General features: G+C 45.3%; 3 protein-coding genes and 1 long non-coding RNA gene across 7 annotated transcripts in view; 1 reads left to right on the top strand and 3 right to left on the bottom strand.

Moving 5' to 3' along the window:
* The window catches only part of LOC310798527 (uncharacterized protein), a gene marked incomplete at both ends in the record, with an annotated part of 8846 nt that extends 3390 nt beyond the window's left edge, over window positions 1-5456 (bottom strand). The window contains 4 exons of the mRNA XM_083661063.1: window positions 1279-1452; window positions 4528-4636; window positions 4803-4821; window positions 5452-5456. Of these exons, the coding sequence (XP_083517189.1) occupies window positions 1279-1452; window positions 4528-4636; window positions 4803-4821; window positions 5452-5456 (307 nt within the window). The remainder of the gene's footprint in view (window positions 1-1278; window positions 1453-4527; window positions 4637-4802; window positions 4822-5451) is intronic.
* A 2101-nt stretch (window positions 5457-7557) lies between these two features.
* Window positions 7558-12086, bottom strand: LOC310792608. The gene is made up of 3 exons (XR_014553492.1): window positions 11974-12086; window positions 10472-10593; window positions 7558-7599 (listed from the first exon to the last, which is right to left on the bottom strand). It is a non-coding gene; the product is annotated as an uncharacterized lncRNA (long non-coding RNA).
* Window positions 12087-14343: 2257 nt separating this feature from the next.
* Window positions 14344-43047, top strand: galnt11 (UDP-N-acetyl-alpha-D-galactosamine:polypeptide N-acetylgalactosaminyltransferase 11 (GalNAc-T11)). Of its 4 annotated transcripts, none has more exons than XM_083658167.1 (12): window positions 14344-14540; window positions 19648-19913; window positions 24058-24181; window positions 25872-26038; window positions 29005-29130; window positions 30782-31031; window positions 32968-33085; window positions 33948-34100; window positions 38038-38265; window positions 38668-38772; window positions 39301-39438; window positions 41247-43047. In XM_083658167.1, the coding sequence occupies exons 2-12, from the start codon at window positions 19682-19684 to the stop codon at window positions 41376-41378; spliced, it is 1773 nt and encodes a 590-aa protein (XP_083514293.1). In that variant the 5' UTR covers window positions 14344-14540; window positions 19648-19681; the 3' UTR covers window positions 41379-43047. The 4 variants fall into 4 exon arrangements, with proteins under 4 accessions (XP_083514293.1, XP_083514295.1, XP_083514294.1 ...); XM_083658169.1 differs by having other exon boundaries at window positions 19648-19926; XM_083658168.1 differs by having other exon boundaries at window positions 14353-14415.
* Window positions 43048-49052: 6005 nt separating this feature from the next.
* The window catches only part of LOC310798517 (histone-lysine N-methyltransferase 2C-like), a gene marked incomplete at its 5' end in the record, with an annotated part of 164777 nt that continues 142701 nt past the window's right edge, over window positions 49053-71128 (bottom strand). The window contains 15 exons of the mRNA XM_083661052.1: window positions 49053-49294; window positions 49542-49650; window positions 51299-51372; window positions 51971-52087; window positions 52597-52798; window positions 57650-57777; window positions 59381-59517; window positions 61907-62019; window positions 62577-62959; window positions 65354-65563; window positions 66768-66963; window positions 67346-67479; window positions 67976-68176; window positions 69770-69945; window positions 70155-70233. Coding sequence (XP_083517178.1) covers window positions 49202-49294; window positions 49542-49650; window positions 51299-51372; window positions 51971-52087; window positions 52597-52798; window positions 57650-57777; window positions 59381-59517; window positions 61907-62019; window positions 62577-62959; window positions 65354-65563; window positions 66768-66963; window positions 67346-67479; window positions 67976-68176; window positions 69770-69945; window positions 70155-70233 — 2352 coding nt within the window. The 3' untranslated portion in view covers window positions 49053-49201. The remainder of the gene's footprint in view (window positions 49295-49541; window positions 49651-51298; window positions 51373-51970; window positions 52088-52596; window positions 52799-57649; window positions 57778-59380; window positions 59518-61906; window positions 62020-62576; window positions 62960-65353; window positions 65564-66767; window positions 66964-67345; window positions 67480-67975; window positions 68177-69769; window positions 69946-70154; window positions 70234-71128) is intronic.

The raw sequence follows: 71128 nt of genomic DNA, 5'->3' as shown, positions 1-71128 counted from the left end.
ACCAAAATGCGAGACTCATTAGTCAATGAACAGCCAGGAATGGGTCTTGCGCTACTTTTGCATGCTAAAATAAAGCTGATAATGTACAATTTGATTCAAGGGATGAAAAACCCTTTCAGAGTACAACACAAACTGTCTATTTTGCTGCAACTCGACAGTGCTGCTTAATCCAGGACCTTACTTCCTGGAACTCTTGAGAGTAAAAAACCGGTCCATTGGAGTGAATGGAGATGTCGGGACTCTTCTATCTATACGGCTCTGGGTATTACAAACATAATACTTTGTGAAGGCAGTTGACTCACAGTCATGTAGAATCTAGACAACCCAGTCGCAATAAACATACATTATATGACCCAATGCCTCCTCGTGCTTGTGTTTGTGTTGGCACATTTTTCTTTCTGTATATTTGTGCCCCTCGAAAACGAGATGGTTCATCTCAAGGGGTTTATCCTTCTAATAAATTGTAAATATATTTGACGAAATTGACAAAGACTGAAACTAAAGACATTTTCTCTCTATCTTTATTTTATTTTAGTTCGTTTGGTAAGTACACAATATAATTTCAGTTCGTTTTTTTCTAAAGTCTAATTTTAATTTTGTATTTCTGTTAACTGGAAAAGTCAAAAAAGTGGCGACAAGATAGCTCAGCAGGCCAATATAAACAGTAAATAGAAAAAAGGAGCTTCTTGATGCTTATAGAAGAATTTAATAACGAAGTAATGTACAGTTATACTTATTCAGTTAATACAAAGTACATCTTCAAGATAGGACAAGGGCACAAGGGACACAATGCGTTTCAACCTCTGGCCTTCTACAGCCTGACGAAGACCAGAGGTTGAAACGCGTTGCCCTTGTCCTATCTTGAAGATGTACTTTGTATTAACTGAATAAGTATACCTGTATATTACTTCGTTATTAAATTCTTCTATAAGCATCAAGAAGCTCCTTTTTTCTATTTAGTATTTCTGTTAACTAAAATGTTTTTTTTCACACCTAGTTTTAGTCTTTCATTTAGTCAAAGTGATAATGCGAAGATTTAATTGTCCTTCTCTTTGGTGACACCTATGGTAATGAGTAACATTACTAAATCTAATGAGTTCATCCTTGAGTCCAAGTGGACTTTTGAGCCAAATTTGAAGCAATTCTGTCAAGGTCTTCCTGAGATATCGCGTTAACGAGAATCGGCGGACGGACGGACGGACAACCCGAAAACATACTGTAATGCCTCCAGCCACGGCTATCTCTGGGCGGAGGCATAAAAACCAATGAAACAAATACCTGAGGTTGCATCAGATGGTCCAGAGAGGGGCGGGGCCTGTGGTGTGTTGGCGGTGGGTTCATCCTGAGGCAGCAAGCTGATTGGCCGGAGACCAGAGACGGTCTGACCTGTGTGTCCGCCTGTCCGTGTGTCTGCTCTGACTCCACCACACTGACACATCACACCGGACCAACCTGCACACACAGACAGACAGACAGTCAGTCAGACAGACAGACAGACAGACAGACAGACAGACAGACAGACAGACAAACAGACAGTCAGTCAGACAGACAGACAGACAGTCAGACAGACAGACAGACAGACAGACAGACAGACAGACAGTCAGACAGACAGACAAACAGACAGACAGGGAGAGAGTCAGTCAGTCAGTCAGTCAGACAGACAGACAGACAGGGAGACAGACAGACAGACAAACAAACAAACAGGGAGAGAGTCAGTCAGTCAGTCAGACAGAAAGACAGGGAAACAGAAAGAAAGACAGACAGACAGACAGACACACAGACAGACAGGAAGGCTTTTAAGGCTGCTTTATGCTCACCATGCCGTGAAGGGCGCGGGGGTGGAGCGAGGGCCGGGCGCGTCAAATGACGTAAATTTGTTGGGCGTGGTTATTCGCTATCTCCGTTGGGCGCTCACCGTGTGCCTGATTTTTTTTCTCACAGCGCGACCATCGCACGGCTTCTCTCCAAACATTTCAAGCCACTGCGCCCTGAACACTGAGCTGTGTTTTCCCCACATTTCTTGACCCATGTGGTAGGCTATAAACTTTGATTTGGAACTGTTCGTTTTTAGTCATTTCACCAAGTAAATGTGTTGTGTTGAGAGCATGATTTGAGAGAGATTAAAAGCAGCACAGAGTAGGCTATCAGGGCTGAGAACTAAAACGGCTTTCAGTAAAAACAAGTTTGGTGATTCCTTCATGTGCTGATGTACGGTCGTTTGAGAGTGAAAGCGCACTCAGTACTGCACATAAGAGCGTTTCATTGTGACTTTTTCACGGGCTGTTCTCACTATTACCATTGTACAATACATGCTGATCACTTGGCTGATCACTTCTGAGTATAATAGCATCTGCCCCAGCACGAGGTCCGCACGGTGACTCGCAGAGACTCGCGGAGCTCCACCCCCACGGAGCTTGCTCGAGTATAATGAGCCCTTTAGAGAGAGTCAGGCTGGCAGGCAGCAAGGCAGGCAGCAAGGCAGGCAGGCAGCAAGGCAGGCAGGCAGCAAGGCAGGCAGGCAGCAAGGCTAGTATGTTTAAGGAGATTGTTGTATTTCAAGTTTGGTTCCTGTCAGTTGAATATGAATTTGTTGACTTTGCTTTGGCAATGCATACTTTTTGAATTGATCGAGACAGAGGGAGAGACAGTAGTTGGGTTTCCATCCAAATGTATCGCAACTTTTGAGAATTAAAATTTTATTTAAAGAGTTTTCAGAAAGTTGGCAAAAGAAAATGCAAAATTATGCACATTTCTGTTATGCGAATATTAGGAGTTGGTGATGAGGGCGCAACCAGTTGTGCCGTCTGCCACCGCTGATTACGCCAAGCTCTTGAAAACCACCTGTTAATTGAAAGTTACTTGGTTATTCACAAAGATCTTCAATTCGAGATACATATAATCCGCTGAGCAGTTACTGTAAGTGAATAACATGTCATTTCGTTCCTAAACCTTCAAATTGTGCCTATAATGCATTGCTTATTTACCTTACAAGTGTGTTTAGTGTATGCCGACATGTAGCATGTAGCATCCTAGCTTACATATTCTTTACCAGCCTTCATCTAGTTTTACGGTTGAGGTGCCAGTAAGCAAGGCAGCATGAAACAGCATGTCTTTTGAGTGGAGTTTGGTTCAAAGAAAGGTTCACTGAGAGACAGCGGAAGATTCGCTTATGACGAGCTGAACCCAAAAATGTATTTATTTTTTATTTTAGTTTATTATTTTAGTTACTTTAGTTATTTTTATTTTATACCCCATACCTGGGTATTCAGTGCACCCATTTAATAATGTATGCGAAAATAATCACAAAAATCACATTTATTTTTATTTTTCACATCAAAAGTTCATTTTTCAAGATTTCATTCATAACAGTAATCTACAGTTTGCTGACGTCCTATACTATAAAATTTCAACCCCATTTCAACCAATCATATCACGACATGGCAGCTGTCAATCAATCTTCATTTTGAGGAGAAAATTCTGCAGGCAAAATGGTCATCTAGTGTCTGTAATCTGGCAGAATTTCTAGCCCATAAACTAACTACTAACTTGGCCAATTGTATGTAACATACAAAATAAAGCAAACGATAATTTCTAAGAATGCAAAAGACATGTAACTGGCTCGTTAAACTCGCATTCCAGGATAACGTTCATGTCCGCGGGTCTTACCCCGGCCCCTCTGGTCTTACCCCGGCCCCTCTAACATTCCAGGCCGGCAGGCGACACATTTGCCTCGGATTCTCAGCTCCACACGGAAGCAGCTGGCTGCCTGGTTCTCTGCGGATCCCACTCGCGTAGCACCACAACACGCTGAATCCCACTCGATTTGGGGGCAGAACACGCTAGGATTGGGCAACGCCAAATTCAGCCCCCAGAAATGTCAAATCAAATCATCAAGATGCTATGGCCCGCCTCTCAACTCTCTGTCATCTCATAAAAGATTTGTTTTCAGATGGTTTTCAGTCTGATACGTCTCCGAGCCTCACGCCACATGTGTTTAGGTCGTCTTTGATCGGTTTCCACTGCACTTAGTCACATTGACCTTTCATCAATACACCAACTTTTCCACCCAATCTTTCACGATATTTTGATGTTTCCCCACCTCCAAATTCCTTTCCATTCAGATTTTTGCAAAATTTGCATAAAACCAGGTGGATGTAAACCCATCTAGAGAGAGGGAGAGAGAGAGTACCTCGCTGCTTTGCGTGCTCACGCACCTGGTTGGTTGAGCAGGTCTCTCTCACCTGGTTGGTTGAGCAGGTCTCTCTCACCTGGTTGGTTGAGCAGGTCTCTCTCACTCTCTCTGTCTCTCTCTGTGTCTGTGTGTGTGTCTCTCTCTCTGTCTCTCACCTGGTTGGTTGAGCAGATCTCTCTCACTCTCTCTCGCCCTCTGTCTCTCTCTGTGTCTGTGTGTGTCTCTCTCTCTGTCTCTCACCTGGTTGGTTGAGCAGGTCTCTCTCACTCTCTCTCGCCCTCTGTCTCTCTCTGTGTCTGTGTCTGTGTGTGTGTGTCTCTCTCTCTGTCTCTTACCTGGTTGGTTGAGCAGGTCCACCTGGACAGCAGCATCTCTCCTCTCTGCTGCCTCGCTCTGACAGCCCACCTCCCTCCCCTCCTCCTGCTCGCCTGCTTTCTCCGCCCCCTGCAGAGAGACACAGACGCAGTCTGACTGAATGTATCTCAGACTATATAAACTTTTGTGAAGAGAACACTGTGCCTACCAAGAAAGTGAGGTGTTTCTCTAATAATAAGCCGTGGGTGACCCCTGAGCTAAAGACCCTGTTGGCTGAAAAGAGGAGGGTCTTTACATCCGGAGATAAAGAGGAGCTGAGGAGAGTACAGAAGGAACTTAAGAATAAAATAAGGAAAGCTAAGGACGGCTACAGGAGGAAGATGGAGGATCAGCTACAACAAGACAATGCTAGAGGAGTCTGGAGGGGCCTGAAAAAAATCTCAGGCTACAGCAAGGGCAGTAGTGGGGGCCTAGAATCCGGTGACCGTGAACAAGCAAACAACCTGAATGTGTTTTTCAACAGATTCGATTCGGGTCCCACTCCACTGACCCCCCCTCCTCCTCCCTCTCCCTCCCCCACCTATTGGACTACAGATGAGCCAGCATCACCTCCCAGGGCATCTGGGACATCAACTGCATCACCCTCACATGTCTCCATCTCACCCACCCGTCCCCCCTCCAGTCTCGCCCTAACTGCTGACCAGGTGAGGTGGGAGTTAAGAAAAATCAACGGAAGGAAGGCCACAGGCCCTGATGGAATTAGCTCCAGACTGCTTAAAGACTGCGCTGACCAGCTCTGTGAAGTGGCTCTGTATATTTTCAATCTGAGCCTCAGTCTGGAGCGAGTCCCTGTGCTGTGGAAAACCTCCTGTCTGGTTCCTGTCCCAAAGGTCTCTCACCCAAGGGAGCCCAATCACTTCAGACCGGTGGCATTAACTTCTCACCTCATGAAGACTATGGAGAGGATCGTACTCAAACACCTCCGTCCTCTGGTGAGCTCTGTGATGGACCCACTGCAGTTCGCTTACCAACCGGGCATTGGGGTTGATGACGCCATCACCTTCCTTATGCACAGATCCCTTTCACATCTGGAGAATGCTGGGTGCACTGTGAGAGTCATGTTTTTTGACTTTTCAAGTGCATTCAACACGATACAACCATATTTGCTCAGGGTGAAGCTTGAGGAAGCAGGAGTAGACTGCCCCCTAGCTGCATGGATCATCAACTACCTCACCAACAGGCCACAGTACGTGAGGCTGCCTAACTGTGTGTCTGATGTGGTGCTGTGCAGCACAGGGGCACCCCAGGGGACGGTGTTTGCCCCTTTCCTTTTCACCCTGTACACAGCAGACTTCAGACACAACACGAACAGCTGCCACCTCCAGAAGTTCTCCGATGATACAGCCATCGTTGGGTGTGTATCAGGGGAGGATGAACAGGAATATAGAGGGGTCATCAAGGACTTTGTTGACTGGTGTGAGCATAACCATCTCCAGTTGAACGCCAGTAAGACAAAAGAGATGGTGATTGATTTCCGAAGGAAGAAGCCCCAAACCCCATCACTGGTGAACATCCAGGGAGTGGACATCGACGTGGTAGGAACCTATAAATACCTGGGTGTTCACCTCAACAATAAACTGGACTGGTCAAATAACACTGACATCCTCTACAAGAAGGGCCAAAGTCGTCTCCACCTTCTGAGGAGACTGAGGTCCTTTGGTGTATGCAGATCTCTATTAAGCACGTTTTATGACACTATTGTGGCTTCTGCAATCTTCTATGCAGTGGTCTGCTGGGGAGGAGGGATCACTGAGAGGGACAGGAAAAGGCTCAATAGACTGGTGAAAAAGGCTGGCTCGGTCCTGGGCTGCCCTCTGGACCCCATTGAAGTGGTGAGTGAGAGGAGGATGCTTGCCAAGTTGACGACAATCAGGGGCAACTCCTCTCACCCCCTGCATGAGACTGTGGGTGCCTTAAGTAGCTCCTTCAGTGCCAGACTGATACACCCACGGTGTAAGAAGGAGCGCTACCGCACGTCCTTTGTCCCTACGGCTGTCAGACTTTTTAACATCCAATAATAGTTCAGCACAATATAGCACTGTTGTTGTTGTCGTTTTTATTGGTAACTATTGTTATTGTGTGCTGCTGGCTATAGTTTTGCACTTTATAGTGTTGCACTTTACACTCTAATGCCTTTGCTGCTGTTGCTATTGTTGGTTGTTGTTGGTAAGTAGTGTTGCTGTTCTTATCTTTTAGTGTGTGTATTGGATTTTACTGTATCTTGTGTTTATTTTTAGAGCTGTTTTTATGTCTTCCCTGTGAGAGCTGCTGTAACGAGTAAATTTCCCCACTGTGGGATTAATAAAGGCAATCAATCAAAAAAAATCAATCAATGCACGCACGCACGCACGCACACACACACACACACACACACACACACACACACACACACACACACACACACACACACACACACACACACACACACACACACAGGCAGGCAGACAGACAGACAAATTAGGACTTTTCAAGGACAAATTAGGACTTTAAGGACAAATTAGGACTTTTCAAGGACAAATTAGTTCAAAATGACGGGCCAATAATAGATAGATAGAAACAAGTGTATCAAGTTTGGCCCAGCAATTAAAGAGATGGCGGAGCGCACGAGGCTCAAACCCGGGGTTTCCTGTAGGATCAATTCAAGCACTTTTAAGGATTGGTAAACAGTCACAGCTTTCAGTCAGAGATTTGTCTGATGGCCATGTTGCTGCTGGACACACCGTCACTGTCCGTCCTAACCCATCATCTTACTGATCAGATAGCAGGGATCAGCATATTGTTAGCATTTAGCATTTAGCATTTTGTTTTTAGTTTTGATCATGGAAGCTCTGAATGTACTTTTATTGGAGGGCGGCTCACTTTTGGTCAACACAAAATGTGGTTGAGACGGCACTTTACTCCAAAATAAAAGCTTTACACTTAAACAAAAGCCTTATACCAAAATAAAAGCTTAACTCCAAAATATAAGCTGTGGTTGCTGCTCACCTGCAGCAGGGGGTGTGTCCGCTTCATCTCAGAGCAGCTGGTCAGACCTGGAGGAGAGAAGAGACACTGAGACACCTCATCTGGTCCAACTTAAAAGGACCAGCCGTTGTTTTTATGCATTTAATTCATACGATCAAATAATCCTATGAAAATAACTAAACAGCAATGATTTTGTTTTGCCAGCAAGTCTGGTCCATGTAGCCAGTGCCCAATGCAGCCATACAATTGTGCATCTCTGGAAAGTAGTTCCAGCACAGAAAATAGTCCCCAGCATTATGAAGAATTTGTTCTCATAACTAGTAGTACAACAGCCGGACTTTTCATGGTAACTGATTTTTTTTAGAGTGTAAACGATGTCTTTGTGAACTGAGTTGAGTTCTTTCGCAGCACAATCCATACTGTTCCTCATAGTAGACGCACAAATGGATTATCTCTGTGACTTTACCTTCTGCCCAGTCGGTCTCAAAAGAGACACATGTCTGGATTATCTCTGTGACTTTACCTTCTGCCCAGTCGGTCTCAACAGAGACACACGTATGGATTATCTCTGTGACTTTACCTTCTGCCCAGTCGGTCTCAAAAGAGACACATGTCTGGATTATCTCTGTGACTTTACCTTCTGCCCAGTCGGTCTCAACAGAGACACACGTCTGGATTATCTCTGTGACTTTACCTTCTGCCCAGTTAGTCTCAACAGAGACACACGTCTGGATTATCTGTGACTTTACCTTCTGCCCAGTCGGTCTCAACAGAGACACATGTCTGGATTATCTGTGACTTTACCTTCTGCCCAGTCGGTCTCAACAGAGACACACGTCTGGATTATCTGTGACTTTACCTTCTGCCCAGTCGGTCTCAACAGAGACACATGTCTGGATTATCTCTGTGACTTTACCTTCTGCCCAGTCGGTCTCAACAGAGACACATGTCTGGATTATCTCTGTGACTTTACCTTCTGCCCAGTCGGTCTCAACAGAGACACACGTCTGGATTATCTGTGACTTTACCTTCTGCCCAGTCGGTCTCAACAGAGACACACGTCTGGATTATCTGTGACTTTACCTTCTGCCCAGTCGGTCTCAACAGAGACACATGTATGGATTATCTGTGACTTTACCTTCTGCCCAGTCGGTCTCAACAGAGACACATGTATGGATTATCTCTGTGACTTTACCTTCTGCCCAGTCGGTCTCAACAGAGACACATGTATGGATTATCTCTGTGACTTTACCTTCTGCCCAGTTGGTCTCAACAGAGACACATGTATGGATTATCTCTGTGACTTTACCTTCTGCCCAGTCGGTCTCAACAGAGACACACGTATGGATTATCTCTGTGACTTTATCTTCTGTCCAGTCGGTCTCAACAGAGACACATGTATGGATTATCTGTGACTTTACCTTCTGCCCAGTTGGTCTCAACAGAGACACATGTATGGATTATCTCTGTGACTTTACCTTCTGCCCAGTCGGTCTCAACAGAGACACATGTCTGGATTATCTCTGTGACTTTACCTTCTGCCCAGTCGGTCTCAACAGAGACACACGTCTGGATTATCTGTGACTTTACCTTCTGCCCAGTCGGTCTCAACAGAGACACATGTATGGATTATCTGTGACTTTACCTTCTGCCCAGTCGGTCTCAACAGAGACACATGTATGGATTATCTCTGTGACTTTACCTTCTGCCCAGTCGGTCTCAACAGAGACACATGTATGGATTATCTCTGTGACTTTACCTTCTGCCCAGTTGGTCTCAACAGAGACACATGTATGGATTATCTCTGTGACTTTACCTTCTGCCCAGTCGGTCTCAACAGAGACACACGTATGGATTATCTCTGTGACTTTATCTTCTGTCCAGTCGGTCTCAACAGAGACACATGTATGGATTATCTGTGACTTTACCTTCTGCCCAGTTGGTCTCAACAGAGACACATGTATGGATTATCTCTGTGACTTTACCTTCTGCCCAGTTAGTCTCAACAGAGACACATGTATGGATTATCTCTGTGACTTTACCTTCTGCCCAGTTGGTCTCAACAGAGACACATGTATGGATTATCTCTGTGACTTTACCTTCTGCCCAGTTAGTCTCAACAGAGACACATGTATGGATTATCTCTGTGACTTTACCTTCTGCCCAGTCGGTCTCAACAGAGACACATGTATGGATTATCTGTGACTTTACCTTCTGCCCAGTCGGTCTCAACAGAGACACATGTATGGATTATCTGTGACTTTACCTTCTGCCCAGTCGGTCTCAACAGAGACACATGTTTGGATTATCTCTGTGACTTTACCTTCTGCCCAGTCGGTCTCAACAGAGACACATGTATGGATTATCTGTGACTTTATCTTCTGTCCAGTCGGTCTCAACAGAGACACATGTATGGATTATCTGTGACTTTACCTTCTGCCCAGTTGGTCTCAACAGAGACACATGTATGGATTATCTGTGTGACTTTACCTTCTGCCCAGTCGGTCTCAACAGAGACACATGTATGGATTATCTGTGACTTTACCTTCTGCCCAGTTAGTCTCAACAGAGACACATGTCTGGATTATCTCTGTGACTTTACCTTCTGCCCAGTCGGTCTCAACAGAGACACATGTATGGATTATCACTGTGACTTTACCTTCTGCCCAGTTAGTCTCAACAGAGACACATGTCTGGATTATCTCTGTGACTTTACCTTCTGCCCAGTTGGTCTCAACAGAGACACATGTCTGGATTATCTCTGTGACTTTACCTTCTGCCCAGTCGGTCTCAACAGAGACACACGTCTGGATTATCTGTGACTTTACCTTCTGCCCAGACGGTCTCAACAGAGACACATGTATGGATTATCTGTGACTTTACCTTCTGCCCAGTCGGTCTCAACAGAGACACATGTATGGATTATCTCTGTGACTTTACCTTCTGCCCAGTCGGTCTCAACAGAGACACACGTCTGGATTATCTCTGTGACTTTGCTGTGAATGATGTTGTCTGTCTGTGATGAGGCTGATTTAGCCCTGGATCTGTGAGAGCTGTTTCTCCTGCTCGAGCACAACACAAACACACAACATGAAACACAAACACACAACATGAAACACAAACACAACATAAACACAACACAAACACACATTTAAAAAAATATATAAAATAAGAACCATAGCCCTTCATTTTATGCCTGAAATTAGAGCTACATAAAGAAAAGAAGTCGCACACTCAATTGAAATTAGAGCTGCAACGATTAATCGATCGGTAGAAAATTAATCAACAATTTTGATACTTGATTAATCGTTTTGAGTCATTCGAAAAAACATCTAAATTCTCTGATTCCAGCTTCTTAAATGTGAATATTTTGTGGTTTCTTTACTTCTCTATGACAGTAAACTGAATATCTTTGGGTTGTGGACAAAACAAGAGATTTGAGGATGTCATCTTGGGCTTTGGGAAACACCTGAACGGACATTTTCGACTATTTTATGATATTTTATAGACCAAACAACCAATCGATTAATCGTGAAAATAATCGACAGATGAATTGATCATGAAAATGATGGTGAGTTGCAGCCCTACCTGATGTCCTTAATGTCTCATCAGTCACTTCACGCCAACATTAATTATCCAGTAATGATTACAGCAGTCATAAAGCAAGGTCAGTATTATGGGTTTATAAGGGGCGTATTCATGCGTTGGTTCACAGAGACTAGAAATGAAAGGGATAGTTCACTTCTTTTTTTTTTAGCTCTATTTGCTACTTACCACTGATGATGTTGAATGGTAAGTTCTTTCTCAGCACAATCCATGCTGTTCCTCAAAGTAGCTCTGGAAAGTTGAGAAAAAAGGAATGCAAAGTCCACGGAGTCACACTCCTGCATGTACAAGGTGACTGAGGCTCACCGAGATGTACTTTGTGTGACTGTAGATGACATTTCATTGAGCTTCAGTCAGCTTGTACACACATATGACCGTGACTCCATTGATCTTGCAATCCTTTTTGCCCAACTTTCCAGAGCTACAGGATAGATTGTGCTGAGAAAGAACTCTACCAATCAACATCATCATTGGTAAGTAGCAAATAGGGCTGGACTTTAAAACATTTGAACTATCCCTTTAAGGCATTTTTCATGTCTTTTGTGCAGGTTTACACGTTACGAAAACATGTATCAGCTAAGCTTCATACAAAGTTTCTGACTCCCGGAATGTTACATTGAGTTAGAAAGTAATGAGTCTTGAAAACATGAAGGGCGGTTTAAGGAGGTTTTGGTGGGGTCCCCTCCATTAAGAACTTCCTTCACTCATTTTAAAGGGGATTTTGCATTAATCCATGTAAATGTAAGCAGTGGTGGTAACGCTCTCTGTGATATGATGGTGCTTTTAGCCTAACTTGGCTGTGTGCTTTTATTTGTTTTTCCGCTGACTTCACTCACCTCACTGACACAGCAGCTTGATCACATCCACACAGCTGTAAGTTAACTCAGATATAACGCCACATAAACTCACAGACAACAAACTCCTCTTGTTACTGCTGCTAAACTATTTTAGCTTCTGGCGAAAAAGCAGAATGTCGCTGCGACCCGGAACCTAAATACAGCCAAACAAAGCCAACTTCCGGTTAATATTTTCAAAATAAAAGCAAAGAGTTCGATTTTCTAAATGAAAATAATATTCAAAGTCATAGGTCTAACAGATGGCTTTATTTGGGATGCTGGCGTTTTTATGATAGGCTACATTCAAAATATGCATTATTACTGTTACTGTTATAGCCTACTTTTTTCCTCTTCTTTCTTTTTTTGGTAATATGCTGTCTGAAGAATGCCACACTCAAGCCCGTAGAGAAGGTCCTCTCTATCTCGTTGACTGTAATGATCTATCTACAGTCGTCCAGCAGATGGTGGTGTTTGTCTCAGTACGATATCCCTTCCATACCTTACCCTCTACCATATCAAAGAGCATGGAAGGAAAGAGCCGGAAATAATTAATTTTTTGGAAACAGACCCTAGAGGCGCTGCGGTAGCGCCAACGCAACACCGCCGCCATATTGGCCCCTAATCAGCCTCCCTTGCATCAACAACAGCATCACAATGCAGACAGAGAGGACACACAAGGGATTTCAATGTTTAAGTGGTTCCCAAACTGGGGTACGCATACCCCTATGGTGTACATACATACAGGGGGTAATACTTGGAAAATGGAAAAATGTAAAAATAAATCATGAAAATAAATGAAATGTTAAATCTGGTCAGGAGGCACTAATTACAACTCTGTCACTCCATTTCTTATTTTGTAATGTTATTTTGTTGTATTCTTCAAAAGGTAGGTTATCATTCATTCATTGCATCCTATGCTAGTTTTCTCTTGCAGTTTTCTAAGCACAGTTGTAGTTGGGTAAAGGGGGTAGCCTACTTGGATACAGAAGTCAGGGAAAGGGCATACTGAAGCCCAAAAAGTGTGAGAACCACTGATGTAGATCCAATAAGCATCAAACATTGATCTCACGTGGAAGATTTATCATCTCAAATTAGAATCACAACACTTTTCTATCCAGGTTCAGTCTCTCCAGGCCTATCCGCTACATTTTTACATTAATTTACATTTACTTGAATGTTTGTTATGGGTAGATGTATACATGATTGCACATTCTAGATGGACATTTTTGTTTTTTCGATTCTAGAAATGGTCTGGATATATTGTTGTAATCAGTGAATTTTTACAGCAACTGTAATGCAGCATGAAGGACATCAATACATGTGTATTTTCTTACAAATATATATATATAATTGAATTTAATTTGTAAATCTGAACCCATGATTTCAAAGTGCTGTAGCCTGTTATTTAATAAATAAAATTCGGAATGATTGTTTACAAACATGTTTGGTACATGTTTCTGCTTTGATTCATTCATAGATTGAATAAATACATAAATAGCCTACATAAATAAATAAATAAATAAATAAATAAATAAATAAATAAATAAATAAATAGTTAAATAGTTAGAATTGTATGCATATTTATTGTATTTCTTCATTGTTCAACTGGCAGAGGTAGCCTACTTTTGTATTACTGGATGCTGTTTTTACCCTAGACAGCCAGGTTTAACTAGTCTCCTTAGGGCCAAGATGGCGGAGGCGTAGCTCTGCTGCTGCGACCTGCCCTCTTATCAATGTACGTTCTTTGCTCCATACCTGGCCCCGCCCATATACGACCCCGCCCCATTCCGCTCCTTTCCGCTGTGATCCCATGGCTGTGATCGGATCGGATGGGGTCATGCCTTCGCCATCCTGAGGGGGGGTGTTGGGGGTGTGGGGATATCGCCTGCGGCACTCCATTCCATTGGCTTTCTTTTATCGTGAAAGTCCCTAGCGGAAGTCCTGTGCTTTATGTTGTCAGCTTGCTGCTAACCTCGCGTCACCAGGCTCTTCTCGGCGAGAAAGAGCCTGGCTCCCGCCCACAATTGATTTTGTCACCCTACTGGTTCCCGCCTAGAGCCCGCCCTAGACCGGATGGCAGCGTTTCTAGCTCGTCAACTTTCACGTTAACTTGACAATTTGACCCAAGTATCAGAATCCTCTTTCACCGTTTTGACCGGTGTGTCAGGCGGTGGTGGCGGAGATGCCATATTGCATAAACGTTTTGTTTTATGTAACGCTAGCTTTGTTTTGATCAGACTCTAGTTTAGGTAACATCACCGCGTCAAGCTAACGGCAACAAAGACGTTGTTAGGCGCATTGCCATCCGGTGTTAATTCTGGGTCCGGGGTTTACGCCCCCATGACAAAAAGCGGGGTGGAAGGTGCCCAGACTAGCTTGCTGCTGGAGAGGTCTGCTGGCAGCTGGAGGCAGAGGATAGGATAGGACCATGAGAGAGTGCAGGTAACAAATGTTACTCATGCTATAACGCTGTAACCTGACGGCTTCAACCAGCTGGCCCCGAGCTGGCCGGCCGGAGTGCCACTGAGCAAACCGCTGCATGCTAACAGGCTAACAGCTAACCAACTGTAAGTCTGTTTTTTGGTGTATGGTGTTTCTGTTAAAAGCTCTGTTTTAGGAAGACAACATACGCGTTTCGTTTGTTGTTCTGGTTCTAGCGTGGTTCCATGTCTGATTTGTGAATGTTTGCTAAATGTTAAGCCAACGAGTTCCATGATCGAACACTGTTTTGCTAACGTTAGCTCTGGTGGGATTTCAGCTTTTTCACACAGCCGCAGAACATCCACCAAGACACAATTTAGCATTAGTAGTGCTAATGCTAATACGCAGTGAAGCTGCCGTGCCTTACTGCCTTCATATCATCTCTAGGGTCAATGTCAGCAGCTCTACCTTAAGTGTGTGTGTGTGTGTGTGTGTGTGTGTGTGTGTGTGTGTGTGTGTGTGTGTGTGTGTGTGTGTGTGTGTGTGTGTCAGGCTGTCAGAATCAGGGATACTGATTGATCATCATCCCAGGGGAAGTTGGGTTACATTGCAGTTGCTCACACACACTCGAATGATAAGAAGAAAAAAGCAGGAATATGTAATATAGGTGCATAATAGTGCAATATACTGTGTAACATAACTTTAAAAAAGTCTAGGCTGATGCAGACTGTGTTGCACAGTTGATTTCACTACTGCTAAATGATGTAATGTAATTAGAGCTGCAATGATTAATCGATTATTCAACCAGCAGCAAATTAATCGTCAGCTATTTTTCCTAATCGATAATCGTTTAAGACTAATTCTTAACAAACACATTCAAATGTAAATGTGAGTATTTTCTGGCTTCTTTAGTCTTCTATGACAGTAAACTTATCTTTTGGTTGTGGACTGTTAGGACAAAAGAAGACATTTGATGATGTCATATTAGGCTTTGGGGTAGCTACCAGATCCCAGCACAGAGTCTGGCTGCTATGTCGTTATTTGTTGTTCCGTTTTATAATTTGGTTTTACTCTGTCGTGTTTCCACCTCCGGAGTCTACCTGCTTCTGCCAACGTTACGTTGTGTTTTCAGCCTGAACGGCATCTTATCCGATGACTCGATTAATCATTTGGAATAATGGTTAGAATACTGGTTTACTAAAATAATCGATAGCTGCAGCCCTAAATGTAATGTAACAGCAATAATGTAATATGGAAATAGGACTAAATAAGAAAGATGTATGCAAAACATATGTGCATAGTACAACAGTGAGTCACCGTTGACATTATTTTTGCATGTAAGTAAATAAGTCAAAAAGTAATAAGTAGCCACTGGTAAATTGCAATAAGTAACTTGTTGCACATGAGTAAACTTAGGGGTTATGAAGTTGCTGACAGGGTTGAGATAAGTCCAAGGGCCAGGCTATGTAACAGAACTGAAGCCTGTCCTGTTTTACTGGCTTCACAATTCACAAAAGAAATCTGTAGATACTGTATATAGGTGTCTGTCTGTCTGCCTGACTGACTGACTGTCTGTCTGTCTGTCTGTCTGTCTGTCTGTCTGTCTGTCTGTCTGTCTGACTGTCTGTCTGTCTGTCTGCCTGACAGTCTGTCTGTCTGTCTCTCTGTCTGCCTGTCTGCCTGTCTGCCTGACAGTCTGTCTGTCTGTCTGTCTGCCTGTCTGCCTGTCTGTCTGCCTGACTGTCTGTCTGCCTGACAGTCTGTCTGTCTGTCTGCCTGTCTGCCTGCCTGTCTGCCTGCCTGTCTGCCTGCCTGTCTGTCTGTCTCTCTGTCTGCCTGTCTGTCTGCCTGACTGACTGACTGACTGTCTGTCTGACTGTCTGTCTGTCTGCCTGACTGTCTGTCTGCCTGACAGTCTGTCTGTCTGTCTGTCTGTCTGTCTCTCTGTCTGCCTGTCTGCCTGCCTGTCTGCCTGCCTGTCTGTCTGTCTGTCTCTCTGTCTGCCTGTCTGCCTGTCTGCCTGACAGTCTGTCTGTCTGTCTGTCTGTCTGTCTGTCTCTCTGTCTGTCTGTCTCTCTGTCTGTCTGTCTGCCTGTCTGTCTGTCTGTCTGTCTGCCTGACTGTCTGTCTGCCTGACAGTCTGTCTGTCTGTCTGCCTGTCTGTCTGTCTGTCTGCCCGCCTGCCTGACTGTCTGTCTGACTGTCTGTCTGTCTCTCTGTCTGCCTGTCTGTCTGTCTGCCCGCCTGCCTGACTGTCTGTCTGCCTGACAGTCTGTCTGTCTGTCTGTCTGCCTGTCTGTCTGTCAGTGTAGTGGTCAGTCCATAGTGGTTTCCTCCTGTCCAGCATCCTGTCCTGTCCAGTGATTTGGTTACTTTCATTTCCATAGTACATCATGGCGAATGATTATTTTCATAAAACAAAAGAGAAAGTATGTATTCTGATGGTTTTGGTGGAATGGCACTGTAGAAAATACACTGTAGAAAATACACTGTAGAAAATACAGCGTTGTCTCAGTCATTCAAAAACGTATATATAGGGGAGAGTTTCTAATTGATGGAAATATTAAAAAAAAACTTAAAATGTCAAATTTTCACCATGTGAAGGGGTTTTGCAGGTCACCACTAGGGCATTCACAGACTAGTCGACTAGTAAAACCACTAGTCGACACTGTGCTTAGTAGTCGACTAGTCGTTTACATTTCCTTTTTTTTTCTTTTTTTTTTAATCTTTAAGAAAGAACATGAGGTATTTACACAACATACATGGACTATCATATCTCATATCCCATATCCCCCACAAAGAACATCAAAACACAACAAAACAAAACAAGAAAACTGCATAAGCTACACAATAATCCAAGAACAAACAAGACTATTGGACAAACAACCAAACAAAAACAATGCATTCAAAGTAAATACATAGATCTTGCCCTGTTGGCAGCTAGGAAATGCATAGCTTTAAATTGGAAAGCATCCAATCCCCCAGCTGTAGTTCACTGTTGGAATGAACTCTCAAGCTACCATACGTTGGATAACATTTACTACAAGAGCAAAGGCAGATTCTTAGACATCCCCAAAATATGGCAACCACATACAGAGTTTGACTTTGAGAACTTTTTACCCCAGTGTCATTAGGCCTATCAGGATAGGAGCTGAATGCATTGTTTTTGTTTGGTTGTTTGTCCAATAGTCTTGTTTGTTCTAGGATTATTGTGTATCTTATGCAGTTTTCTTGTTTTGTTTTGTTGTGTTTTGATGTTCTTTGTGGGGGATATGGGATATGATAGTCCATGTATGTCATGTAAATACCTCATGTTCTTTCTTAAAGATAAAAAAACAAAAAATAAAATAAAATAAAACGACTAGTCGACTACCTTTAGCGACGACTAGTCGACTAGTAAAATTCACTAGTCGTGAATGCCCTAGTCACCACCACACACAATTATGAAATCATTTAGGTTACTACAATAACTAGATCTCATTTTGATTAGGTCTACTTTTAGCAATTTCAGCCAAATTATGAAAAATGCTGCAATATTCCATGTTTTACAGTTGATTCCACTTTTATGACCATTGAAGAAATGCGTCAGGTGAAAGTGGTGTTGCATGTCAGCAAAGTCCAAACCTCCTGTCACCTGACCCCCCAAACCCCCCCCCCCTTCCCATGTCACCTGACACTCCCCTCCCTCTCGTGCCACCTGAGGGCCCCCACCCCCATTACTCTCTAAGCAGCCTGTCTCCACCACACTGAAGCTGAGTTTGAAAGCTGCTGATATCAGCTCTCCCACACACATCAACCTCCCACTTAAGCTTAGGACATACTCCAGGAAGGCAGCGTGAGGCGGAGCTCCGCAAACCGGGAGCGCGCTCCCCGCTCGGGGCCGAGGTGTTCATACTCAGAGCGCTGCTCAGAGCACCGCTGTTTACATAGTACAGTGAACGGCCCACGATAAAGTCAATGAAACTCAATTAAAAGTCAATGGATGCCATTATGTTGTTCAGTAGACTGCGCTTTCACTCTCAAACGATCGTCGTATCAGCACATGAATAGAATCGTTAATCGTTTTTATTGAATAATCCTAGATCTCTTTCTCAGCACAGCACATTACTTGAAATGACTAAGAACGAACAGTTAGAAATCAAAGTTTACCACATGGGTCAAGAAATGTGGTCAAAACATGGCTCAGTGTAGCCTACTTACTTCTTCATTTCATTTCTCTTCCTGTCTCTCCCTGCAGTGGAGTATGTCCCGCCTAGGGGTGCTCCGATCCGGCTAAGCCACGATCCAATCCGATTCCGATTCCTGGGGTCACGATCCGATTCCAGAATCGATTCTCGATTCCAACGATTCTCGATTCCAGAATCTAGAATCGATTCTCAATTATGTAGTTTTATATTGCAATAACACACAAAGGTAAAATATAAGACAAAAAATGACAAATGTATTAATGCTGAACTTCAAATTCAACTTCTGAAGTATTACAGTCAGGGCCTAAATTCATTTTGCAAACTAGGGGGGAATTCCCCCCTTATGTTCTTCAGATAATATGGATTTATAGGCTGGGGGGGATCTGTAGACTTTGAGAAGGATTTATAGATTTTGGGGGGAATACATTAACCAGAGCTACTACGCGCTCCAAGTGCAAGAGGTGGTGGCACTGTGGCAGTACAGTACACAAATGACATGAACATTTGGACACTTATTCAGCCGGTATCTTGCATGTTGCGTTCAGGTGCACTGTAATTTTTTTTTTTTTTTTTTTTTTTTTTAAGAATCGATTCTTGGGAGTTTGGAATCGATCCAGGAATCGTGGCATTAAGAATCGCGATCCTTTCAGAATCGATTTTTTTGGAGCACCCCTAGTCCCGCCCCTTTACTCAGCTGGAGAGACCTCAACACGCTGTGACAAACTCATTTTAGTTCAGGGACACATGATGTGACCCAATTTGGTCTCAGGTGAAAATCTATAATAACAACACTCCACTCCTCACCTCTGCCCGCGTGCTCCCCCCCCGCCCCCCCGCCCGCTCTACTCCCCCCCCGCCCCCCCCGCCCGCTCTGCCCCCCCCCCCCCCCGCCCGCTCTACTCGCCATCGGCCAGAAAAAACGGACCATTTCCCCATTTTTAGAAAGAAAGATCCCTCAAGTCTAGAAGGGTAAAACCGGCAAATATCCTGCCCAGACGAACGGACCCTGGTCCAGACTTCATGTTTAGAACTTAGAAGTGTCTTCTGTGTGTGTGTCTCTTTGCAGCGGTGTGATGTGAGGCGATGCTGGCTCGGGCACCATGTCCAGTGTGACCCTGAGGTATTTCTGTTATGGCTGCCTGGTCACTTCGGCCACCTGGTCCGTCCTCCTCTTCCTCTACTTCTCTCTGGGGGCGGAGCCTGGCCGCGGGCGCACGCCGCTGCACCCGCCCCAGCAGCACGGCCAGCCAATCACAGAGGGCCTGGCCGAGCGGCGGGAGGGCCGACCGCGGCCGCCGGCCAATAAGGGAGCGGAGCTGTCGCCGGAGATGGGTGAGTCAGCGCGGTGCGTTCAAGTCAAGTTTACATTTGTAGAGCCTCAAAGCTGCATTCAGCGATGTTTTTGTTGTTAAAATAAGTGTTAAATGGCTCTAAATTCTGACTGCAATCACTGAAATAGAGTGTTTGGTCAGTAACTTGGGACCCTCAACCCCCACTGTCCTCTATCTCTCTCCTGTAGCCCTGTAGGCAGGGAGGACGTATCTCCACAACCGTAAGTTGTAGAGACTCACGGATGGCGGCGTTGGATTCGGGATGAAAAAAGTACATAATAGTCCTTTAAAGGCATCGCGATCTGATCTCCCATTTCCCAGAAAATGTCATTTCTCTGATTGGATAGCGGGAGTTCGATCCCACATGCCCCCAAGGAGGGGCATGTGGGAAAAGCGACTGAAGCCATCTTAGTCAATACAGCACCAATTTAAAAAAAATCTGCTCACATGACTTAGTTACACAAATAATAGTTATACATAAACAAATATGAAAAGGGTCCAGGTTGAAACATACCTTTAAGGTGCTTTGTGCATCCGGCCCCTGGGCTATGATTTGCTTGGGTCATGTGATAGGACAGGTGGGGGTTAGGGGTTAGGGGTTAGGGTTAGAGGTTAGGGTTAGGGGTTAGAGGTTAGGGTTAGAGGTTAGGGTTAGGGGTTAGGGTTAGGGTTAGGGTTAGGGGTTAGGGGCCTCCCCAGGGCTCAGTGAGTGGAAGTGTCAAATATGACTTGTTACATTAGTTCTCAAAAATATCACATAGAAGAGCCTCAATGTGTGTGATTTGGTTCAAAGAGATCATCAGAGATGTTTGTCTTTTGTTCGTTATAGAAAAGAGATGGTGTCTGACATAATACTGTAACTGTATTTGTAATAGTACTGTAATGTACAGATATTCGCTATTCTCATTAAAAAAAGAAAAAAAAAGAGAGATCATCAGAGATTGAGTCGTTTTGGCGGATTTGACTGTTTTTCCTACTCCTCCCAGTGTCAGAAACAAATCAATGCCTTCAGACTAGGGGGTTGGGCGATTGGACAAATATATGGCCGACCGACGGTCAGCTCAGTCCACCGCCGGTTGATGGGACGATTTTTGTAGTTTTATTTTTGCCCATTTAACTCATTGAGTGCCAGCCACTTTTGGAGAACGGACGCTCCCAGTGCCAGAGTTTCAGAGCGTTTTCAGTGATTTCTCGAGGCCCACAGAATATTGTGTGATATTACTATGTAAACACCGAACACGCACAAAGAACGATGAGACTCTGTTGTATCAGCAGCAAAAAAAAGTTTATTGATATCATGTTGTATCAGCAGCAAAAAAAAGTTTATTGATATCATTTTCCGTTCTTTAGTTATCAGCCGGAGAAGATAGGTCAAAAACAGAAAAAATTGGCGTTTCCATCTAGAAGCTGAGATATTGAGCCTTTTGTGAAATATAGCATTTCAAGCACATGACTGACTCTGAAGGTAATATTTTCTGATGTGACACCTCAAAAATAATTTACTTCAATAAAACAGTGAAAACAAAGGAATTTTGTTTGGCAAAATAATATTTTTTAGCTGCAACCAGCAGCGCTGGCCCCTGCGTGCGCAGACCCTACACCTTCTTGCTGGTCTTGATTTACTGCTGGTGGGCATCAGATAGCTTGTTTGCCTGTCTCTGTCAATCGAGCCTGCTGTGCGGGTGTTGTGTGTTGTACGCTGCCCTGCGTGCCCCACCCCCCTCCTCCTCCTCCTTCGTGGGAGTGTCTCTGCGCGACTCTGAGTGTCGCTGCGTTTGCTCTCGCTCTGCTTTTGCTCCGTCTGCACTGAAAAGTGCGCTGCATCCCCCCGCTTTTTCACAACCTGTCCCGGCTCCCAGCTGAGAATAATGTAACTTTTCAGAAAGAGGCTGGTGTCGGCAACTAAATCATATGGAGGGGCTATTGCAGCGGAGACGGAGGAGCTCAATTGTGGTGTCAGCAGATTGACTGCTGTTCACAGGCACAGCTAACGTTATGCTTCATGCATATCGATGTGATTTCCGTTTCCTCATGACTTCTTCTCTCTTTTCTCCTGGCCTTTCTCTAATCTGGAGAGCACCGTCGCCACCTAATGGGTCCCTAAAATAGCTTTTACACATTCGACAGCCACCATACTTTCACAGGAGATGGATCTGGCTTTGATACACGTCCCACTGTCAAAAAACGCAATTGACGACTTTAGTCGTCTTTGGCACTCAACGTTACTAAAGCAATTGATGACTAAAGTCGTCATTGGCACTCAATGAGTTAATGGTCTAATTTATCACTAATTTATAACCTGTGAAGCTGTGTGTGTGTGTGTGTGTGTGTGTGTGTGTGTGTGTGTGTGTGTGTGTGTGTGTGTGTGTGTGTGTGTGTGTGTGTGTGTGTGTGTGTGTGTGTGTGCGTGCGTGCGTGCGTGCGTGTCCGTCCACTCCAGCACAGCTCGAACCACAGACAAAAGCACATGAACAAAGTGACCTATTTAAAAGCCAAGCCCCACCCTGCCAATAGCAGGTAGCCAATAGCAGGTAGCCTTCAGTGTCAGGTGACTTGGGCTTTGGGTTGCAGACCTCTATACTCAGATTCCTAACTGGATGCCTCGATGGAAACAAACTAGGGCTGCTCAATTAATCGCATTTCAATCTCAATTACAATTTTGGATTCCCACAATTATGAAAACAAGATAATCGAGATAAAACGATTATTATTATTTTTATATATTATTTATTTTAGTTAGCCTATTTATTTATCTAAAAATAATAATTGATTTTCATTTTATTTCCTTGTTTTTCCCTTAAATTATATTTAAAGTTCAAAGACATCCAGTATTAAAAAGACACATTTTGCAGATGCATGATGTGCATGATGCACTAGAGCTGTCACTTTTTATTCCAAATTCGAATGTAACTTTGAATGGGGGGAGGGGGGTGATGTTCGATATGTAATTGACCCATCCGAATTAAAATAATAATAATAATATATATATATATTTTTTTTTTAATGTAAATCCTTAATAATCCAGCAGAGCGCGCTCCGCTCTAACAGCTTGACCTATCCTGACCACCTGACATGTCTTGACTTGACATGAGATGGCTTGTTGTTTGATGAGAGACACAAGACAAAATGGAGGCGGCTGATGCAGACAACAACAAAGCCAGGAGCGGACAATCACAACACATAGCCTCAACGCGACTCATCAGTCATTCTTCCTTCTTCGTCTGGGAGGTCGGCTCAAATGGCTGCACGCGATATACACGTTATCAATCGAAATAAAACTGTACCTTCTTCGGCTGATTAATTTTGGGTTTCAACTGCTCCACAGTGCCAGATGTATGGGTTCGGTGCTCAGTGGTTTGGTGGTGTACTGCAGTTTACAATTTTGACCATCGGCTCCGGCATGGGAATAAGGGCTCGCTATTGGAAACCACAGAATATTTTTGGAATACCATGTTGAGTACAACAACAAATCTGCGGACACACCTGCTAGTGAGTCACCCCACGCACGTTACATATCTCTTATGTAACGTAATCTTTATGGGGCCGCGGGGGGGGGGGGGGATTAACCAATTAACTCATTGAGTGCCAATGACGACAATCGTCGTCAATTCAAATACTAACATAGAGTGCCAATGACGACGATTGTCGTCAATTGCGTTTTTTGACGGTGGGACGTGGACATGTCTATGTTGAAACCGATAGAAGTTCTTATGTCCTTATGGGTCACCTGGGCAAGTGTGTATGATGTTGTGAGACCCGAAACACCCAACGACCCCAGGTTACATGATACTGATGATGTATCCCAGTTGCATTTAGAAGATGTAGTGTGTAAATATGTCGGGTTAGGACATATTGCAGTGAAGCCTGGCCTCCCCCTTGCCAGGTGCATCTATCAGATGTATGTATGCACTGTCTCTCGTTGTATTGGTTTGCCACCTTATGGACATAATGTGCAAAAATAGATATTGACATATTATATGTCATTTTTGGCCAACTTTGACAGCCATAATAACTACTGCCTCTGTCTCTGTCTGTCTGTCTATCTGTCTATCTGTCTGTCTGTCTGTCTGTCTGTCTGTCTGTCTGTCTGTCTGTCTGTCTGTCTATCTGTGTCTGTGTGTGTCTCTCTCTCTCTCTCTCTCTAGGTATGATCTTCAGTGAGGCAGATCAGGAGGTGAGGGACACTGGTTACCATCGCCACGCCTTCAATGTCCTGATCTCCACCAGACTGGGCTACCACAGAGAGCTGCCCGACACCCGGGATGCCCAGTAAGACCCACGGGTCTACCCATTGTTTTACACACCTGTTATACAGTGCTTTTATCCAAAGCATCTTATGTTATGTGTTTATATTAAAATAGACATTTTACACCACACTTATTGCAGTGCACTCCTCTTATAGTGATCACTATAAGCGGATGGATTCCACTGTAGTAGTAAACACAACATTGTGTAAATGTTTAAAGTCGAGGTGAACCCGTTCGTCACGTGCATCTGAGTCCATTTCAGACTGAAAACAAATTGAGAGGCGGACCATATACGGTGTCGATGATTTGATTTGACAATTCTGAGGACTGGCTTTGGCATTGGCCAATCCTGGCGTGTTCCACCCCCAAATCCGGTGGGATTCAGCGTGTTGTCGTGCTACGCGAGTGGGATCCGTGGAGTACCAGGCAGCCAGGCTGCTTCGTGCGGAGCGAGCGGACAATCCGATGCACGGGTGCTGCCCGCCCGCCTGGAAACTCCGAGAGACGACCCCTGACAGCCAGGGAGGCTGTCAGGCTCGGAGGCGCGCGCCATTATCGTTATAAATGTAAATAATATTCCTGGAATGCGCGTTTTTAACGAGCCAGTTACATTTCTTTGCATTCTTGGAGATTATAGTTTTTGTTTTTTGTTCATGTTTCTAACAATTGGCCAAGTTAGTAGTTAGTTTATGGGATAGGAATTCTGCCAGATGACAGGCACTAGGTGCCATTTTCTCTTTCTTTTGGAAGAGAAATTTATCCTGAAATGAAGATTTGATTGACAGCTGCATGTCATGATATGATTGGTTGAAATGGGGTAGAAATTTGATAGTACTAGGTGACGTCAGCAAACTGTACATTACTGTTATCAATGAAATCTTGAAAAATGAACTTTTGATGTGAAAAAGTGTGAAAAACTAAAGAAATTAGACTTTTGTGATTTTGTTTGCATACATTATTAAATAGGTGCACTGCATACCCAGGTATTTGAACTAAAAGAAAAGAAAAGTCATTTTTGTACCCGTGCCTCATCTGTTTTAACTTGTACCTTTTTCTGTGTGTGAGTACTTTGAGGAGTCAAATTCCTTGTATGTGTACATACTTGGCCAATAAAGCTGATTCTGCTCTGCTCACTCGGCCACCATGATCTCTGATACTGTAATTATTACTCATTATTCTCCCTCTCTCTTTCTCTCTCTGTCTCTCTCTCTATCTCCCCCCCTCTCTCTGTCTCTCTCCCTCTGTCTCCCCCCCTCTCTCTGTCTCTCTCTCTGTCTCCCCCCCTCTCTCTGTCTCTGCCTCTCTCTCTGTCTCTCCCCCTCTCTGTGTCTCTCCCTCTCTCTCTGTCTCCCCCCCTCTCTCTGTCTCTCTCTCTGTCTCCCCCCCTCTCTCTGTCTCTGCCTCTCTCTCTGTCTCTCCCCCTCTCTCTGTCTCTGCCTCTCTCTCTGTCTCTCCCCCTCTCTGTGTCTCTCTCTCTCCCTCTGTCTCCCCCCCTCTCTCTGTCTCTCTCTGTCTCCCCCCCTCTCTCTGTCTCTGCCTCTCTCTCTGTCTCTCCCCCTCTCTCTGTCTCTCCCTCTCTCTGTCTCTGTCTCTGTCTCCCCCTCTCTCTGTCTCCCCCTCTCTCTCTGTGTCTCCCCCTCTCTCTGTCTCCCCCTCTCTCTCTGTCTCTCCCCCTCTCTCTGTCTCTCCCTCTCTCTCTCTCTCTCTCTCAGGTGTAGGAATAAGGTGTATCCTGTGGCTCTACCCTCTGCCAGTGTAGTGATCTGTTTCTTTAACGAGGCGTGGTCGGCCCTGCTGAGGACGGTGCACAGTGTGTTGGACCGCACACCGCCCCACCTGCTGCATGAGATTATCCTGGTCGACGACTGCAGCGAACTGGGTAACCACGCCGACACCGATCTCGACGGGTCTAAAGCTCATGTCACTAGAGGCAACGTCATCTTTGTAGATGCTAATGCTAACAGAACACAGATCTAATGTCATCCTTGTAGATGCTAATGCTAACAGAACACAGATCTAACATCATGTTTGTAGATGCTAATGCTAACAACACAAATATAATGTCATGTTTGTAGATGCTAATGCTAACAGAACACAAATCTAACATCATGTTTGTAGATGCTAATGCTAACAGAACACAAATCTAACATCATGTTTGTAGATGCTAATGCTAACAGAACACAGATCTAACATCATGTTTGTAGATGCTAATGCTAACAGAACACAAATCTAACATCATGTTTGTAGATGCTAATGCTAACAGAACACAGATCTAACATCATGTTTGTAGATGCTAATGCTGACAACACAAATCTAACATCATCGTTGTAGATGCTAATGCTAACAGAACACAAATCTAACATCATGTTTGTAGATGCTAATGCTAACAGAACACAGATCTAACATCATGTTTGTAGATGCTAATGCTAACAGAACACAGATCTAACATCATGTTTGTAGATGCTAATGCTAACAGAACACAAATCTAACATCATGTTTGTAGATGCTAATGCTAACAGAACACAGATCTAACATCATGTTTGTAGATGCTAATGCTGACAACACAAATCTAACATCATCGTTGTAGATGCTAATGCTAACAGAACACAAATCTAACATCATGTTTGTAGATGCTAATGCTAACAGAACACAGATCTAACATCATCGTTGTAGATGCTAATGCTAACAGAACACAAATCTAACATCATATTTGTAGGTGCTAATGCTAACAGAACACAAATCTAACATCATGTTTGTAGATGCTAATGCTAACAGAACACAAATCTAACATCATGTTTGTAGATGCTAATGCTAACAGAACACACATCTAACATCATATGTGTAGGTGCTAATGCTAACAGAACACAAATCTAACATCATATTTGTAGGTGCTAATGCTAAGAAAACACAAATCTAATGTCATGTTTGTAGATGCTAATGCTAACGGAACCCAGATCTAACATCATCGTTGTAGATGCTAATGCTAACAGAACACAGATCTAATGTCATCCTTGTAGATGCTTATGCTAACAGAACCCAGATCTCACAGTACCAGATGGGTCAAAATGTCAAGTTACTAGACCTAATGTTATGTTTGTAGATGCTAATGCTAACAGAACGTAGATCTTACGGCATCAGATGGGTCTAAATTTCACGTTACTATACCTAACGTCATCTTTGCTGACACTAATGCCAACAGAACACAAATGTCATCGTTGTAGATGCCACTGCTAACAGAACACAGATCTCACAGCATTCACTCAGTAAATAGTCAACAACAAAACAGATCTCAATGCAGAAAATGGCTTTAAATCTGATGTTATTAGGCTGGGTGTACACGGTGAAACTTTCACGCAACTTTAGTTGGTGGAAACGTAGGTGGAACTAAGTTACAATTGATTTGCATGGCGTAAAGCCCTCTGCAACACACTTGAAACTGATCTGAAACTGATCTGCAACAGTTGCAAAACTAGTTTCAGTTCATCAAAATGCTGATATGATGTGTCAGATGATAATGTCAAACAGCTGAGCCATGTCAACACACAAACATGAGCTAGGTAAACTACTGTTGTTGCGTGATCAATTCAACCAATTTCAACTGATTGATTTCCACGGGACAACGGCGTATCACCAAAATTAACCAAATAATCAAACAGAATATGGTCTCTTGGACGCCACACAAGGAGATATCCTCATAGACTTCATGCAAGCTTGGTCATGCTACAGTTGAGCCAAGGGAGAATGCACTCACCACTCATTTGATCAAGCTCTTTGAATAGAGTGTGAAATGATCGATGGTCTCCCCAATTGTGCTCGGCCAGTTTTTCCCTCTGATGCCCCGGTCGCTGCCCCACCCTCTGCCGATCTGGGGAGAGCCGTAGACTAGCACCATGCTTTTCACCTGACAGCTGGGAGCTTCACCGGCAGGAGGTAGCACGTGGGAGGATCACGCTATTCCCACCAGTTCCCTTCCGCCCTGACCGACCAGAGGAGGCGCTAGTGCAGCGACCAGGACACATACCCTTAAAGACGAGCTGAACCCCAAAATGATTTTTCTTTTCTTTTAGTTCAAATACCTGGGTGCACCTATTAAATAATGTATGCAAAAAACTCACAAAAAATAAAATTTCTTTAGTTTTTCACACTTTTTCACATCAAAGGTTAGTTTTTCAAGATTTATTATTAGGATTGGCCAAAGCCAATTCCAGTCCCCAGAATTGTCAAATAAAATCGTCGACATGCTACTATGACCCGCCTCTCAACCTCTCATCTCAGACAAGTTATGTTTTCAGTCTGAAACGTGACTTCGACCCACGCGCCACTTGGCTTCCGTTGGGTTCATTTCATCTTTAATCCGGCTTCCCACCCGCAGACACAGCCAATCGTGCCTGTATGGACGCCCGACCAAGCCGGAGGTAACACGAGTAGCCAGTCCTTCACCCATGTGATGTTGAGCCTTTTTAGCTCATGTTTTTTCCTCCAGCATAGCAATTAGAGAAGAAATAGTATAGAAATGTCATATCACGATTGTAGTGACCAAAATGATCACGTCATCAGTAGTAGGGATGTAACAATGCATCACGAGACAGTTTATTATCTATACGTGTGACGATTCAAATCAGTGGGATGAAAAAATGAATTGTGCAATACTCCTTTTAAACAGCAGAGGGTACTATCTGCTTTTGACCTCATTGTCGCCCTACGACGTAATGGGCCAGTAGCTGCTGCTGTATTATCCATATTCAAGATTCACTTTAATAGCCACAGTAAGTAATCAGATTACAAGCAAGGAATTCATCACTCTGGATATTTAGAAAAGTACTGTAACTTCATCCCCCTCACCAGAGGACTTGAAGGAGGACTTGGAGCGGTACATCAAGGAGGACCTGAAGGGGAAGGTTCGGCTGGTGAGGAACCAGAAGAGAGAAGGACTCATCAGAGGACGCATGATAGGAGCCTCACATGCAACAGGTACATCCTGTGTCCTTATGTCCTTATTCACGACAGTCCAGTGGTTCCCAACCTTCGGGTCACAACCCCAAGTGAGGTCGCCTGGAATTCACATGGGGCTGCCTGTTAGGTTTTTTGTTTTTTGTTTTTATTAACACAACACACAATTTAAAACTATCAAAGGGGGATTCAGGCCTGAGTTTAATGTCAGAATTCTCAGATTAAAGTCAGAATTCTGACTCAGAATTCAGATTTTAATTTCAGAATTCTGAGATTAAAGTTAGAATTCTGAGTTGAATGTCAGAATTCTGGAAAAAGTCAGAAGACTCCTGAGATTAAAGTCAGAATTCTGGGTTCGTTGTCAGAATTATTAGATTAAAGTCAGAATTTTTATTTTAAATCACAATTCTGTGAAAAGAGTCACGTGACGTCAAAGTGGGGTCACAAGCAAAAAAAGAATTTGTAACCGCTACACCATGTGACCTGCTCTGTCATCTTTAGTCAGAAGTCACAACGGCGAATTTGTGGATAAACATAACTTTATGAGAAAAGATAGATTTTTGACTGTTTTGGGGTTTCATCAGATTTTAATCAAATAAAGCCTTGCCTTTCATTCTTTGTTAAGAGGACTATGAGATTCAAACACTAAATATCATTTCTAAAGCACATAAAAGTAGGGTGACCAGCCAAACTACTAGATTAGGCCTACTGGTAGTTTGTCACTTGTCAACACAGCTCACATTGGCTTGTATTGTGAAGGTTTCTTATTGGTTTGTTATTTTTGACTAGTAACATTGATAATTGGGCTGTTTATGAGTATGGTTTAATTTGCACTGGGAGGGTTTTGTCACCTGGCAACATTTCTCCCCCTCCCATTCTCTGTATCAGCGGTTCCCAACCTTTTCCCGCTCAGGGCCCACTTGAAAATGTGTCAAAAGTTGCCGGCCCACATCTGAGCGTAAACAATGTGGAGGCCCAATAATGCCTTCTCACACATATCATACATCAGAAACTAAAAGTGAGGGGCTGTCTGCAATAGGCGAATTAACGATGAATTGATTACAAATTGAATAACAGTATCATTCAACAATGGAGGAATGCATTCTCATACATAATAAAAAAAAAAATCATAGTGTTTTTGCAAATGATTTAGCTGCCCACTTGCAATACCTTTGCGACCCACAGGTTGGGAATGGTTGCTCTATAGCAGGGGTGCCCACACTTTTTCAGCTTGGGAGCTACTTTTAAAATGACCAAGTCAAAGTGATCTACCAAACATATTTATTTATATATATATACACTGAGTATACAGTGGAAAACAGTGGAACAGTGGAAAAACATTGGAAAAACAGTGGAAACAGTGGAAAAACAGTAATTTTTTTTTTTTTTTTTTTTTTTTTTTCTCCCCTCAATGCCATGCGATCGACCACACTACCTTCGCGATCGACCGGTCGATCGCGATCGACGTATTGGGCACCCCTGCTCTATAGTATACGATAGGCTCTCTCTTAAACGGCTGATGTGTGTGTGTGTCACCTAAATCTGCAGAATAACAGGTTGACCATCTCACTTTATTGTCTAATCAAAATGATTGTTTCATCCACGGGAAAACATAGTTTCAGCCGTGTGTGTGTGTGTGTGTGTGTGCGCGTGTGTGTGTGTGTGTGTGTAGGCGAGGTGCTTGTCTTCCTGGACAGTCACTGTGAGGCGAATGTTGATTGGCTGCAGCCTCTGCTGGCGCCCATCCAGAGAGAGCGCCACACGGTGGTGTGTCCCGTCATCGACATCATCTCAGCCGACACGCTGGCCTACTCGCCCTCGCCGCTCGTCCGCGGAGGCTTCAACTGGGGCCTGCACTTCAGATGGGACCCGGTCCCCCCGAACCAGCTCCACGGGCCCCAGGGCCCCACCGGACCCATCAGGTGAGGTCCCCCCCAACCAGCTCCACGGGCCCCACCGGACCCATCAGGTGAGGTCCCCCCCAACCAGCTCCACGGGCCCCAGGGCCCCACCGGACCCATCAGGTGAGGTCCCCCCGAACCAGCTCCACAGGCCCCAGGGCCCCACCGGACCCATCAGGTGAGGTCCCCCCGAACCAGCTCCACGGGCCCCAGGGCCCCACCGGACCCATCAGGTGAGGTCCCCCCGAACCAGCTCCACGGGCCCCAGGGCCCCACCGGATCCATCAGGTGAGGTCCCCCCCAACCAGCTCCACGGGCCCCAGGGCCCCACCGGACCCATCAGGTGAGGTCCCCCCCCAACCAGCTCCACGGGCCCCAGGGCCCCACCGGACCCATCAGGTGAGGTCCCCCCCAACCAGCTCCATGGGCCCCAGGGCCCCACCGGACCCATCAGGTGAGGTCCCCCCCAACCAGCTCCACGGGCCCCAGGGCCCCACCGGACTCATCAGGTGATGATGCACTGCTTCCCAGAAATGCATTTACGCATCGAAAGTCATCAAAGCGGTCCACGTTGGTAAAGATTATCGTGCCGACACAAAGGCAGCAGTTTTCATAAACTTTTGTGAACCACAGACCTTATTTCACACATTTAAGCAAATTCCACATTCTAAAATCCCATAGCCTTTTCCCCTTATGATCCAACATGGCGGCGATTTCTGGTTAGGCCTAAAAAAAAACATCATCCCTGTGGTCCTCTATTCAGTGGCGTTTTACTGCCACGTAACTAACAGCTAACAGCTAGCTAACGCCAGAGGCTAATGCCAGCTATTTACTGTAACTCATACTGTAATTATTATTATCTGAATATCATACGTCAGTTGTTAGGCAACCATAATGTCTGACGTCATCACCCGTTTTAACCAACAGCTTATTTTTCTGACTTTGAGTCCAAAATGAGGTTATTTGTCAACAAAATACACTGGCGAACAGTGTGGCTAATCAACAGACCAGGGCAAAACCCAGGTACATAATAATAATATCTTAAAAATGACAATACACTGGAGGGGGGGTTTAACTACTGTTGAAGCGTGCTGCTGCCATCTTTGATTTTGAGGTCGGGGGTCATCATACACTAATGATGTACCCATCATTAGTGTATGATGGGTACAGATTCTAATCGTGTGTGTACTGCCTCCCGACGCCAGTCGGAGCCACAACAATTATATCAAACAATTTCCAAGCCAACTCTGGATGCAGTCACCTAGTGTAACTGTAAACTCATCAACAACTCACATGCATAATATGGATCCCGCCAATATCCAATGAAAATCTGAGGCTATGCACCAAGAAGCAGTCAAATAGCTAGTCATTCTTCATACAATACATATTTCTGATTCCATACCAACACGCTAAAACCTGTTTGTCAAGTGAGCCCAAATAAAACCGAAACATCCGGTTATAACCTTCAAAATAAAATTGTATCAAAAGTACTATTGCAACGTTTCTTTTGTGTGATGCGAAATATCCCAAGTACTACCAAAGAAGAAATAAAGAAAACATTTGCAGAGAAACCTGTTGTAAATGAAGATACGATGTTGTGCCTTCGAAAAGCAATTTTTTTTGACTGAGTCATGCAGTAATAAATTCATGCTTTTATTTTGAAGATAAAACCGCCTAGCTTCTTTGTTTGTGTTTGTGTTCAGTTGCAGTGACACGAGTCGGCTAGTGTGTGATGACTTGTGATTCCAGTCGTTAAGTGTATAACCCCCAGTTTTTTAGTCATCATAAAAAAATCTTCAGGAACCAGTCGGATAGTGTATACTCCCCTGTCTTTTCATAATCTGTGAGGATTTTGAAAGTTGTCTAGTCTATCCTAGGCTTTATCGGTTCAAACTTGAGTCCCGCCCACAAAGCCTCTGATTGGCTCGATTGTGTTTCCGAATCTCTCTCCTCTCAGGTCTCCCACCATGGCCGGCGGACTGTTTGCTATGAACAGGAACTATTTTAACGAGCTCGGCCAATACGACGCCGGCATGGACATCTGGGGTGGAGAGAACCTGGAGATCTCCTTCAGGGTGAGAAAGGACAACTGCTGACAGTCAGTGACTATGTTTACATGCACACAATAATCCGCTTTTTGCCTTTATCCTGAAAAAGGCAATATTCCGATTAAACTTTACATGGCGAATGAAAATAAATAATCCACTAATATTCCTGTTTACGTGCAGCCGTTCATATTCTGAATACTGTACCATTGCCTACTATTCTCCCTCCCTGACTTGCACACTCAGGGAGGCAGAGGGCGACAGAGAGCACGTTTACATGTACCCAATATTCCGGTGTTTGCCCTTATTCTGAAAAAGACAATATTCCGACTAAAGGAATAATCCACTAATATTCCCGTTTACATGCAGCCGTAGCTCGCCCTCCCCCACATGTAGAGAGAGAGATGCAGATAAGCAGCCCTGACGTGTCGTCATGATCTCTATTCTTACCAGCGTCACAATGGTCCATTTTAGGAGCTTGCTGCTGCTGGAAAGTTGGGCGTTAGCGATATTTGCACATCTCCAAAAACCTGTTGATATCCAAGTCTTTTGTATTAAAAGTAGGGTATGTTAATATAATATTAATATAAATAATAATGATGATATATATAATATTGGGAATAATAACGGAATATTAGTGTGCATGTAAACATACTGAATCAATAGATCAGTCTATCAATCCTCTCTCTTTGTCTCCCTCCCTCTCTCTCTCTCCCTATCTCTCTGCCTCTTTCTCCCCATGTATCTCCCTCTCTTTGTCTCTTTCTCCCCCTCTCTTTCTCTCTCCCCATCTCTGTGTGTCTCTCTCCTCATCTCTTCCTCTCCCGCCCTCTCTCTCACCGCCCTCCTCCCTCCCTCTCCGTCTCTCTCTCTCTCTCTCTCTCTCTCTCAGATCTGGATGTGTGGGGGTCAGTTGTTGATCGTCCCTTGCTCCCGGGTCGGTCACATCTTCAGGAAGCGGCGTCCGTACGGCTCCCCGGGAGGCCATGACACCATGGCCCACAACTCCCTGAGGCTGGCACACGTCTGGATGGACGAATACAAGGTACTCTCACACACACACGCACACACACACACACACACACAGGCGAAACACACATCCACAACTGACAGTTACTGTACTGAGAGAGTTATTTAGTTGTACTTCCAGGGTTCCCGCAGGTCCTTGAAATCCTTTACAGTTTGTAAATCTGAGAAGAAAAATCAAAAATAGACATAAATAGACATGGGTCATTGAAAGTGCTTAAATTTATATATTATGTGTAAGAATAGAAATTCAAGTTCTTTTGATATATATTTTTTATTTATCGTTAGTCAATTTAACAACACAGTTGAGAAATGTTGACACATTCAAGCCTCTCTCTCTCTTTTTAACTGTTGTCTGGGGGCTTCTGTAAATCCTGCTAGTTCTCATTATAAACATTCTCACTATTGTAACAGTAATTCACCTTGATCCCGATCTCAACCTATGCCGTGTTGACTCCTTTAATTTGAGAGAGTTGGGCCTGGAAAGTCCATGAAAATTCCTTGAATTTGATGTTTAACACGTTGAGTGCCATAGCCGAGATATCTCGTCTTACATAATCCAACGGTTGAGTGCCATAGACGAGCTATCTCGTCTTACATAAACATTTTTTTTTTTGACGGTGGGACATCAATCAACCCCTTTTACGTCTTCTATATCAATATTGGGAGGAAGAGAATGTGTATAATCTATTTTACCGACCACTAAGTGGCGACAGTTCTCTCCCAAGACAGAGAGAAAGCCACAGCCAGCCACAGCCAGAGCCACAGCCAGCCAGCGCGCTGGAGAAAGCCAGTGTAATTTTCAAGGAAGTAGCTGGGCGAAAACTCTTTCGATTTCACACACACACACACACACACACACACACACACACACACGCGCGCGCGCACACACACACGCGCGTGCACACACACACACTCGAGTACCTTTGCGCATAAATAAGACCAGAATCGCAAAAGCTTATTCAAAGCTCTCAGCCGACACCTCAAGAAACAGTTTTACAGTCCAGACGGCCGCGGAGAATCCTCCCTCCGCAGCACAGACGGAGGGAGGAGTTTGGAGACACACACACACTCTCTCTCTCTCTCTCTCTCTCTCTCTAGTCCCGAGAGAGAGAGAGAGAGAGAGAGAGAGAGGAGAGAGAGAGAGAGAGAGAGAGAGAGAGAGAGAGAGAGAGCACACAGAGTGGGAGACAGACACGCTGTGGGGGCAAAGAACGGACAGAGATCTCTTCCTCTCAGAGCCGCGGAACAACGCGCGAACACACACACACACACACACACACACACACACACACACACAAACACAATACAGTATACAGACTTGCCCAAGGGCACCCATAATCACAGGCAGGTGACTGTTCTGCTGTTTGATTGAATTTCACAAAACTGCGATTATCTCAGCTTCCTGTCTCAGACCCTAAAACCATGCTGTACTCAACGGCTAATATCTACATAACTACTAACTCTGCAAACTAACTCTTTTAGACAGAGAAAGCACACATTCTATTAGTTATTTTTAGATGATTGGTGTTCACGAAGTCTTAACAGAAAAGAATCCTCGGCTCTTCTAAAATGAGCCAGAATCCTCAAAAAAAAACCTGGCACAACTTACCTACAGGATTGAAAAAACGGCTGGCACTCAATGTGTTAAGAAGGTGTCGGAACCCTGACACATTCACAACTGACAGAGTTACTGACCAACTGGTTAATCCAGGGCTTCTGTGGGTCCTTAAAAAGTCTTAAAAAGTCTAAAATACAAGAATCTGAATTTTAGGCATTAAAATGTCTTTGATATAAAACTAGCAATCTCGCTCAATTCCTAGGCTCGCCCCCCTGCGCAGGCTCGCGGCCTCACCCGCCCTGCACATGCGCAGCTCGGCCGATACGCGGACTCGCTACTGCATGGCCTGCAATAGCAGGAAGGATGACATCACTGATGACATAATCACGGATGACATCACTGATGACATCATCATTGATGACATCACCACTGAACTTCCTCAGCCAGGAAGGATGACATTATCACTGAAACAGACAAACTTTGCCCACTTGCTCCCTTTTATAATATAAGGATGTCTTGAATATGATTTTGCCAGGTTTTAGATAGTTTGGGTTAAAGAAGTTAACGTTGCTTTTATAAAGTTTATGAGGTTGCATTAAAATAACAATGCGTTACCAATTTGAAGCCGCTGCACCTTGTGCAAGAAAACGCTGACATTAGGATCATAGGGTCTAAAGCAGTGGTTCCCAAACTTGGGGTCGCCTGGAATTCAAATAGGGTCGCCTCAAATTTCTTAATTTTTTGTTTTGTTTTTTTGTTTTTTACACCACACACAATTTAATATTACCAAAGATGAGTAGGGTCACTTGTGATTTCTTTGTTTTTTGTTTGTTTAACACATTGAGTGCCACAGCGCTTCAGTAAAATTGTCTGGAGCCTGTGCCAGATTCACTTCCATTCAGTTGAAAACAGCTATAGAATTTTTTCTATTATGGCTATATTAACGGGGCTGGACTTTAATGAAACATTGAACACTCCTGCTTCTTCCAAAGAAGAAATTTTGTTTCTAGACAGTTCCATTATGAAATGACAGCCTCTCAAAAAAGTGCACTTTTTGCGTTTTTTTTTACTTTCCAAGATATAGTCCCTTTTATGAATACCTTTTGCACTCTAATTTCGAGCACATTCACTGACTCTGGCTGGTGTTTTCTGATGTGGTGGCGTGTGGTGTGGTTTCTGTGCAGCCTGTGTGCCACACACACACCCCCCCCCCCCCCCCCCCTCTCCACCTCTGAGCTGCGGGCTCCTCCCACACGCACAGAGTTTGTTTCTCGACTCCGTTTTTGCCCCGGACAGATCCCAGCGCCCATCAAGGAAATGATGCGCGCTGGCAAACGCGACTGAACGAAAAGGCTTGGCCGTTCGGCTTCGGATGCTGGCTTTCTAGGAAATCGTGTGGAGATAGATAGAAGCATAAGCTTGTGGCATACTCTTCGCTCAGTTGTGAGCGCGGATGCAGCCGAGCCCACTCTCCGCTGTAGACAGAGCAATATATACGGCTCTGGCAGAAAGCATGCATCGGTTTCCACTTTGATGACGGCTTTCTCCGCTGTCTCCTGTACAAAGTAAAGGATCTGAGGTGGGTGGAGCAGCTCCTGTGACGATGTTTAAGGTGGCGCCGTGTGATCCCTTGAAGGGATTCATGCTCACTGGCTAGGTACGACCATAAACAGCAGAATTATGGAATAATATGAATTATGATTTTAGGACGTCCACAGACGTCCTTGGCACTCAATGTGTTAAAGTGAGAATCTCTAAGATTTCAGTTTTGTTCTCTTGGGTGACACAGTCACAGCCATAGCTGTCAGACACCTATGGTGGTGGGGGGTAATTGCAGGTGAGATCCAAACAGTGTAATGTCACTACTGCAAAGGCTTCATCCAAATGCACATAGCCTCAATCAACATTGTGAGTGATTTATTTTTATTTTTTAATGAAAATCTTTTAGATTATAACTTTAAGTCAGGATTCTGAGAATAAAGTCCGAATTCTGAGATTAAAGTCAAAATTCAAAGTTACTGTCAGAATTTTGAGAAAAAAGTCAAATTTTTATTGAATTAAAGTCAGAATTCTGCAAGGGAAAAGAAGCATAATGTGACGATGTCACTGATGAAATTTGAAATGTCTCGGGTCCCTAGTTTTTTGTGACGTTAAAATAGTGTCACAAGCCAAAAGAGTTTGGGAAGCCCTGGTCAGCAACACCTGCTGACATCCCCCAATAGAGTTTCACTTCTAATTTGTTTGCCTGTATGGATGTGAAATAGGTCTTAAATTGCATTCATAATGGTCTTAAAAAGGTCCTAAAAAGTCTTAAATTGAACTTGTTGAAACCTGCAGAAACCCTGTAAGAGTTATTTAGTCACTTCCCATCGCTCTGTCTCTCTCGTCCAATCAGGAGCAGTATTTGTCTCTGCGTCCGGAGCTGAGGGAGCGGGCTTACGGTGACATCACAGAGCGCGTGGCACTGCGGCAGCGGCTACAGTGTCACTCGTTCCGCTGGTACCTGGACACCATCTACCCCGAGATGCAGACCGTCGCCAACGGCAACAAGCAACAACAACAACAACAAGCACTGTTTGTCAACAAAGGCCTGAAACGACCCAAAGTCCTGCAGAGAGGACGGGTAACTCTCTCTCACCTCATACGCTGCAACTACTGCCATCTGCTGGTTAGAAAGTGAATTGCAGCCAGTTATCCTGCCTCTGTGTATACTAGGATTTTGAAAGTTGTCCTAGGCTTAAGAGAGGTACTGTCCCATGTCCCAACAAAACCCTGAAATATTCCATTGTTCAGATGACCAAAAACCGGAATTGTTGTTTAATTTTGATGCAATTGATTTTTGATGTGATAACTTGACTTCAAAATCCTGGAAAAGAAGGCAAGATAGATTATTTAATTAACATTTATGTTTTCATTTTTTTTTCTAAAACGTAACATTAACACGTCACAACTTTAACTCGTCATCAATTATATCAATTATTATATTACATATTTTTATCTTTCTCTCCCTCCTCCCTCCCCCCAGCTTCGTAACCTAGCAACAGGGCGTTGCCTGGTGGCCCAGGGCCGAGCCAGTCAGAAGGGCGGAGCCGTGGTCCTGCGACCATGTGACCCCAGAGACCCCGAACAGGTCAGCTGACCTCACCGCCTCCAACATGACTTAACCTGACTTTAAGGGGCTGTGTGCAATCCCTGTGCCAGGTGGCCATGTTTGGAAAGTAGTTCCTGCTATGTATTTACTTACATAGCGTGGCAAGTACACCAGTCACACCATGTATTCATTGCGCTAAGCTAACTAGCGGGAGGGGTGCATTGCATCTTGTACTGCGCACACAGAGAAGAGAAAGGCATCTATCTTCTCCTTTTGCTATCGGGAATATGGCAAATAGGTTCCTGCAGTTCCTCAAACTGCCACCATGTCAAAGAAGTTGATTCTTACAAATAGGGCCTTAACATGGCTTAACACAGGTTTAATTTTGACACCAGTTTTGTGTATTTAGTGAATTTGGTGTCCTTTTCCTCTGCTTTTCTTGTGAAATGTTTCATTAAACGAAATTAAAACGTGTGTGTGTGTGTGTGTGTGTGTGTGTGTGTGTGTGTGTGTGTGTGTGTGTGTGTGTGTGTGCGTGCGTGCGTGCGTGCGCGTGCGTGTGCGTAGGACTGGGCATATGACTCAGAGGGCCAGCTGCTCTTGGCAGGGCTGCTGTGTCTGGATGTGTCAGAGGTCAGGACCACCGACCCCCCCAGACTGATGAAGTGTCACGGCTCAGGGGGGAGCCAGCAGTGGAGCCTGGCGGTGAGACACACACACACACACACACACACACACACACACAGACAGGAGTAAATATGGAATGGCATAGGAATAAATGTAAATTATTGCACTAGAATAAAAGTGAATATTGCACGAGTAAGAATGTAAATGTTGATCATTTTGCGGGGGGCGATAGCCAGACCGGAGGCATTATGGATTCGGGTTGTCCGTCCGTCTGTCCATCCGTCCGATGTTCGTTATATCTGAGGAACGCCTTGATGGAATTTCATCTAATTGGCCTCAAACGTCGACTTGGACTCAAGGATGAACTGATTAGATTTTGGTGGTCAAAGGTCAAAGTTCAAGGTCACTGTGACCTCACGAACGCCATTCCCAAGTTGGTTAACGCGATATCTCAGGAACAGCTTGACACAATTTCTTCCAATTTGGCTCAAACATCGACTTGGATGCATGGATGAACTGATTAGATTTTGGTGATCAAAGGTCAAGGTCACTGTCACCTCTCGAATGCCATTTTCAAGCTCGTTAACGCGATATCTCAGGAATGCCTTGATGGAATTTCTTTGAATTTGCCTCAAACGTCCACTTGGACTCAAGGATGAGCTAATTAGATTTTGGTGGTCAAAGGTCAAAGTTACTGTGACCTCATGGTAAATGGTAAATGGCCTGCATTTATATAGCGCTTTTATCCAAAGCGCTTTACAGTCAGTAGGTACATTCACCCATTCACACACCGATGGCGGCAGGTTACCACGCAGGGTGCTGGCACACCAATGGGAGAAATTTGGGGTTCAGTGTCTTGCCCAAGGACACTTCGACATGCAGACTGGAGGAGCCGGGAATCGAACCAGCGACCTCGTTTATCCAAAGGGATTAGTGGCCGACCCGCTCTACCTCCTGAGCTACAGCCGCCCTCATGGCCGCTCGTTAACGCGATATCTCAGGAACGCCTTGACGGTCTTTCTTCCAATTTGGCTCAAACGTTGATTTGGAGTCGAGGATAAACTAATTCGATTTTGGTGGTCAAAGGACAAAGGTTAAGGTCACTGTGACCTCACAAACGCCATTTTCAAGCTTGTTAACGTGATATCTCAAGAACGCCTTGACGGAATTTCTTCCAATTTGCCTCAAACGTCCTTGGACTCAAGGATGAACTGATTAGATTTTGGTGGTCAAAATTCAAGGTTACTGTGACATCACGACCGCTCGTTTCATGCTTGTTAACGTGATATCCCAGGAACGCCTTGACGGGATTTAATCTAATTTGCCTCAAACGTCCACTTGTACTCAAGGATGAACTGATTAGGCTACATTTTGGTGGTCAAAGGTCAAGGTCACTGTGACCTCACAAACGCCATTTTCAAGCTTGGTAACGCCATATTTCAGTAACACCTTGACAACATTTCTTCACATTTGGCTCAAACGTCAAAGTCTGGACAGACATGCATGTCGACTGCTCACTTGTTGGCGGAGGCATATATCCACGGTGCGGTCGTTCTAGTTTCTTTTTTTCACAATTTTGCACAGTTTGCCATGCTGCTGAGCCTTATTTCACTGCTTACTGTACATGATGGTGCTGTTAAGATTGTTCTGTTTGTTGCTACAAAGGGAAAGGTGAAGGAAGTGAACAGCATATCAACCTCTTAGTCCTTTATTCATACTACTAATCATGTTATGTAATGTATGGACCTGAAACATAAAATACAATAACATAATGATAATATAATAATAATGTTTTTATTGTATTAATTTATTAGCTAATTGCTATTAGCTATTGGCTAATGAGATTAGAGGAGCTAGGGCTAAATCATATTCACTCTCTCATGCAGAAGTCTAACCGGCTCTACCAGGTCTCGGTCGGCCAGTGCCTCTCCGTCCTCCAGCCAATCGGGCCCAAGGGTTACGTTGCCATGGCGATATGTGACGCCTCCCAGGCTCAGCAGTGGCAGCTGGAGGGCTGATGACATCACACTGATGACATCACACAGATGACCTCACACATCCGACAGACCTGACCGCCTCTCAGGAGGAAGGAAGGAAGGAAAGGACGTGTGAAAACTGAAGACTTTTATTTTAGGAGACAATCAAGTTTTATCCTATGAAGGAAGGAAGGGAGTGAAGTGACTGGAAATGATTTGAGTGTTTTTCTTCTCTGTGTCTGTTTGGTTTGGTTGTTTTGTTGAGACTCATCTTTGACTGAACGGTCTGAACTCCAGGCTCTGAATGTGTTGGACTGTCTGAAATCTCACACAGCTTTTTATTGTTTTATTCCAGTATGAATGAAGAAGATATTGAAATTTGGACCTCCTGACAGTTTCAGTGGGGTTTTTTAAGTGCGTTGGAACATTACAGGAAGATTATAGCAGAGTTCCCACTGGTCATGGAAATCGTCGAGAACCCTCATGGAATATCCTGGGATTTAGATCCAGACTGGGAATATCAGGTCAGTTTCCAGGAGAACAGCATGATATTTTCATCACATCAAAGCAGACAGAAGGACGTGGAAACGCCGCGTCTCGCTCCTGGAAAAGTTTTGGAAAAGTCCTGGAAAGTCCCGTCGTCCAGCGGGGAACGTTGCTGCAGGTCTGACTTGTGTCTTCTGACCGGACCGACACACTTTCAAATATTTTCCACAGAAGGAATGAGCACAAACGGTTATCTGAATCCTAAAGCTTCACAGCAACCGGTGATGTCATCAAATGTCAATTTAAATTAGTTAAGACCAGAGGTGGGGACTGGAGTCACAGTTTGAATTGCTCGAGACTTGACTTGAAAAACTTTCTAAAGTCTTGACAAAAAAGTCAGTTTCTAGTCTTGAGGCGCAAGGCTCACGTCTAAATGTAGATTACCAAGTCAAGTCAGAACAAATAAAGGTTCCACTATCAAGTTAGTATTGAGTTCATTGTATGGTCTTACACGGGACTTGGACTTGACACTTGAGTCACAGTTGTAATTGCTTGACTTGATGCATGAAGATAAATCTTGAGACTTGACTTGGGTTCTGGTGACCTGACTCTGACTTGTACTTTGATGACTTGAAAAGGTTTCTAAAGTCTTGGCTTGAGATCTTGTGTTTGTGTAAATGACTTGGATTGAAAGTGATGAGATTTGTTCCATACTTGAATTTATTGAAGTTGAAACTGATTGTAGAAATCAAACTCATGATGCTCTTACCAAGTTTTTATTAGTCAAACCATATTGCAATGAAAAGTCCTGATATATTTAGTTTTCTTTAAGATATTAAATTGATACTAGACTGGATTTGTTCTGACTTGACAGACTTGCTGTTCTACATTTAGACTTGGGACTGGAGTGAAATTGACTTGGTCTCACCTCTGGTTAAAACGGTCATAAATAATCACTGAACTGCTATTGGAATGATCGCAGCATAATATAAAAGTTTAACCAGTTTAACCATGACTTGAGAGGATGTAACATATTATTTAACTGATGATGTCATAATGTTGACTATTATTTAACAAATCGTATCATTTTGTTCGTTGCTTGGTCTTGTAACAATAGGCTGTACTGTATGCACGCAATGCTAGTGTTTGACAGTAGGCTGCTCCCCCACTTCCAGTCCTAAAAAAAACAGCCTAAACAACATTATTTGTGTCTATTTTATTCCTATTTGTGTGTCAAGGCTTAAATACGTTATGCAATGAGCTCAAAACATCTTCAAGCGTGTCACATGTGACATCTGTTGACATGTCATGTGACGTCAATGAAGGTCTCCCAAATTTGACTTTGTGACGTTTTGAGCTCATGGCATAACATGATTAACCCTTGACACACAAATTGGAATGAAATGCACAAAAAATAATGTCGTTTGGGCTCTATATGATTGTTTCTTAATCTACAATTATGGCCGGTGTTACTGATCAAGAGTTTTACTTTGCTTTTTAGACTTTTACAAAACTTTTAAGCCCCCGACCCCCAAAATAACGGTGCCAGAGGCTCGCGACCCCCACTATCCTCTGAGGTGGTTGAAGCATACACATGCACTAAATGGAGTAATCAAAACAAACAAAACCTAACCATTATGGTTCAAATGTGCTATTTTTAATAGCTTTTACATTGTTTTTCACACATTATTTAGGTCAATTTCCCACATTCTGGAAATCATGTTGCGGCCCACCCATCGGTGTCCCGCGACCCGCACTTTGGGAACCACTGTACTAGAGGAGCAGGAGTAGAAGTGGGGCGTGGCCTACTGTCAAACAGGGAAGTGTTGCGTGCATAGAGCCTACTCGTCATCGCTGTGATGTCATGATTGTGATACGAGGAGCCACCTGGTGACCTTTGACCCTGGACGCTCTGGACTGTGATGGTGTATTATGGGATGGAACTGCTGACTTTCTTTTTTTAATCCGTTTTAAAGCTGCTCCGTTTCATTTGAACAAACGTCAATAAATCACAACATTTAGAGATATTAGTGTCATTTATGGTGCAAAACAATTTGGCTGATGGGAAATGTAGTGTCAATGTGGAGAAAAACAACTAACAATAGGAGGGAGACAGAGGAAACCAGTCAGCTGTGTGAGTCCTAAAACCTGGAAGTTAGCACTTGCTGGTTCCCTCTTGTCAATGGGATTTTGGTTAAATGCCTGAAATAACCACAGACCTTATTTCAGGCATTAAACCCAAATCTCTATTTAAAAAAAAAAGCCCATTGACTTTGAGACAAGGGAACTCGACTTATTCCTGCAGTACAAAGCAATGGGGCTGATGGGAAATGTAGTCTCAATGTGGAGAAACAGAACTAACGGTAGTGAGACAGGGGAGAGCAGTCCGCTGTTTACAGGAATTGGCCCCAGGCAGGAATATGGATGTGATGAAACACTGATGGATACAATGAAACCGAGCAACTTTAACAAAAAAAATAATTAAACATTTCTGAGAGTTTTAATCATAGTATTTTTTGAAAATTAATGTTTGTTTTGTTTTGAAGCTCAGATTTCAGACTTGTGATTTTAATTTGAACACTCCAATCAGAATGTGCCGGGACAACAAGCCCCTCCCCCTGAGACAGATGTTGTTTTGACAGAACAAACTGAATGTTGAAATAAACTTTATGAACAAAACAAACTCCTCGTGATCAGTTTTGAGCTCGTGGGTTCAAACCGGTCCAAACACATCAGATACATCACTTAACAATATATAGACGACATGCGGTAGATGCTGTACATGATCCAGGGTTCCTCCTACACATTTTCCCATTTCACAAAACAAAAACGCATGTAGACTGTCGGCATCTGATTTGAAAGAGTGAGACAGGTGGGATTTGAACCAGTACACACCAGGCAGCTGTTGATCTCACTGAGCTAGAGCCAGAGACTGTCTCCATCAGTGTATTTCTATCAGTGTTCAAACTACTGATGATGAAGAAACATCACTGCTGGCATCTTGCAGCCAGCAGCTCATCATGTGGACATTTCTGAAGCCAGAGTCTGATGCAGGGACTGAACCAACAACCTTCTGCACCACATCCATGTGTTTATGTGGGTGAGCTACAGCCCACTTATGGACGACAATATTATGGACGAATAATCATCTCAGTATGTTCAGGCTGAACGGTGACACGATACTGTAGTGTAGGCGATACTGTAGCCTATATGTCTGTATTTTCTACAAGTGGGCTAAATGTTCAGTTGTACTGTAAGTCAAAGCCACACACGTGTGATGTAGGGCTGGGCGATATGGAACATTTTCTTTTCATCATCAATTTAGACAGATGTGTCATGATATTAAAATATCTTAATATCATCACAATATGATTCCACTTAAAGATGATAAACGTTAATATTGAATTATTAGGTTTAGATAAGGTAAGTAAAACAACGGTTAGGTTTAGGCAACAAAGCAACTTGGTTGGGGTTAGGCTTATGGTTTGGGTCGGGGATTCGAACCAGGTTTCGAACTGGTCCCCCCCGGCCCTTAAGTGAACTGGTCCCCCCCGGCCCTTAAGTGAACTGGTCCCCCCCGGCCCTTAAGTGAACTGGTCCCCCCCGGCCCTTAAGTGAACTGGTCCCCCCCGGCCCTTAAGTGAACTGGTCCCCCCCGGCCCTTAAGTGCAACTTAGACCTACTTAAACCTCAGACTTATGTCAAGACCACTGGGGGTCACCGGGAGGCGACCTCCAGCAATATTATCCAGCTCCAGCCGGGGCCAGTACAGAGCACGCCCCTACAGAGCACGCCCCCAAACTACACAGCACGCCCCTACAGAGCACGCCCCCAAAGTACAGAGCACGCCCCTACAGAGCACGCCCCTACAGAGCACGCCCCCAAAGTACACAGCACACCCCTACAGAGCACGCCCCCAAAGTACAGAGCACGCCCCTACAGAGCACGCCCCCAAAGTACACAGCACGCCCCTACAGAGCACGCCCCCAAAGTACACAGCACGCCCCTACAGAGCACGCCCCCAAAGTACAGAGCACGCCCCCAAAGTACACAGCACGCCCCTACAGAGCACGCCCCCAAAGTACACAGCACGCCCCTACAGAGCACGCCCCCAAAGTACACAGCACGCCCCTACAGAGCACGCCCCCTAAGTACACAGCACGCCCCTACAGAGCACGCCCCCAAAGTACACAGCACGCCCCTACAGAGCACGCCCCCAAAGTACAGAGCACGCCCCCTAAGTACAGAGCTCGCCCATAGGCGAATCCCTCTATCCAAAGAGCACCTCAAAAACAGTCCAAAGCGCTCCTTCCCAAACAAGAAAATGTTACATAATAAAAATAAATATGTCATGTTTTACATAAGCTATTCACAAAGTGATCTAGATGGATAAATAGCACTACAGGTGAGAGGAAAATATAGCCTGTTTGATCTTATAGGGGCGAAGTGTTGCTTTTTGAAACACAGCTTTTACATTTCTATATACATGGTATATCATAATTATTACATCTTTATTACCACACTATTACCCCTATTATCATGTTGTTACTAAGCTGTAATGTAAAGTGCTACCAGTAGTTCCTTGACAGCCTATTTGTATACTGCTTGTGTTTTTGCCAATGTCATACAGGCAGAACATGTAATGCTGACCAATGCTGACAGTTGATAAATGTGAAGGAAACACTGGGGGAAACAGGGAGAAGGATACTGCCTCTACAGAGAAAGAAGCCAGTGACACACAGAGATTTCAGAATCACTTTAACAACATCGCTCTCCTTAAACACTGATGAGAATAGTTCACTGTGCAATCAAACTATGAAAACCTGACTCACTCATTGGTCTCAGAACAGACTTTTTTGTATTGGTCATGGGCCGACTATTCCACTGGCTAGAGTAAGATGGGAGCTTATGATGGGATCTTACGTATATATATATATATATATATATATTTATATATATATAATAAAGACTTGTCTAGACAAGTCTAGAGTCCCAGCACTCTAATTAATGTCTTGCTTGCACCCGTGTTCCTGCATTTTAGACACAAAGTGGCTAATTTGGGTGGGATGTATAATATGTGTATATTTCAGGGTTTTCCGAGTAGAGCGTCAAGACTTCTGCTTCCGTCATCTATAACATTTTGTCGGGGAGTGTCAATCATATTTTTCCAATCACTTGTGGAGGTTCAAGAAAAAATATATTTTGGTCAGAGAAGGGGTCACGGCTTTTTAATTCAGAGCGCCCCAAATCCCTCCAGTGAACCCCCACTTCTAAATAACGAACAGTCCCTAAAGGTGTAGATACAGTATCTCCAAAACTGCTGTTGAGGGAGGCCGTACTGTTGCGCCAGTGCCGTGAATGATTTCAAGGTGCCATCCCCAATACCAGAATATCCTTTTCCGCTGTTTTCCACCCACTGGTTCCAAAGGAACGTTTTTTTTTAATCAATATTTAACTTGGGATTCAACCAGACGCCTGGTGACAGATTCAAATGAGGGTTGAAATTATTTTCCAAATCCATTGCATGTTTGTGAGTATAGGGTGGGTCTGAGCCTCTTATAGACTCTAGTCTAGTAGATACGGTGCCTAAGCTAAAGGCATGATAGTATAGCCATACATACGGTGCCTAAGCTAAAGGCATGATAGTATAGCCATTCATTTGGAATGCTCAACCCGCCCCCTGACATTCCAGAGAGCCCTGCCCAGCTGAAAGTTTACCAAATTAATGTGATGTTTTAAAGACAACATAATTAGTAGCATTGCACACTGCCTTGTGATTTAATATTGAACTCGAATAACCCTGTGTAACCTGAGGAAACCCATGATTCCTCTAAGGCAGTGGTTCTCAACAGGCATCAGGACCCACTTTTTAAATTTATTTAACATACCATGAAGCAGCACGTCTTCTCTGCAGTGTTTTCATATAAGCCTGATGCTGCGCTTTTACTTTGAAGGACATACCCTGAAGCAGCGCATGTCTGCAGTGTTTTTATTCCATGTTCGTAACAGTGCATGAAGGCTGTGTTTAATCTTTGTCAATAAACTCATCCCTTAGAGCAGGATTTCTCAACTGGTGGGTCAGGACCAAATGTGGGTCGCGAGGCCGTTTTGAAAAATATATACTCTCTTTATAGTTAGTTACTAGGTTTACAAAGTATCTAATAGCAGCCTACATTGTTTAAGACTATACACTAAGGGTAAATCAAATCTAAAACAGATACTAATAAATACGTATAAAATCAGTGTCTGGTGCGTTTCTAAACGGAAAAGAAAACCAATCAAGTTAATAGATTGTTTAATGAAAACCAGCTGCTTCAAGATGTAAAATATTTTTATTTTTTGTAAATGATCCTAAATCAGATTTCACATTTTTTTCCAAAAACAAAACAAAACAAGAGAAACATAAGTTCACACTCTGAATACTCCAAACAACAAAAAAAGTCTCTAACTGTACAGATGAGAAATGTACAAGACTACAGAAGAGCGAGTATATTTCAGTATGTACAGAGCTGCGTTATGTGCACAGAACTAAACAAAACAAAAAAAACACACCAGCTTCAGCCGCAAAACAAGTAAGAAAAGGCCGCGGTGAAGCTCGTCCAATCACAACGCTCGGAACAGAAAAGTAAATTTTTCTCTCTCGGCACAACAAAAATACTTCCCCATTTGTTGCACATTCTGTACAGTTTGAAGTTTTAAACAGACTCAGTCGACGATTCTCTTTCTAAAGTACAGATATTTACACGCCGCAACTCCAGCCCCTGAATGCATCGTCCATTTAGAAAATAGCTTGGTTAGGTAATAAATACAAAAACAAATCTCTTATTTTACAGGAAATTAACAAAAAAGGAAGAAAGCCGACATGCTGACTCATGGAATCAAGTATTTTTCATGGGAATTTTTCTCCAGGATTTTTTCTCTCCTATTTTTTTTTTAGTGCAAGTGAAGAAATCTTTTCTCTTTCAGGAAGTAGAACATTGTGTTATTCAGGAAGTAGAACATTGTGTTATTCAGTGGCGTGTTGACGGTCACACATGTTCATTTACAAACAATATACACACGGAGAGGACCAGCCTCTCCCCCCCAGCTGCCAATCACCAGCTGAGATTTAGCCCCACCTCTCAATATCAGCTCGTTTCTGTTCCCACCCACTCTGGTTTAAACTCTGCCCCTCCCCAGTAAATAAACTTTATTATTGACAGACACCCCCCCCCCCCACACACACACACACACACATGATTATCAATATCAGTATTCTAATGATCAGTTTTATTATTATCAATATTTAACCTCCTCCATTCTCGTGTGGCACATTGGGTGATCGACATCCAGCTCAGCACCAAGATGAAGAGAGAGAGAGAGAGCTGCCTGTGTGTGTCTCAATTCATCCATTTGCGGCAGTTGAGTGCTCCACAGTGACAGGGGATTTTATGTTGATCATCCTCCAGGTCAAACTTATAGTCATAAGACAGCTGAGAGAGAGAGCGAGAGAGAAAAAGAGGGAGAGAGATGGAAAGAGAGGGGGAGACAGACAGAAAGAAAAAGAGACAGAGAGGGAGAGAGGGGGACAGAAAGAGAGACAGACACATTAGAAACACTAATACAATTAATGTTTACTTGACTGGTTGCATGCAAGTTTACTCATTCACCAAGTTTAAGTTGACTTCTTCAACAAGTTTACTAATCGATTGATTGATTGATTTGTTATTGATCTCCTACCTCCTCTCCTCTCTGGATGCGTCTGCAGGAGCTGATGATGATCTTGTTCTGCTTCTCCACCGTCACCACCTCCGTCAGGCAGTTTGGACCACAGGAGTGGTTGATGTACCTGTGAATTAAACCACATCATTCACTTTACTCATCTACTTGACCTATCAGCCCATTCCACTTCAGGCCAGATTGGACTTTAAAGGAGCTCTATGTGATTTTCTTTGCCCACTAGATGTCGCGCTAGAGCTGTAAGGTCAGATGTAAACACAAAGTCTATAAAACACATAGGCACCGTGCCACCGTATGGACTCGCATCGCTCTGCTACAGCTGTCTAGTGTCTACACTCGGCAAGCTGGCCAGCCTGTGCCGAGGAGACGTGCAGAGCGACCCCAAAGAGCCGAGCGACCGCACTGCAACCCAAACGAGGAAATGCACGATCCCACAGCTGCCATACAATCAAACACTCACTTTTTTTTCACAGCCACAGTCGCTTCATTTTTCCACTCACAGGTTGATGACTTTACAGTAACTTTATGTACAACTGAAGCGAAAGCACCCCGGAGCGCGTGTGGGCAGCAGACAGCACCAAGTCAGTCCTGTTTAACATACTTTTTGTCCACGCATATTAGGATTGATATTAGGACAACACGCGGAATGTGTTTGTTAGTAGTAACGTTAGTCACTTAGAGTGATGCAAGTTAAATTATTTCAACTACTTACCTTGTCCCACACTAATGAAAACATTTATTTGCAAGTGATTATCTTAACTGCATATTACTCCTGTCAGCAATCCTTTTGAATTTGAGGTTCAGTATATTTAAAAAAAAAAATTGTTGGATTAATCGACTAATCGAAAAAATAGTTGTTAGATTAATCGAGAAGAAAATATCCTATCCTGCGCTAGCAACAGTTGTTTGTTATGTTGTTTTACAGAGAGGTTATATGCCTAGTTAACATTACTCGAGTCATTCAGTAACGTTAGTGTCGCCGCTAGTGAAACCCCATTCAACTTTTTCATTCTGCCGAAATGCATCTTTATGGTGGAAATTACAATTAGTGACATGTGGACGTGGAAAAAGCGTCAACCCGCCCGAGGGTGTACACCGAAAATGATAACATTAGTGCAGCTATTAGCGAACGTTAAATGTTCGAGTGTGTGTGCAAGTTTGACTTGTCCAATAAACGTAAGCCTACATTCACACAGGACGCCGAAAGTAAGCAGAACTGAAGCTTGAAGCAGCACAAGTTGAACGTACGCCTTACTGTTCACACAAGACGCCTTGTCTTTTCCTCTCAGCGCCTACTCTCGCACCTTGAACCCGCCCACAACAACTCCCATTGACTTCATGCCTCACGGCTTCACGGCTTCAGCGTCAAGCTTGGAAATTCGGCGTCAGTCCTGAGTGATCGCTTCAGCGTGACGTGAGCGTGGCTTCGGCACGGCGTCAGCGTGGCACGCGCGCCGGTGGTGTGAACGGCTTCGCCTGTTAACAAGGACGCCTAAATGAAACTTGTGGGTTCAGTGTAGGTACAGCTTCGGTTGAGCGTTGCTTCGGCGTCCTGTATGAACGAGGGCTAAGGCCGGTCAGAATCTTTCAAAAATAAAAGCTTTCATTCAAAGTCAATACAATACACAAATTGAAAATATACATAGGGGCTTAGATTTTGGTAATGTTCACATTTCATATCTTGCTCCAATTGACGGAAATCCATCGTAAGCGACAAGAGAACTTTAATCCCTGCAGTCTAGTTAAATCAGTCTCACCTGGCAGGTCCTCCAGTGATGGTGGCGTCGATCACGTAGTCATTGTCGATACGGAACATGTACACTCCACGGTTCTACACACACACACACACACACGCACACGCACACACACACACGCACACACACAATTTTTTATATACATTTCAAGACATGAGGTGAATTTGAATCCATTTCATTTTCCTTTAGTGTGACTTCTTCACTTCAGTCTGATGCTTCACAACAGACTTTGTACGTCATCATGACTGGACTATTATCAATCAGAAATGATTTTAACTAGAAATATCACATGCTCATTTCTAGTGTTACTTTGCGTGCTTGCCAGCAGCCCGCCTGCTCAACTGTTGTGCATGGAACCCCCACCTTGTTATAGTAGTGAGATTGATCCTGCATCGTGGTGTCTGTCTGTCAGTCACGATTTGTGACGGAAGTGATGTCACTCGTGCAGTTATGTGTATGTGTGTGTTGAACGCATTTGCAATTGCTCGCAACTGTGATCTTATCTTATACTAGAGATATATATATATATACTCCCACCTGCAGGCACAGCCAATTGTGCCTGTGTGGACGCCCGACCAAGCCGGAGGTAACACGGGATGACAAGCATGTGTTCATCTGGATATTGTGTGTGTGCGTGTGTGTGTGTGTGTGTGTGTGTGTGTGTGTGTGTGTTACCTGGGCCTCGTACAGCCTCTCCTTGCGATTGGCCACTTCACTCCTGATGATGGTGCCGATGTACTCGATGACCATGGTGCATTTCTCTATGTCTCTGGCTGCATACAGACCCAGACCCTGCACAGACACACGCACACACACGCACACGCGCACGCACACACACACACACACACACACACACACACGCACAGACACACACACACACACACACACACAGGTTATTCATAGTATTCCAATGATGTCACATGCATTTCCTACCAGTATGGCACTTTTACAACACACACGGCTCATGTGTGTCATTTGATTGTAATCACATGCTAATTGATTACAATCACCTGTTATTTTACTACCAAGATGGCCGTGTGGTGATGTGATGGAATACTATGAATTGGCCCTTCAACTTCAAGCAGCAGATGTGTTTCCATTTCAAGGACTTTACACGCCCAATCCCTTCGAATTCAAGGACCCAACACGGATAGTTTGAGACACGGATCAAGGTTATATACTGTTACAACAATGAGAATTTTTACATTTTCCAGGCATAGCTGAAGGTTGTTAGCTTAACGTTAGCTTTCTCGCTTGCTGAACCCTGGTGTGTGTGTGTGTGTGTGTGTGTGTGTGTGTACCTGTATGCGTGAGCGTGCCAGGTAAACGTTGCTCTTCCACTCTTGTGTCATGCGTCTGTACTGAGCTGCCTTGCTGTGCCGTCCCGTCTGAGCGCCCGCCATGACCTCACACGGGGGCGGGGCCAGGACGCCGGGGACCAGACCTACGATTGGTCCAACAGAACCCTGACACCGCGTGGCGATGCTGGTCAGCAGGGAGTTCCTGTGTGTGTGGAGGAAGGGGGGGGGGGGACAGGTGAGGTACATTCAGTTACAAGACATTATCTTTAGTTAAAGTTGGCTAAGTGGGCTCTGTGGTGGTGTCAGTCAAACCAGTGATGTCATCAGTGATGTCGTTCGTACTGAACCGTTTAAGTACGAGGCTTTAGGTTCAATGCGCATTCCAAACAGAACAAATCTTTCACTGCTGAACCATGCAAGTCTTCTATGAGGATATCATGGAAAACTAACACAGACGACAATGATGAAAGGTGTATAATTTGTTTGTTTTTTAATACAATTTTAAACTAGACTAACTAGACTGTGAAAATAATAAAATAAAGTAAAACAAATAAACATTTATTAAGATTTTTTTTGCTGTATCAAAAACATACCGAACCATGACACCACTGTGTGTTAGGGGTGTCGCGGTACATGTAATCGTCCCGTGAGTTCACGGTACGGGCATCGCGGTTCGGTACGTGAAGCGACACGACGAATACGTCAAATCCAGAAGGTGGTAGTAAAGCACCTAAACGCTGTTTGAATGCCATTGAATTGAATTGAATTGAATTGAATTAAACGCCACAGAAGAAGACACACCAAAACAACACAAGGTGCCATAGAAATCCGCGTTCACTGAATGGAACGTTTTGTGGAGAGGAAACATTACTGGGGGTCGCTCCAGAACAGACAGAACAAACCACAACAATATTGAAGCGTCCAGCTGCTCTCCCCTTACGTCATCAAAAAAGTGCAGAGCAGTATCCTAATGACTTTTATGACTCAGGCGATAAGCTGTTTTTGCAAATTCTGTCAACATCAAGCCAACGAGGCAAGCTTGCTAATGTAACGTTACGTAGCCGCGACAAAGTCCTTTATAGATGCGCGTTGCGGCTAAACGTTACATAACAGTGACAAAGCTGTTAACTTGTAAACAAGCAACTTACATTGCATGGGATGACAAGCAAGATGCGGTGAGGAAGAGAGGATGACTCCTTGTCATGTTCCAATAATCCATTAGATGACTGAACGTAATCATTATGGTAAACAAAACTCGCATCCAATAACGTTAAGGCGCTGACAGGGTTCTTTCCCGTACTTACTGGGAAAGTGAAACCCACCCCGCTGTCTGTCAGACAGTGGGGGAGGGGTTGGTGGGAGTATTAGGCTACTCCACACATGCGCTCTGTTTACAAACTTGTGTACAATAAAGATTTAAAGTGGGGGGAAATGCCTTTGCCCTGTCAAACAGCTGGAGACATCTGAGAGGGAGGGGCACCCCAAACTGAAAATGGCTGCTCTAGAGTAAAACCTTTTTGTGTGGATTGCTTAGATCTTATTAAATAGTGGACATTTATTCAATCCCACATATTAGACACTATTTCTGATGGTAAAATGAGCGTAAAAAGCCAAACACCGAATTCAGAAAAATTCAAAGGGAAAAAAACTTTTTTTTTTCGTTGTACCGTTTTCGTACCGAACCGTGACCCCAAAACCGAGGTACGTACCGAACCGTGACTTTTGTGTACCGTGACACCCCTACTGTGTGTAGTATGGAACTGAAGGGGTGAATTTTGTGCAGCATTCCACCCCTGCCCTAGTGAACAGTTTAGTGAGCAGGACAAGCCTCACCTCTTGGTGGGGCAGGCTTTGGGCTCTAGTGAACAGTTTAGTGAGCAGGACAAGCCTCACCTCTTGGTGGGGCAGGCTTTGGGCCCTAGTGAACAGTTTAGTGAGCAGGACAAGCCTCACCTCTTGGTGGGGCAGGCTTTGGGCTCTAGTGAACAGTTTAGTGAGCAGGACAAGCCTCACCTCTTGGTGGGGCAGGCTTTGGGCCCTAGTGAACAGTTTAGTGAGCAGGACAAGCCTCACCTCTTGGTGGGGCAGGCTTTGGGCTCTAGTGAACAGTTTAGTGAGCAGGACAAGCCTCACCTCTTGGTGGGGCAGGCTTTGGGCTCTAGTGAACAGTTTAGTGAGCAGGACAAGCCTCACCTCTTGGTGGGGCAGGCTTTGGGCTCTAGTGAACAGTTTAGTGAGCAGGACAAGCCTCACCTCTTGGTGGGGCAGGCTTTGGGCTCTAGTGAACAGTTTAGTGAGCAGGACAAGCCTCACCTCTTGGTGGGGCAGGCTTTGGGCTCTAGTGAACAGTTTAGTGAGCAGGACAAGCCTCACCGGCTCTAGTGAACAGTTTAGTGAGCAGCTCAAGCCTCACCTCTTGGTGGGGCAGGCTTTGGGCTCTAGTGAACAGTTTAGTGAGCAGGACAAGCCTCACCTCTTGGTGGGGCAGGCTTTGGGCTCTAGTGAACAGTTTAGTGAGCAGGACAAGCCTCACCTCTTGGTGGGGCAGGCTTTGGGCTCTAGTGAACAGTTTAGTGAGCAGGACAAGCCTCACCTCTTGGTGGGGCAGGCTTTGGGCTCTAGTGAACAGTTTAGTGAGCAGGACAAGCCTCACCTCTTGGTGGGGCAGGCTTTGGGCCCTAGTGAACAGTTTAGTGAGCAGGACAAGCCTCCCCTCTTGGTGGGGCAGGCTTTGGGCTCTAGTGAACAGTTTAGTGAGCAGGACAAGCCTCACCTCTTGGTGGGGCAGGCTTTGGGCTCTAATGAACAGTTTAGTGAGCAGGACAAGCCTCACCTCTTGGTGGGGCAGGCTTTGGGCTCTAGTGAACAGTTTAGTGAGCAGGACAAGCCTCACCTCTTGGTGGGGCAGGCTTTGGGCCCTAGTGAACAGTTTAGTGAGCAGGACAAGCCTCACCTCTTGGTGGGGCAGGCTTTGGGCTCTAGTGAACAGTTTAGTGAGCAGGACAAGCCTCACCTCTTGGTGGGGCAGGCTTTGGGCTCTAGTGAACAGTTTAGTGAGCAGGACAAGCCTCACCTCTTGGTGGGGCAGGCTTTGGGCTCTAGTGAACAGTTTAGTGAGCAGGACAAGCCTCACCTCTTGGTGGGGCAGGCTTTGGGCTCTAGTGAACAGTTTAGTGAGCAGGACAAGCCTCACCTCTTGGTGGGGCAGGCTTTGGGCTCTAGTGAACAGTTTAGTGAGCAGGACAAGCCTCACCTCTTGGTGGGGCAGGCTTTGGGCTCTAGTGAACAGTTTAGTGAGCAGGACAAGCCTCACCTCTTGGTGGGGCAGGCTTTGGGCTCTAGTGAACAGTTTAGTGAGCAGGACAAGCCTCACCTCTTGGTGGGGCAGGCTTTGGGCTCTAGTGAACAGTTTAGTGAGCAGGACAAGCCTCACCTCTTGGTGGGGCAGGCTTTGGGCTCTAGTGAACAGTTTAGTGAGCAGGACAAGCATCACCTCTTGGTGGGGCAGGCTTTGGGCCCTAGTGAACAGTTTAGTGAGCAGGACAAGCCTCCCCTCTTGGTGGGGCAGGCTTTGGGCTCTAGTGAACAGTTTAGTGAGCAGGACAAGCCTCACCTCTTGGTGGGGCAGGCTTTGGGCTCTAGTGAACAGTTTAGTGAGCAGGACAAGCCTCACCTCTTGGTGGGGCAGGCTTTGGGCTCTAGTGAACAGTTTAGTGAGCAGGACAAGCCTCACCTCTTGGTGGGGCAGGCTTTGGGCTCTAGTGAACAGTTTAGTGAGCAGGACAAGCCTCACCTCTTGGTGGGGCAGGCTTTGGGCCCTAGTGAACAGTTTAGTGAGCAGGACAAGCCTCCCCTCTTGGTGGGGCAGGCTTTGGGCTCTAGTGAACAGTTTAGTGAGCAGGACAAGCCTCACCTCTTGGTGGGGCAGGCTTTGGGCTCTAATGAACAGTTTAGTGAGCAGGACAAGCCTCACCTCTTGGTGGGGCAGGCTTTGGGCTCTAGTGAACAGTTTAGTGAGCAGGACAAGCCTCACCTCTTGGTGGGGCAGGCTTTGGGCTCTAGTGAACAGTTTAGTGAGCAGGACAAGCCTCACCTCTTGGTGGGGCAGGCTTTGGGCTCTAGTGAACAGTTTAGTGAGCAGGACAAGCCTCACCTCTTGGTGGGGCAGGCTTTGGGCTCTAGTGAACAGTTTAGTGAGCAGGACAAGCCTCACCTCTTGGTGGGGCAGGCTTTGGGCTCTAGTGAACAGTTTAGTGAGCAGGACAAGCCTCACCTCTTGGTGGGGCAGGCTTTGGGCTCTAGTGAACAGTTTAGTGAGCAGGACAAGCCTCACCTCTTGGTGGGGCAGGCTTTGGGCTCTAGTGAACAGTTTAGTGAGCAGGACAAGCCTCACCTCTTGGTGGGGCAGGCTTTGGGCTCTAGTGAACAGTTTAGTGAGCAGGACAAGCCTCACCTCTTGGTGGGGCAGGCTTTGGGCTCTAGTGAACAGTTTAGTGAGCAGGACAAGCCTCACCTCTTGGTGGGGCAGGCTTTGGGCTCTAGTGAACAGTTTAGTGAGCAGGACAAGCCTCACCTCTTGGTGGGACAGGCTTTGGGCTCTAGTGAACAGTTTAGTGAGCAGGACAAGCCTCACCTCTTGGTGGGGCAGGCTTTGGGCTCTAGTGAACAGTTTAGTGAGCAGGACAAGCCTCACCTCTTGGTGGGGCAGGCTTTGGGCTCTAGTGAACAGTTTAGTGAGCAGGACAAGCCTCACCTCTTGGTGGGGCAGGCTTTGGGCTCTAGTGAACAGTTTAGTGAGCAGGACAAGCCTCACCTCTTGGTGGGGCAGGCTTTGGGCTCTAGTGAACAGTTTAGTGAGCAGGACAAGCCTCACCTCTTGGTGGGGCAGGCTTTGGGCTCTAGTGAACAGTTTAGTGAGCAGGACAAGCCTCACCTCTTGGTGGGGCAGGCTTTGGGCTCTAGTGAACAGTTTAGTGAGCAGGACAAGCCTCACCTCTTGGTGGGACAGGCTTTGGGCTCTAGTGAACAGTTTAGTGAGCAGGACAAGCCTCACCTCTTGGTGGGGCAGGCTTTGGGCTCGGAGCGAGCCGAGCCGGATGGGTTGAAGGCCAGGGGCCACTCCATCAGAGGGTTCCTGCCAAACCGCAAGGTGTACCGCTCACAAGACTCCACACCTGGTAACTAGAGAGAGAGAGAGAGAGAGAGTGAGTGACATGTACTTGGTGTGCACTGTGGAGGACATATCAGTGAGCCTTCAGTCAGCTTGCACAGACAGGTGCGTGACTCCATTGACCTTGTATTGGTTTGTGGCAAACTATCTGGAGCTGGTATGATGAACAGCATAGAGACACTGTGGTGCGTGTCATCATTCAGAAACCACGGCCAAAAAAATACTGTTGTAGCGGTGCGCCACAAATCCATCAATGAGTGGGAAACACTGCTGTGTGTGTGTGTGTGTGTGTGGGTGTGTGTGTGTGTGTGTGTGTGTGTGTGTGTGTTAGGGGTGTCACGGTACACAAAAGTCACGGTTCGGTACGTACCTCGGTTTTGGGGTCACGGTTCGGTACGAATACGGCACGGTACGAAAATGGGGAAAAAAAGCAACAAATCCCAAATTCTGTTTTTTTCCCTTTGAATATGTCTGAATTCTGCTTTTTACGCTATTTTTACCATCAGAAATAGTGTCTAATATGTGGGAATGAATAAATGTCCACTATTTAATAAGATCTAGGCAATCCACGCAAAAAGGTTTTACTCTAGAGCAGTGATTTTCAAAGTGTGGGGTGCGCCTCCCTCTCAGATGTCTGTATTCCAGCTGTTTGACAGGGCAAAGGCATTTCCCCCCACTTTAAATCTTTATTGTACACAAGTTTGTAAACAGAGCGCATGTGTGGAGTAGCCTAATACTCCCACCAACCCCTCCCCCTGTTGTATTTGTTTTATGTAGCATTTGCGTTTGATGTAAGCACTAATTTGGAATCCTATCTAAAAGCGGCCACTAGGCGGCAGTGTTTCTTTAGTCAACGTCAAAATACCTACATTTTCAGAAGAAGAATAAAACGGCAGAAGAAGAAAAACTTCTTTACCCCTGTTGAAAGATACCCCCACTGTCTGACAGACAACGGGGTGGGTTTCACTTTCCCAGTAAGTACGGGAAAGAACCCTGTCAGCGCCTTAACGTTATTGGATGTGAGTTTTGTTTAGCATAATATGATTACGTTCGGTCATCTAATGGATTATTGGAACATGACAAGGAGTCATCGCCTCTTCCTCACCGCAGCTTGCCTGTCTGCATCCGCAGATGTCTGCTTGACCGCATCACTCATCCCACGCGATGTATGTTGCTTGTTTACAAGTTAACAGCCTTGTCAGTGTTATGTAACGTTTAGCCGCAACGCGCAACTATAAAGGACTTTGTCGCGGCTACGTAACGTTACATTGGCAAGCTTACCTCGTTGGCTTGATGTTGACAGAATTTGCAAAACAGCTTATCGCCACAAAACGTCCCATTCTGTGAACGCGGATTTCTATGGCCCTTGTGTTGTTTTGGTGTGTCTTCTTCTGTGGCGTTTAATTCAATTCAATTCAATGCCGTTCAAACAGCGTTTAGGTGCTTCTGGATTTGACGTATTCGTCGTGTCGTTTCATGTACCGTGAAACGAGGTACCGTGAGGGTCGTACCGTAAATTCACGGGACGAATACATGTACCGTGACACCCCTAGTGTGTGTGTGTGTGTGCGTGCGTGTGTGTGTGTGTGTGTGTGCGTGTGTGCGTGTACGTACAGACTCGATGATCCTGGTAACAGCAGAGGTTGTCAGGCCGAACAGATCTTCTCCTTTCAGGTAAACTGGGAAGAGTTTGAGAATCCCACTGGAGGCTCGCAGCGCTGCTACTGGTTCCAGTATCTGATCCCATACAGCTGTGGGGGGGAGGGAGGGAGAGAGAGAGAGAGAGAGAGAGAGAGAGAGAGAGAGAGAGAGAGAGAGAGAGAGAGAGAGAGAGAGAGAGAGAGAGTTATGGAGGAGATATACTCGCCTTTAACTACACATTCACATGACGGCTGCCTTGCTGCGTCCGTTTGGAGCATAGGTTGTGCACGTGCTCAGAAATGTACGCTATGCATAGGGCTATGCATAGGGCTGGGCGATATGGTTGAAATCTATATCACCATAATCACAAAGATTTTTTTCTGTATCGATATACTGTATATCACGATATGGCTCACATTATGCAAAATTTAATTAAATCCCTGTTGAACTGGATGGTAATGTTAGGTATGACGGCAAACAAAATATAAATATTCAAATAATCTTCCCTAACAGAATAAAGTCAATCCTTAATTTGTTTATTTTAGAGTAAAATTAGCTTTTTTATCAATTTCGACTTCTTAATCTTGAGCTAGCTTGTCACGTGACTTTGCCTGGCGCACCCCATAACTCCGCTCTTCTGACATCATGATGTGCTTTTGTACTCTTCTAGTAAATATGACTGCAAGTGCTCATGGTCACTTCACTCCTAAAGCAATATCATAATTGTCACGGAGGCAAGGCTAGACGTAACTTTGGCTTTACTGAGACAGGCATGAGTAATCGAACCCAGAGCATTACGCCAACAGGCCAACATAACAGAGCACCGAGTGCTCGATCAAATCCACCGCAGTTCTTGCTACTTGCAGTTTACATAACAAGCCTCACGTGCGCGCGCTGCGTTTTCATGTGTTTCTCTCGTTGATCAGCGCTCGTCACGGGTCTTCTCGGATCCACTCGGGTATTACACGTAATGATAAACAGACCCGGGACCCGTGGTGATAGAATAGGACCCGACCATCCCGAACCGCACACACGTGACCATAATACAGCCCAGGTCTTCGGATCCGAGTAGACCCATGAAGACCTCTAGTTCCAGCGCCTAGTGCGGGTGCATGTATTTACATAGGGGGGACGCGCATGTACAGGGGGGTGGATTTGCATTTGCATGTACAGGGGGGTGGATTTGCATGTACAGCGGGGTGGATTTGCATTTGCATGTACAGCGGGGTGGATTTGCATTTGCATGTACAGCGGGGTGGATTTGCATTTGCATGTACAGGGGGGTGGATTTGCATGTACAGCGGGGTGGATTTGCATTTGCATGTACAGCGGGGTGGATTTGCATTTGCATGTACAGCGGGGTGGATTTGCATTTGCATGTACAGGGGGGTGGATTTGCATGTACAGCGGGGTGGATTTGCATTTGCATGTACAGCGGGGTGGATTTGCATTTGCATGTACAGCGGGGTGGATTTGCATTTGCATGTACAGCGGGGTGGATTTGCATTTGCATGTACAGCGGGGTGGATTTGCATTTGCATGTACAGCGGGGTGGATTTGCATTTGCATGTACAGCGGGGTGGATTTGCATTTGCATGTACAGGGGGGTGGATTTGCATTTGCATGTACAGCGGGGTGGATTTGCATTTGCATGTACAGGGGGGTGGATTTGCATTTGCATGTACAGCGGGGTGGATTTGCATTTGCATGTACAGCGGGGTGGATTTGCATTTGCATGTACAGCGGGGTGGATTTGCATTTGCATGTACAGGGGGGTGGATTTGCATTTGCATGTACAGCGGGGTGGATTTGCATTTGCATGTACAGCGGGGTGGATTTGCATTTGCATGTACAGCGGGGTGGATTTGCATTTGCATGTACAGCGGGGTGGATTTGCATTTGCATGTACAGCGGGGTGGATTTGCATTTGCATGTACAGGGGGGTGGATTTGCATTTGCATGTACAGCGGGGTGGATTTGCATTTGCATGTACAGGGGGGTGGATTTGCATTTGCATGTACAGCGGGGTGGATTTGCATTTGCATGTACAGCGGGGTGGATTTGCATTTGCATGTACAGGGGGGTGGATTTGCATGTACAGCGGGGTGGATTTGCATTTGCATGTACAGCGGGGTGGATTTGCATTTGCATGTACAGGGGGGTGGATTTGCATGTACAGCGGGGTGGATTTGCATTTGCAGGTACAGCGGGGTGGATTTGCATTTGCATGTACAGGGGGGTGGATTTGCATTTGCATGTACAGGGGGGTGGATTTGCATTTGCATGTACAGGGGGGTGGATTTGCATGTACAGCGGGGTGGATTTGCGCGTAAGCCCCCCGCAGAGACACCCGGAAGTCAGGTGTTTGTTGTCGTGGTGACGTCACGCTGATTCCTCGTATCATAACTCAAGTACTATATAGTCGACAGGACTGTTGTGTCAAACATGTGAAAGAAGAAGAAGAGCAGCATGTTGGGTCAGAGGTCAGGGGTCAGGTACCTTTAGGCGAGGGTCCGGTCAGGATGACGTCATCGTAGCCCTTCTCCACCACCTTCACTCTGAACAAAGGCCGGCTCTGCTGCTCCTCGATGGAGCACAGGTACTTACAGCGGCTGCAGAGGACCACATCACATACATCATACCTGCTCTATCAACATCCGTTTCCCTCCCCATGCCTCCATCATCAGAGCCACAGTCTGGACACACACTGCAGTCAGCAGGGTTCCTACACATTTTCAATACTCACAATCACTTGTATTGCCACAGTATGCATTATGTTACATAATGGGGAATTTGTCTTAGTGTCTGTATGCAGCGTAGCGGTTAGGTCAATATACAGAGATAAAGAAGTAGGAAAGATAACTAAAAGACAATAATGTTGCAAGTGCAATCAAATCAAATATATATACAATATAATAGGTTTGTCTCTCCATGTCTCTCTGCCTGTCTGTCTGTCTATCTATCTGTCTGTCTGTTTGCCTATCTGTCTCTCTGCCTGTCTGTCTGTCTATCTATCTGTCTGTTTGCCTATCTGTCTCTCTGCCTGTCTGTCTGTCCATCTCTCTCTCTGCCTGTCTGTCTGTCTGTCTGTCCGTCTCTCTCTCTGCCTGTCTGTGTCTCCATCTCTCTCTCTGCCTGTCTGTCTCTCCGTCTCTGTCGCTGGGCGTACCGGTTGCTGTGTCGCATGCTCCAGTAGATGCGGTTGGCGTGGTAACCCACAGGGAAGATGGCCGTCTGGTTGTGGAAGGCGTGCAGCTGGTGTGGGAGGAGCCTGCCCACGGAGCGGAACAGGAGCCCGCCCACCCTGAAGGTGTGCTGTCGCTCGGCGCGCTGCACCACGCCGGCGATCTGCCGCGCCTCGTCACGCTGCACGAACACACGGCGGAACACTGAGAAACACCGCAGCTCAGAGTCGTACGGGTCACATGACGCGGGAGGAGGGGCCGCGGCATCGGGGGGCGGGGCCGAGGAGGGTGACAGGGACGGCGAGCGGGAGGCGGAGCCTGCAGAGACCGTCCGCAGCTTGTGGAGGTGACACAGCATCGTCTTGTCCTGAGGAGAAAACACAGGCAAAGAGTATAAATATTCATTACAAAACGAAACAAAAAATACAAATAAAAACATGTTTTTTTGTTTTGTTCCAAGTGAAATGTTCTATGGTCTCTCCTGATTCTAATTATAGCATCACTTGGTTTGACCAAGTCAAACTTTTTATAAACATTTTACTAAATGTTTATGGAAAAATGAATGGCGGAAGAAATTCCTTCGTTTGTATGCCTAAACCGAAAGAGGGCGTGACTTTGGCTCTAATAGCTCTGGGGCCAGTTGCACCAACAGGGCTTAGTTATGCCTGGTCATAACTCCTATGCCGGTCGTTGTTAAGACCAGTCTTAAGAGTGGATTTATGCCGGTTGCACCAACACGGTTTATGCCTGGTCGTAACTATGTCGAGCATAGCAAAGCGCGTCCATGTGAATTGCCGGGGAATGCCCCCTGATTGGCCCAAAAATGTGCCTCGCCCATGCTTGGAGCTTCACTGTGCCATATGGCCACTACTGTATGTGCGTCACTAGACCCTCCCTCCTCCCACCCTCCCTCCTCCTGTGGAAGCTCAGGGGGAAAATGGCAGCGATTGAGTGCCAGGCAGTCTGAATGAAATTTAATGCAACCTTCCCAATTCTATGTATTCAATTCTAAAAAACGACCCTCAACATTTGGGAAGGCTAAGCCACACAACTAGTTTGTTATAATCGCACGTCATGCTTCGAAGGCGACTTGACGACGATGAGGACCGTGAGGACTCAATCACAGCAGGTCTCCGCTGATAGACGACCACAGAGATCTCTGTTACAGGCACAGGCACTTCAGGCTACGTTCACACAGGGCACCCAAGCCTTGCCTATGCCTTGCCTACGCCTTGCCTTTACCCACGCTTTTAAATAGGCGTCCTTTTTAGTCAATGAGGCTGTGTACACAGGGCGCCTCAATGTGAACCTTGCGTGTCACCCACGCCTCGCCTGACCTGCGCCGATTTTATCGTTTAGGCGTGAGTTCTATTTTCAAGCCGACTAGGCACACGTCTTCTGTCAAGCCATGAAGGAAAAATGTGACAATATCCGTGGGAAACGGCAAAGTCAACTGAATTTCAAAATAAAATGGTGCTACTACAACAATGTTGAGCAGAGAGAGAGAGAGTGTGTCTTTACATATGAATGTCTGATTGTGTAACCTCTTTGAAGAATGTGTGAGAGTACCGTATATATATGTATTTGGTCTCTAGAGCTAATTTCACTGTTCATGACAACTGTACAGAGGGTGCATTTTTATATAGCTCACCTGTTGATACAGTCTATGTTGATACAGTCTATGACTGCATAAAGAAGTCAGATTCTATAGAATCAATTATGGGAAAATGAGCCTACTTCTCAGCTGATTGATGAGCTCAGTAACCACTTTCCTAATGAGTTGATGATCTCAATCACTAGTTTCAAGTCTTCTTCAATACAGCATGTATTGTATATCGTCAAATAGATGATAAAACAGACTATGTTTTGGGGCGTGATTGACAGGTTGCCTGTCTGTCACATGATCAGGCAGCTTGCCGGTCATGGACCAATAGCAGGGTCCTCTGCGGTTCTGTCTTACTAAGAAGAAAGAGATGGTGACGGTGAAAATGCCAAACTCAAGGCTTCAAAAGCACAAACAGATGGCTGACATCACAGAGGCTACGTCCATACTGTGATCCAGTCTATGTGTTTACCTTAAAGTGTGCAGGTGAAGTGGTAGGTGGTCTTAAAGTGTGCAGGTGAAGTGGTAGGTGGTCTTAAAGTGTGCAGGTGAAGTGGTAGGTGGTCTTAAAGTGTGCAGGTGAAGTGGTAGGTGGTCTTAAAGTGTGCAGGTGAAGTGGTAGGTGGTCTTAAAGTGTGCAGGTGAAGTGGTAGGTGGTCTTAAAGTGTGCAGGTGAAGTGGTAGGTGGTCTTAAAGTGTGCAGGTGAAGTGGTAGGTGGTCTTAAAGTGTGCAGGTGAAGTGGTAGGTGGTCTTAAAGTGTGCAGGTGAGGTGGTAGGTGGTCTTAAAGTGTGCAGGTGAAGTGGTAGGTGGTCTTAAAGTGTGCAGGTGAAGTGGTAGGTGGTCTTAAAGTGTGCAGGTGAAGTGGTAGGTGGTGCTTGTTTGAGAGATATTTCTTTAGCTTTATCTTATGAATAATTACAAATGACAGACATTTATTCCAGGTAACAGATGAGGAGGATCTTAGCACCGGTGCTCTCGGCTGCTCTCCCTAGGAAGAGACAGCTCACAGTATATAAAGTATAGGGGGTGGGGCTTGCTGCTTGTTATGTAAACAACAGGAAACACAAAGCTTACATACAAACATCCATCCTGCAGTGCCGCCTACAGGGCTGGAGGCAAACCGCCTTAAGTACAGAAATCTCTCCACAGTGTTCACCTTAAAGAAGGTGCAGCAGGCCTGCAGGGCACAGCTGAAGTGGTAGGTGTTTGGGCAGCGGAGGCGGTTGCAGCCGCTCGTGGCGCCGGTCTGCTGGCAGTGAGCACAGCGCAGCGTCAGGCCGCGACGCAACGCCAACTCCACGTTGATCAGGGCTCCTGCCTGCGTCTCATACACCTCACTGGACCACAGAGCGCAGTTCAGATGGACCTGAGAGACGGGCAGAGAGAGGGAGAGCGAGATAGAGGCAGAGAGAACATTCGTGTTAATCTCACTTGAACTCACTTGAATCAACTCTTCTTCTCTTGATGTGAGTGATTCATTAGTACTAATATTGTTTACGAATATTAAACGTTCAAATATGTAATTTTCTGCTGCTGACGCTCTCTCACTCAAAACAATAACGCCATGACGTAGCAGGTAGGCGTGCACCGATCACGTTTTTTGCCACCGATCGCGGATCGCCTATGGGAAATATCTGCCCAACCGATCATCGACCGATCACCAATCACCGATCACCGATATATAAACTCCTCAACAAGTTGTAGTAGCAGGGGATAATGGGAGTTGTTGTCTTCACCACCATTGCAGTTTTACTTTTAGGTTAGGATTCCATCAGTGTTCAATGAGTAAAAACCTTCATCTGGTTCAAATATATAGTTAACTAGAACGACCGCACAGCGGATATATGCCTCCGCCAACAAGTGAGCAGTCGACATGCATGTCTGTCCAGACTTTGACATTTGAGCCAAATGTGAAGACATTTCGTCAAGGTGTTACTGAAATATGGTGTTACCGAGCTTGAAAATGGCATTAGAGAGACCTTGACCTTTGAACACCAAAATGTAATCAGTTCATCCTTGAGTCCACGTGGACGTTTGAGGCAAATTGGAAGAAATTCCGTCAAGGTTCTTGAGATATCGCGTTAACAAGAGAAACATGTTTGTTTATTTGCTGCGTCGCGTGTAACGTTAGTTAGACGAGGCACACACACAGACAGACTTAAAAAAAAAAAAAAAAATCGCACGTGCTGACATCCAGATTGTGATTGCGATTTGAATAATTGTGCAGCAAAATCTAAAAAGTGACGTGACTTGAAACAGTAAGAAAATAGTCTGGAATTCTCTGGCCATCCGGTTAACGGCCAGCGCTCTGATGACGTCATCGACAGGTGACCAAATGACATGATCCGTGTCTTTGAATAAAATTACTGATTTCTCTGGGTTTCAACGAAACATTTGTGAGCTGTGGAGAGCAGAATAGACGGTTTTCACAGAATTGTGTTTGAAACCTAGCTTCCTGTCAGCTCTTGTAATAGCAAACACCGCAACAGGAAGTAAGCTAGGGGCAATTTATAATGTTTGTGTTGTTAAGTTAAAACCGTCTATACTAGAGAGGAGCCCGGCAGACTCACCCACAGGTCCAGGTCCAGGTTGAGCAGCCTGGCTGGTCCGTCCGTCCGTCCGTCCCCCTGCTGGTGACAGAAGCAGCATCTCCGCTGGTCCTTAGGGAGCGGCTCCGGACGAAGGCACGCCCCCAGCTTCTTCAACAGCACGTCCACTTCCTCCTCCGTCGGCATGGAAAGCGCCTCATTGGAAATGCTCGGCCCCCTGGGTAAGGAGGGAGAGTGAGCTCAGACAGACAGCTGCGGATACATGCTACTGTAACAGGCCAGCGCAACCTGCTAAGTGTGATGCTAACAGGCTAACATAGCTAACTAGATGCTAACTTGGTAAGTGTGATGCCAACAGGCTCACATAGCAGGCTAGATGTTAACTTGGTCAGTGTGATGCTAACATGCTAACATAGCTAGCTAGATGCTCACTTGCTCAGTGTGATGCTAACAGACTAACATAGCTAGCTTGATGCTCACTTGCTCAGTGTGATGCTAACAGGCTAACATAGCAGGCTAGATGCTCACTTGCTCAGTGTGATGCTAACAGGCTAACATAGCTAGCTAGATGCTCACTTGCTCAGTGTGATGCTGCTAACCTGATGAATGTGATGCTAATGCTCCAGCGCCTCCAGCGGCAGCTCTTGATCCTCTTCCCGTGGCGAGATGAGAATGATGAAGAGTCCTCTCCTCCTGGGACCGTGCGGGGGCGGGGCTTCAGCTTCACCGTCACCTGTCAATCCACGAGTCAGCCAATCAATAAAGCACCCCATCACTGAATGATTCTCTAAACCAGTGTTTCCCAACCTTTTTTGTCTTATGTACCCCTTGAGCTGTTTTTCCATGACAATAGTATCCCTCACTCATGCGTGTTGATGATTACATACACGTAAATCTATACAAAATATATGTTTCACTGAACTGCCGGTGTTTGGGCTTTTTAGTTGTTGTTTTTTGCCATTATCAGTAGCAGAACAGTGTAGCAGTTGACACTTGCCAGCAGAACTAGTTGCGGCACACACATCACATTTTAACAATGGGCTTATGAAATGACTTGGAATATATATATATTTATTTATCATTTTGGAAGTAAATTGTATTTCCCAATCATTCCAAGTAGCCCCTGCAAGCTGCTCAAGTACCCCTAGGGGTACACGTACCCCTGGTTGGGAATCCCTGCTCTAAACATCTGTTGTTAGACAACCGAGTGATTCAATAAAGCAGCTAACCTTCAGACAGTCTGTCCTGGGCTTGATGTCCATGGCGATGGCGGAGGCGGGAGGGAAGTTGAGTGGCGAGGAGGAAGGGGGCGTGGCCTGTGGGGGCGGGGTCTGTGGCAGGCAGTGGACTGCGATGGACGATGTGTTGTTGGTGTACTGATGCTGCCCCTTGCTGACAGATGAGCTGCCATCCGCTGCCTCACCCACGGGCTGAGAGGGAGGGTATATTTATATTTAATGAGTTTATCATATCGGCATTGGCTATCAGCCAAATTGTTATTTTAAACATCGTATCGCCCAGAATTTCACAATGGCTGCATCCCTAAAACACAATTCTACAATGTTTCTCTTTCATGGAGACTGAGCTGCTTGTGTATGTATCAGAGCATGTGAGCGGAGTGGAGCGGTGATAATTACCGCTCCTCGCTCGATACAGATTTCACCCGCTCGCACTCACCGCTCCGCTCAAAAGAATAAAAAAGATAAAAAGGCCAGGGTGTTTTAATTTGCGTTTAAACGCCTGGGCGATGGGCATTGCTCACTACAAATAACATGAGCTCAGCAGAGTCGGCTGCATGTTCGTTTCTCTTCCTTCTCGTCTCGCAGCAGCTGGCAAGAAAATAGTGGGCGTGCACACGGCCACACACCGATGCATTCTGGTTCCAACATGTTGTGATCGAAACTGGAGTGGGACTGAGCGGGTGATCGGTGCCGCTTTAACTTTCGCTCCGGTACCGCTCTGGTCCCTGCTCACCACTCAAGCCAAAATCCCCCCGCTCGCTGCACGCTCCGCTCACATGCTCTGGTATATATATATATATCTCTCTGGTAGGTGTACATTATCACAAAATAATGGACACCCTGCAGCCAATCAGAATCGAGTATTAACCCAGACCATGGTATAAGGCGGAGCAATTAACGTGATGCCGTACAGCTGTAATCTTGATGATTAATGAGTCCCCCTGTCACCCTGCATTTCTGAGATTCTCTTCCGGGAAGGCTGCTCTGTCTCGTGTATCCTCGCTCAGAGCTCCTCAGAGATCTCTCGTGGCTCAGAGCTCCTCAGAGATCTCTCCTCACTCAGAGCTCCTCAGAGATCTCTCGTGGCTCAGAGCTCCTCAGAGATCTCTCGTGGCTCAGAGCTCCTCAGAGATCTCTCGTGGCTCAGAGCTCCTCAGAGATCTCTCCTCACTCAGAGCTCCTCAGAGATCTCTCGTGGCTCAGAGCTCCTCAGAGATCTCTCGTGGCTCAGAGCTCCTCAGAGATCTCTCGTGGCTCAGAGCTCCTCAGAGATCTCTCCTCACTCAGAGCTCCTCAGAGATCTCTCCTCATTCAGAGCTCCTCAGAGATCTCTCCTCGCTCAGAGCTCCTCAGAGATCTCTCCTCATTCAGAGCTCCTCAGAGATCTCTCCTCGCTCAGAGCTCCTCAGAGATCTCTCCTCGCTCCTCAGAGATCTCTCCTCGCTCAGAGATCTCTCCTCGCTCAGAGCTCCTCAGAGATCTCTCCTCGCTCAGAGCTCCTCAGAGATCTCTCCTCACTCAGAGCTCCTCAGAGATCTCTCCTCATTCAGAGCTCCTCAGAGATCTCTCCTCGCTCAGAGATCACTCCTCACTCAGAGCTCCTCGGAGCAGGATAAGAGCTTTCGGACGCTCTTCAAGATGGCGGACCCGAACAATTTCCGGTTCACGCAAGGATCGAGGAGATAACGCAAAAGAGAAATGGGATGTACCCTTGTGTGTGTGTGTGTGTGTGTGTGTGTGTGTGTGTGTGTGTGTGTGTGTGTGTGTGTGTGTGTGTCTCACCTTGCAGTAGAGAGCAGAGCAGTTGTTGCTGCAGAACAGCAGTGTGTGTGTCTGTGTGGACTGTCCTTCCTGTTTCAGCTGTTTGACAATGGGGACTGCGTTTCCCAGAGGCACCTTGCAGTGGCTGCAGCTCTGTGGCCGCGCCCCAGCAGCACCGCCATGCTGCATCCTCACACCTACACACACACACAATACACAGCTGTCAATCACAAGGAAGAGAGAGAGAGAGAGAGAGAGAGAGAGAGAGAGAGACAAGAAGTAACAGAAAACTAAACGAAGAGAAGAGGAAAACAGGGTAAGGAGGAGCCAGACAGGCTGAGTCAGAGACAGAGAAAGACAGGCTGAAAGAGAGAGACAGAGAGACAGACAGGTAGCTGGTACAGACCGGTGGTGGCAGGGGGTTTGACGTGCCTACTGCCCGTCTGAGGAGGCAGGGAGCCTGGCTGTCTGCTGCAGTCTGAGCCCTGCACACACACACACACACACACACACACACACACACACACACCCACACACACGCACACGCACGCACACGCACACACAGACAGAGAAAGTCAATACCACACTGGTGGACACAGTTAAAGGAAATCATTCACAGTCCAATTAATGTCTGTTTCAGTCAGGAACACTATGGTCAAAAGAACACTTTTATTTGCCGTTTGCAGTAGTTCTATTTGGCGGTATGGCTCTGTTCTGTTCAGGGCGAGCAGCAAAGAGCCCGTACAGAACAGCAGTGGGTGGCAGCAGCTGTGCGTACGTTCAAACTTCACCTAGTTTGAGCGTAAAATAGGGCTGGGTTAAAAAAAAAAACGATATATCGATATTGAATCGATATTCATGTGAAGGAACAAGTATCGATACATAAATCCCAGTATCCCAGTAAATCTCACTCAGTCTGAGTTTACGCGCTACTAAAAGAATTTCAGTTGCACCAAGTGACATAGTTGCAATGTAGGCATACGTTACAACTTAAATCTTACACTTACCCCTTACTAGGTGTAAAGTCCTCTGTAAAATAGCAGTTGGCACGGATTGCAACTTGGCACCATGGCGCATCGTTGTTTTGCGTCCGCAACACATTCTCCATGATAAATGACACCGTTTGACATGTATGACTTTGGCTCAAGTGGCGGCGCTGCGTACTGCATATTTATTAAAATAACAGCAACAATATAAGTAGCGAGGCAGGATGGTGGGTAAATTACAAGGCAGGATGATGACGCTCTCACCAAGAAAAGCCTCTCACCACAGATGAACCTAACGAACGTTACTCAAAACCGTTATCAGTTGGTTAACACATTGAGTGCCAGCGACGCCAAATGGCGTCAGGAGAAATTTACCGTAGGCTGCCAGCGACGC

This window comes from Poromitra crassiceps, assembly GCF_964638095.1.
Source record: "Poromitra crassiceps genome assembly, chromosome: 2".
In the NCBI taxonomy this organism is placed as follows: domain Eukaryota; kingdom Metazoa; phylum Chordata; class Actinopteri; order Beryciformes; family Melamphaidae; genus Poromitra; species Poromitra crassiceps.
Note: the sequence above shows the minus strand (reverse complement) of the source record. Positions and strands in the feature narration are given on the sequence as shown.

Bases quoted from the DNA above. Each gene is read 5' to 3' on its own strand.
- galnt11 (XM_083658167.1), top strand. From the start codon at position 19,682: ATGTCCAGTGTGACCCTGAGGTATTTCTGTTATGGCTGCCTGGTCACT. The intron at 19,914-24,057 runs GTGAGTCAGCGC...CTCTCTCTCTAG, and splicing joins GGAGCTGTCGCCGGAGATGG to GTATGATCTTCAGTGAGGCA. The intron at 38,266-38,667 runs GTAACTCTCTCT...CCCTCCCCCCAG, and splicing joins AAGTCCTGCAGAGAGGACGG to CTTCGTAACCTAGCAACAGG.